This window comes from Fukomys damarensis, unplaced genomic scaffold (genome assembly GCF_012274545.1).
Source record: "Fukomys damarensis isolate Sample0158 unplaced genomic scaffold, DMR_v1.0_HiC HiC_scaffold_11, whole genome shotgun sequence".
NCBI lineage: Eukaryota > Metazoa > Chordata > Mammalia > Rodentia > Bathyergidae > Fukomys > Fukomys damarensis.
In genome coordinates, this window is record NW_022900923.1 from 2,511,728 (window position 1) to 2,579,207 (window position 67,480).

General features: G+C 47.7%; 1 protein-coding gene and 1 pseudogene across 1 annotated transcript; both read left to right on the plus strand.

The window, feature by feature from the left end:
- The first annotated feature begins 17,512 nt into the window (after positions 1-17,512).
- LOC104875229 lies at positions 17,513-22,623 on the plus strand (annotated as a pseudogene).
- A 9,381-nt stretch (positions 22,624-32,004) lies between these two features.
- Positions 32,005-49,486, plus strand: LOC104875230. The gene is made up of 6 exons (XM_019210411.2): positions 32,005-32,417; positions 33,849-33,997; positions 45,002-45,049; positions 45,413-45,606; positions 48,852-49,135; positions 49,375-49,486. The coding sequence occupies exons 3-6, from the start codon at positions 45,010-45,012 to the stop codon at positions 49,484-49,486; spliced, it is 630 nt and encodes a 209-aa protein (XP_019065956.1). The 5' UTR covers positions 32,005-32,417; positions 33,849-33,997; positions 45,002-45,009.
- The last annotated feature ends 17,994 nt before the right edge of the window (positions 49,487-67,480 follow it).

Sequence of the window (67,480 nt, forward strand, 5' to 3'; positions counted from 1 at the left end):
AGTCATGCCCTGGCGCCAACCCCTGCCTCTCACAGACTAGAGTCACCTTCTGCCAAGCAGCAGCTCCCTTTGGAGGGGCAGGGCCGGGAGGGGAGAAGGAACTGAGAGGAAAGAGCCAAACCACTTCAGAGAGGAAGGAGGGTCACAGATCTAGAGCTGAAGCTCCATGTGAGCCGCAAATACCGACAGGGGAAGAGAGAAAGGCAGGGCAGGCGCTGACGGCGTGAGGACAGTAAGAAGCAGTGAGGTGAGGGGACAGGGTGGAAGGAAATGGGCAGACGCTCCTATCACTCCCAGCCGAACGCCCTCTCTTCCGAGGTGTCTGATGGTGGCTGGGGAGGGCTGTGGCCACACCCGGGAGCTAGAGCACCATCCCAGTGCACCCACAGCACCCCCAGGTTTCCTTAGCCTTGCAGAGCCCACACGATGTGAACCAGGAGCCACTGCTCTGCTGTCCGCCTAGCTGGAAGCCAGTCTGGGCTCCTGATGCCGCTTTAATGATATGAGGAACCAAGCTCTAGATACCACTGCGTAAACTAAGATTCCAGGTCAGCAGCTGGAACAAAGGACAAAACAGTGGTGAAAATAAGAGCAGTCTGCGTCTGTCTGGAGCCGTGAGAGCGAAGAGCCCAGGGCGGCTATGGAGGGCCCCTGAGGCGGGGACCAGGCTGTGTTGTCCAAGCTGTACGTCCTCCTCGACACAGTTTCCATCTCAGGGCTGCTACCCTGGCTCCCTGCGCCGAACTCACCTTCCCCGGGCAGGAGGATGAGCGGAGACGCGCGTACCCTTCGTCTGGAGGACAGAGCCTTGAGGTTGTGGACGGCATTCTGCTGAGGTCCCATGCTCAGAGTCCACCCACGTCCTGCCCACCTTCAAGCGGGAAACTGGGTCCACGGCAGAGGGGCCACAGAAAGTGAGAACAGGCAACAAGGTACCTAGGTTCTCCTGCGGTCCCTGCCGCAGTAGGAAAGGCAGCCAGGAGAGAGGAGGGAGCTCCTGCTGGGTGGTGCTGACATTTCCTAAACTACTCCTTAGACCAGAAATACAGGGAGGCTAATAAATTTGCAGAAAGGCTGAATTAAAGTAAGAAAGCTTGCTCCACCAGCAGCCTCATACGCTCTGAGCACCATCCAACTTTAAATTTTTCCAAGAGGGACATATGTGATCTGGAAGCACTTTTCCTGTAGCTCACGTTCTGCTGAAGACGACAACAGAGGTGTTCCAGAGACCACGAGTAGATGGCCGTGGCTCTGTTCATCCGGGGTCCCGCTCTCTCATTTTCCAGAGTCCACCTCTTGCTCTTGCTCTTCCCAGCCTTGCCTCGGATTTGTGCTCCTTGCACCACGCCGTCCCCGGAGCTCCCTCTGACCACTTCTCCGGCTCTTCTCACCTGTGCCTCCCCAACGCCGCCTCCGTCTCCAGACTTAAGAGAATCTCAAGTAGCTTTTCTCGGCCCTGTGTGGATCTGGTCTCGAGCCCATGGTCCTCTCTCCCAGGCCACTGTTCCTCTCTGCCTTCGCCTGCCCTCCTGAAGGTGGAACTCGGAAATGCAGCACAGATGTGGCTCTCCCTGTACCTGAAACGTGGCCAGTAAGCCCAGGGGCGGGAGATTCCTGAACTCCTCCTTTCTTAAGACCAAACAATTGATTGAAGTTTCCACTTCATTCTCTGTTATTGCAGCATCAGCAGAGCAATAAACATAATTGATCATTTACTGAAGCATGACGATAGGCTTTGAAGAGAATAGAAATATTTATAAAAGAAAATCTCTGGACTGCAGGAAACTGTGGTCTAGATGAGAAACTTAAATTAAATGAAGTCAGGGCCAGGGATCTAGCTCAGTGGTTCTGGCGCCTGCCTCTCAAGCACGAGGATCCAAGTTCGATTCCTGGTACCAAAGTCAATCAATTAATTAAATGGTGTCATACTAACACTTGTATTCTGCAATGACAAAGCCAGACCAAAAGATAATTCCTGCTTCCACCCCAGAGCCTTTCGGCAATATTTTAGTGCCTTACTTGTAAGCACCAATTATCATCATTCGTTTGAGGAAAACTCTGAATGTGAAAGATGGAAAGGGAGGGAAGTGGAGATCCCGGCATAACAGGAGCAGAGGTTTCATTTGGGAGGGCGAAAATGTTCTGGAGGTGGGCAATGGTAACCGCCACCCAGCAGGGTGAATGCACCCAACTGCACCATGAAAACAGTAAGTTCCGTGCTATGCGTACTTTGCTAGAACAAAGAAAGTACCAAAAAAAGGAGCAAATGCCTTCAAATTTCTAAAAGCCAATAATGGTCAAATCATGTTTTATCATTCAAATATTTTATTGTAAAACAGTATTTTATCATTCAAATGAAATTACCCTTCAAGGATGAATACAGAATAAATATCTTTTTAATCATGCAAAGATTTTGTAAAATCCATCTCCTGTGAGCCTTTTCCTGGGAAGCTTTAACATGGGGGACAAAGAGGGCAATGGTTTGAGGGAAGGTTTGAGTGGAACAGTAGCATGAATGGATACCGAGAAACAAACACATGAAAAGTCCTGAGACAGAAAAGGACCAACAACGCATTCCCACTGATGCAGTCAGAGATACTCAAAAAGGTGCATAAGTCCATGAAATAATAAAGTGATACAAAAAGGAATATATCATCATTTTTCAAGGTAAAAACAAATAAAAATCAAGAAAACCTCTCAGAACAAGAAGAACAATATTTTTTTAAAAATCTGATCAAATAGCAGCCGGGCATGGTGGTGCATGCCTGTAATCCCAGCACTCGGGAGGCTCAGGCAGGAGGATTGCTGTGAGTTTGAGACCAGCCTGGGCCACATAGTGAGTTCCACATCAATCTCAACTACATAGTGAAACCCTGTCTCAAAAAACCAAAAAAAAATCTGATCAAATAAATGAGTCTTAGGAAAAAAAACAAAGAAAAATGAGAAGAAGGAAACCCTGAAAGACAAATAAAATTAAATTTTCAGAAGTGGAGAAAAGCGTGTTTCTTTGGCAGGAAAGGGCTCGTGATAGGATTGACTCTTTTACGTGAAACTTCAGGACACCAAAAGTAAAAATACTAAAACTTTCAGAAATAAAGCCACCTAGAAAGGAATAGGAATTAATCTGCCATCGAGTTTCTCCAGCAACCCTGGATGTTCAAATATTTGTCTTCAAAATAGTTTCTAACGGAGAGTTTCCGTACACAGCACTTTATCAAGTAGGCAAGTCTTTGGGCAGAAACTTCGTCTCTTCTTAGGAAGGAAAAGGAAAATTCCTCGGACCAATTAAGTTTATTAGAGTTCACTGAAGCAAAGAAAAACAAAACACAACCCACGTTCCTGGGACCAAAGCAGGTTCTGAGATCTCCAGCCGGCCACATGGTCAGGGAGGCGGACAGAGTGGCGTGAGGGGCTGCCACCTACCCAGGGGCAGGCCACAGCTGCAGCCCAGCTACGAGACAGGGCCACCTGCAATCAGCCCTGGCTCGGGCATTGCACCTGAACCCCATATTGGTTTGGTTGGGCCCTGTGTGGGAAGAGAGTCCAAATCAGTGGTCTCTTGCACGTTTATTGAACAGAAACTACTTGATGATACACAGCAAATAGCCGGAGAAACCAAGAAGGATGACACAGAATCCAGGGACCCTGGCTCAAAAATGCAAAGAGAAGAAACCTCAGACCCGAGCTGTGTAGTTCGCCTAAACCAGATCAAGAACTCAGGGAGGAGGCTGGACTGTGCAAACATCACCAAGGAGTAGATAAAATGAGGTGAAGACTGGGAAGAGTGGAAGAAATGATCCAAAATGAGAACGCAAAACATAAAATAGCAACTCCAGGAAAAATAGAAAGCAATCCAAGAAAGACCAAGATCAAATATTACACAAACATCTTGAGGTGTCAGTAACCAGTGCACCCTAAAAAGGAATATTCCTTTGACCTTGAAGCAGGAACATTTCATTTTAATTGGCCCATGGATCTTTGCACTGAATGACCAGAAAAGAAGGTAACCCTAGCCCTCAGCATAGCACAGAACAATCAAAACAACACAAAGCATGAATCGATTTTTAACTTTCAGAGTCAACAATGAGCTCAGCACAGAGGAATCTGCTGTTTAGAAGCGAATGCAAATGCTAATTTCAACACAGTGTAAAAAGGAAACATTTTCCCAGAATGTGGGATGAAAGGGGGAGAGGAAAAAAAAAAATAGAAAAGATAAAGGCAATATCTTCATTTTATGAAACAGAGAATCAGATGATCCTGTACAAAGCTGACGTAACAAGAAATAGAGATCTTAGAACCCTAAAGATTAAAGTTTCAAGGTAACTTAATACAACAACTAAAAATGAAACAGACATTTGAAGAAAGGTTGCCAGAGAAATACTGTAATGTGGTAAGATAAATGCCCTGTGTTCCTATCAAGGAGTCATCAGACATGCAAATCAATCAGATCCCACGTGTAGACAAGGGAGGGGCACAGCTGGGTCTCACCTAATAATTGGGGTGCCTGCTCAGGAATGCATCACAAGGTGCTCTGTCACTGTGCCAAAGTCATGGGGTGCACGTGTACCAACCTGAACGGCAGAGCCCGCACCTGCCTGGGCTACATGGGCTCTGCGTGTGTGCTTGTGTAATATTGCATACGTGTAGTATACCTGATACGTATAAAGCGTATATTGGAGAAATTGAATAAATAACACGGATTGAGCATGAGAGAGAACGGTGCATTGAGAGGCGCAGTACACTCGGCGCCTGTGAGGCTGCCAGGGTAACAGGCCGGACTGCTCCACAGTAACCTCTAAGAGTCACAGTAGAAGGAGCGCTCTAAACCAAGAGCACAGCAGAGGAGCCGCACGGGCAGAGCACATCTGTGTGCTGTCGGCATCAGGTGCCCCACGTCCCGTCCTTTTGCAGCAGCAGCCAGGAGGCCAGGCAGCCTCTCCACGGACACCGCCTTTCATGGGGATCAGTCAGCCCTGTGTTCTTAGGGCCACTGTCCCGCGCAAGGTCGGAGACACAATGTTCAGACACATCGTTCAGACTGGGATGAGCCCAGAGCGATGGCCTAAGGGTTGGCTTCTGGGGGCCGGCGTGGTGGGGAGGCAGGGGGTGCAGGGCTGCTGCACTGCTTTCTGGATCTGAGGCAGCAGCCCGGCCCCGCTGTGGCTGCCTGGGCTTCACCGCCACCCATACCTCTTCACTCAGGTGGCCCCCGCAGAGGTCAGGGGCCACACCTCCACAGGTGGGGGGTGGCCGGGGAGGTTGTAATGACGTGAAGCCCACTGGCCACCTCCCCCAACCAGGCCACCCCCCACCCACAGTCGGCCACACCTGGCCTCTCTGACAGAGCCTCCAGCCCCTTCCTCTTGACTTGGAGTCCGGGCCTGAAAACCTTAGCGCTCCAAGCTACGGGAGACCTGTGCGACCTGGCTGCCCACGGCTCACACAAGAAGGCAGAAGGCTGGGTCTGCTGAGAGTACTCAGAGGACACACGTGTAGAAGGGCCTCCGAGCGGTGAAAACGGGACTTCCAAGGGAACCGAGAACAAGATTGAAAAGATGTCTCCCCACCCACATCACCGCAGCACCATTCACAACAGCAAGATATGGAAATGATGTAAATGACCCTTGGCAGGTGAATGAACAAAGAAAACGTGGTGTGCATGGAGAGCGGAATATTACTCAGCCTTGAAAAAGAGGGAACTTGCACTATATATGACACCATATGGACTAACTTGTGGACAGTAGGCTAAGGGAAATCAGACAGTTATAGAAAGACAAATCTGCATAACTCCACCTAAATGAAGGGTTTGAATAGTTAAATTAATAGAGTCAAAGAGTGTGACATGACTGTCAAAGACTGGAGAAGTGGTAAATTGCTAATCAACGGGCATGATGTCTTGGCCTAGCAACATGAATAAACTGCAGAGATTTTCGACAAAGCAGTGCAACTATAGTCAACATTATTGCATTATAAACTTTAAAATGTTTAAGACAGTACATCTCAAGGCTTACCAAAATAAAATCTAAATTTTTTTTTTTTGCTTTTTTTCCCTGAGATAGGGCCTCATATGTGGCCCAGGGTAGCCTTAAACTCTTGACCCTACTGTCTCTGCCTCCCAAGCGCAGGTTTATGAACATTTACCCTCAGGCCCAGCTAAAATTTAAAAATTTGTTTTAATGTTATGCCATTTATTCATTTTTTTAATCTACTGAATAATAAAAGACATAGATGGAGGGAATGATAGTGAAATAAGAAAAGAATACTTGTTGAGCAGTTACTAAGCTCTTGTCCCTCTACTACATGCTTCACATATGTTATCTTGGTTCATCCCTTGCCAGCAGTCCAGTTAGGACTCTCTTCCACTTCATTTTGGAGCTGAAGAACATAAGACTTAACCCCATGCCAGGTGGCCCGGTTCAAGCCAGCTGTTGCCTCTATCCGAGCAGTGCTCTAACCACTGTGCATTAGGGACCCCTCCTCCTGTTCGTCCGGAAGCATCCTGGGACCAGGCCTCCCAGCAACCCACTGCACCCCACCATCCGCTCTGATTCACTCCCCACCTTTCCCTGCTGCACCCAGGACCACCAAACTCCCTGGGAGCACAAAAGGCTGACCCCAAACCTACTCGTTAACCCTACAAACTGTCGCTGTCAGGAAATCCTTTGCCCAGCACCAGCCCTTCCTATTCAAGCTGAAGCTCATTTCCTCTTGTTCTTCACAACAGATAAAAAATAACCAGGAAGCCAGCACCCAACTGTACAGAGATACACACACACACACATACACACACACACACACAGCCCTGCGGTGTCTTTTCTAAGTTTCCTGTTATCATAATTACCCCTTTTCAATGTTGAATGCAACCTGGTATCCTCCAACATCCTACCAGAAGTTGCTGTTGTTTTATTTTGGGACCTCCTCTTCCTCCAAAATCCTCATTTGAGCCTTTAAACCTCAAGTGGTTTTAGTGACAAGGACTGAAAAGTGTGGATCCTTCATCCGAGCCTCAGAAGTCCAAGTAGGTAAATAAAAACAGGACGGAAGTTGGGTGTCTCTGCCCTTGTGTCTGTCAGCCTTCGTTTTGCTACCTTAAACTTCTGGTCAGAGTCCTGCGCAGCACGGTGAAGAGGCACATTAATCACTCAAGGAGCATTTGTTCAAAAGCTGGGAATACAAGGCTGATCAGTCCTAAATTTCCCCAATTCCCCTTTTCTTCTTTGGGTGCTAACTACTGACCTATTGCACTTAAGACTGGTCCTCACACCATTCGTGCTGGCGTGGAAATGCCTCAACCACACTCCTGGAGAAGACACTAGAAACTGGGCTTTCTTACCCCTAAATTCCTACTTGCCCCCCACCAGCTGGACGCAGTTACAGAAGAAGCGACCTCCCCTCGCCCCATGGGGATAGCACAGTGGCTTCACCGTGAGGACTCGAAGGAGGGCCTGACCACTGTCATACCTCACCCCATCACGCCCTCTGTCTTGGGACTCCAGGAGCACACTGGATTGGTAACCAACACGTGACAAGAGCCAAAACTACCCAGGCAGCAGCAACCTCCTCACAGCAGAGAAGCCTCCTCCTGACCAGTGCCAACATGCCAGGGTCTCAGATGTGCCGGCCCTAGCCCTAGCCTTGCTTTCTTCCCTGGCAGGCCCAAGACTCTTGGCAGTTCCCGGAACCCGGGGATCTAGTGCCCCTGTTCCTGCCCAGTATGACATTCTGAGTAAATTCCTTTCCTCCTTCACCATTTTTCCATCTGGTCTTTCAGAGTGAGGGGCAACTTGGCCTTTTGGGACCACCCCTTCAGAGTGGGACTGCGGCCTGTAATTCTGTAACGTTTTTCTGCTTTTAAAAACATTCTTGATGAATTTATTAAAATTAGCATTTCTAATGCATCTCCAAAGCACTTCTTTTTCAGCAAGAGACTTCGTTAAGCATTAATATCAAAAGTAAAAGAAATCATTAACAGGTGAAAAAGAGACTGATTCATGTGTTCAGATCTCTAGAAGACACTCTCATAATATCTGAAAAAGCCAAGATGAATTGAGAATTCCCTCTCCACCTGGGGTCAGTTAAAACCAGGAGCGCTCAGATTTCTGGTTGACAAGGTCATGGCGCACATGCAGGGCGCCCTTCCTCACTCTGTGCTGCATGAACTGGGGATTCTCCGGTCTGCGCTTCCCTGGGAGGCCACCACTGCTGTTGTTACTTTGGGAGTAGCTCTGCCTCACAGCTCCCTGTCTGCGGTGACATCTGGGGAAAGACGTGAGGAGCCTTCGGTCAGTGGGAGCCCCAGCTCCCCCAAGGAGGCCTGGCTTGGTCTTTGTAGGTTTCCTTTAGCCAAGCTTTTTCTGTTCTCCTAAACCTGGAAGATCAAGTCTCCATGGTTTCCATCTGTGGGTAGAGTCCTTTCTGCGAGTTCCTCGGCGTCCACACATTTTCCTTGTTTTCAGTGGATTGCCTCAGTGAGATTTGCTTCGAGGTAACCCTTGGTACGTTTTGCTTTCTTTTTCTGCACACTGGGCGGTACTGTCAGAGGTGGACGTCCAGTGAAGCCCATCAAAGGTAAGCCACCAAGTCTCGGGGAGGGACGGAGGGACCCTCACACTTTGTGTGTACGCATTTGAGCCACTTTTCTCAGAAAACAGCCCTCCTGTGCTGACGCCACGAGCTTTATCCCTGTCCCGGGTCTGTATCCATCCTTAAGTATTGTGCTGCACACTGAGCAGAAAGAGGGGTGTCCCTGGGAGGGGTACTTGCCCTGTACCACCACACGTGATAAGAGGCCTGGATGGGGGTGTAGTTTACCCTAGGAAAACACCAGCTTGGCACGGGAAGCAAAACACTCCTGGGAGTCCCGGTCCCCATGTGGACGACAGCTATAAGAGACGGCATCACACAGCACTGCCCAAAGACCTTCCTGCAGGACATTCATGAGCTGACTGAGGCAGAAAAAGATACAGCAAGAGAGCAGGGCCTGCAGCCATCAGGAGAGCCCCAGGCCCAGCTGGGTAAAGCACAACTCAGCATTTCATCAGGTCATCCCAGTGGGCATGGACCCCAAGTCCCAGTAGGTTTCTAGTCATAGCAGGTGCTCTGCCCGCCAACTGCTGTCTGAAAAGCACCCCTTTCATCTGCCCTGGATATTGAGGATTGGATAAGGTCCGATTATGGGAAAAGCTGCATTCTTTTAAAAGGGAAGTCCAAATGTGGTGACATGAAGGCTGTCCTTGGAGTCTGTGAAATACAGGCAGACTGCAGAGTGTGGGCTATCGATGTGACTTTCTGCTCAGTAAGTCTCTTCTCTAACACCACGGGAAGAGTCCTCACTACGGAGAGGCCCTCGGTTGTTCTGCAGCGTGCATTTTCCCAATTGCTGACTCCGGCTAGCGTGAAAACCTCCATGATGTAACTCGGGGACTCTGAACACAAGATTGTTCGCAAGTGACAACTGCGAGCCGTGCTCAGGGGGGGACAACGTTAAGAGCATCCAAAATCAAGGCCGTGTGCGCACTTCCCTTTACCCACCCTGTGCCTTCTCCCCAACACCTGCAAAGAATTGGAACCACTTATTTAGCACTTGCTCCTGCGTGCAGCTTCACAGGCCTGTGACACTGCCAGCCCCTCACTACTCACTGCGAGGCTATTGTAATAGTGTTTATCTTAAACAACTGCCAATGAACACATTATTTGGGTCTCTATCAAAAGCACTGGGATTTTTTTTTTCCTATCTGTTCCTAACCATGCTTTGTTTTGTTTGCCTTCTCATCTCTGGAAACAATTCTGGAGAAATAAATAAGCGAACAATGGAACACACGGAGAAGAAGTAATGAGGAAAATATGTTAACAAAAAGGGGATTGCATCTTAGAAGTCGAGGCTGTTTTTCAGCAGGGACTACTGACTGGGGTTTGGTTGTTTGAGGAATGTGGACAGACGCTCGCTCGTGCTGCAGATGTGCCAAAATGTTGCTCAAGTAAATACTGACTTTGGCGGACAGAGCTGACATCTCCCCACTCCTCTGACACCCGTGAGACACTCGCTCTGGATGTGCGCAAAGGTGCAAGAGCACAGAAGCAAACAGATGCATCTCACTGCACAGGAGGTCGGGCCACAGCCCACAGCAGCAGGACGGTCCCCCGTGCCATGGTCCCCACAGCAAGGGCAGCATTTAGAAGATACAGATTCCTGCTCAAAGGTTCTGGTCCCAGCAGTTTGGTGGACTGCCCCAGAATCTGCATATTTTAAATTTCCAGGTGATGTTGAGGTACAAGCAGGTTGGGGCCGTCACTGCTGTCAGGAGGCTGCACGGCCCAGTGATGGGACAAGACACGAGGGTGCATCAGCCTTTGTGCTACAAGGGGGTCCTTCAAGGTTACTGTGGGAACCCTTGGTCCCGTGTCCATTTCTTGCATAAACAGTGGAAATTATCCTTCAGGCTGCCAACTTGGCGCCCATTTGGAGCACTGACGTCACTTAATAGGTCAGAACAGTTTTGTGTTTTTTAATAAAAATGTCACTGTAGTCAGGGTAAACCAATCCACAGTGCCCACAACTTCTCACTGTAAACAGCTGTGATTGCTCAAACAGTAACAATAGCACGTGACCACACCTGTATCAACCTCAGAGCACTAAAGGTTCTTTAGAAAAAGTCAATTAATTGATTATACTCGCCAGCTGCCATCAGAATACCGCATACGCCCTGGAGTTGGTTGGACACAGGCTTTCGTACAGCTTCTTGCTCTTCCCGGCTGAGGTCACAGACCCAGCTCAGGAACCCCTGAGCTCACAGACCTGCTCCACTGAGGAGGGAGATCGGTCCCTTCCGCACAGGGCGGATGAAGGCAGCAGCGTGGCACTGCCCAGCGCACACAGACATCAAGCGTCAGCCGCTGGGGGCATTACTCTTACTCTGTGGACACACAGCCGCTACTCAATCCGCCGTGACAGGAGGGAGGTGGGCTCAGCGGGGTCTGTTCTACCACCTGGGGTCTCCACCACCGGGGTCTCTGAGGATTTAGGGACAAGCAAGTAGACAGGTGCTTCTCACTGTCGGGCTCACCGAAGCTGAGCAGGACACAGTTCTCCCCAAGCAGAGTAAGGCTGGAGAGAGCATGTCCTGGGAAAGTCAAAGTTAGGTTTGCAGGAGGAATATCAACTCCTGTAGCTCCAAAGGAGGGGACCTGGGAGGAAGACGGCCTTCGTGGCGGTGTTTGGTCGCCATATCTACCAGGCCCCTAGCTGCCGTCTGGAGAGCCCTCCCTCACTCAGGAAGAGATCCTGGGCTGCAGGGTTCTCTGCCCTCCGCCACTGATCCTGGAAAAGAAGAGTCTGACGTGTGCAGGACGGAGGAGAAGACTCGAGCTCTGCTTGCTGTTGGGAAGGCATCCTAAGGGCAGCCGGGACCTTGGGAGAGGGCACAGGTGGGAGGCAAGGGCTGCTGGAGGGCGGGGAAGGGAGACCTCAGGGACCAGAGAAGGGGCCGGGGCGCCCTCGAGCTGCCTGCAGGACCTCGAGCCCATATGACCCGAGGGGCAGAGGGAGAACCCAGAGGGAAGGCGAAGTCCTCCTCTGGCCTCACCCACTCTGGACGCCCCCCGGGACCCCATCAGGAACGTGTCTCACGCCTCCCCAAGGTGGACATGGGTGGGCCCAGGCAGTCCGCGCCGTGTTTCCTGTCCCCGCCTGGAGAGAAGCGCTTCTCCCACTCTGCTGCTCCAGCTCCCAGGGCGCTTGGCCCCTCAGAGGGGCGGGGCAGAGGCTGCTGCGTGGGCGGAGAGGAAGCTGAGCTCCACAGGAGCTAACTGGCCACTGAGGGATGGGACCCACAGGCTGCACAAACCGTGTAGTGCAAGCCCTTCAACCTCGGAATACATTTCCGAAGCCATTTACAAATTTTCCATTCTGGAAAACTTTCAAATACAGAGCCCGCCGTGTCACACAGCTTAGATTTGAATTGCACCTCACATAACAACTGCACCGGGCGACCCCTCAGATCCCCCCGGATACAGCCCTTTGTGTTTCTGTGTCAAGAGGGAAAAAATCCACATGCACGATAATAGTGTCTGTCCAAAGTAAGCTTGCATGGTAATCTCATTTTACCTTCAAAACTTTGGTACAAAGTGGCTCACACCTATAATTCCAGCACTCTGGAAGCTGAGGCAGGAGGATCACAACCTGGGTAACCTGAGACCAGCCTGGGCAATTTAGTAAGATCCTATTTCAATATTAAAAAATGAAAGGGCTACAGAAAAGGCTCAGGGATAAACCACCCCTGGGTTCAATCCCCTGTACAGGGAGAAAAAAAAATCACAACAAAGGAAGAAACAGTTTCAGGGAATTCACTGTGTTGTGCGTCACAAAGCTCCCAGAGTCCGATCGGACCCAGGACTCCAGACCTGGCTCTCGCACCCCTTTCTTTATGGGGGATAAAGGAAGGGTGCCCTGGAGTCTCAGAAACCCTTCCCGGAGGAGGACGCAGGTCACAAATGGAGCGGAGACCTCTGGTGTTCATGATTTAACCCATTCGAGGTAAAACAGAAAAAAACCCATCACGCCAACAGTGTTCTATACTATTTCTTCTTTTTTTTTACTCCATTACTCATTGGCCACCTTTATGTCCGAGACATCCCCTGGCTCCTTGGGTGGTGAGCGGGGTGCCAGGTGCAGGTAGCATGGAGGTGGAGACGTTTCCTGGAGGGCGGCTTCAACCCAGGAACCCCCCTCTCAGGGACATGCAGGTGTGCTGTGGTCAGAGGCAGAATTCAGGCAGTGTGTCAAGACAGCTGAAAGGCGGAGAGTGCTGCTCAGGCCTGCAAATCAAGGCGGTGTATCACTGAAGATAGGACAAGCTTCGCCACCGAGGGAGACGGAGTCCATGGGGGTGCGTGGCTCCAGCCGGACCGGGCTCAAGCCAGTACCGAGGCTGCTGGGTAACCTGTGCCCTCCTCCAGGTGGGCAGTGGCCCCTGTGGCATCCATTCTGTTTCCTGGACCTTAGGCCAGAGGTATGGGTGTATTCGACCAGTGTGAGTGCATGTGTGTGTGCATGGGCGTGCATGTGTCTGTGTGCAAGGCAGGGAAGAAAGCGAGGCCTCTCACTGGGGCGCCCCATCTGTGGTTCTCCGAGGACCAGAGGTTCCCCCCTTGGCTCCTCGGTCTTCATAAATACCCGTGCTCAGTTAGTTGTCTTGTAAAAAATAGAAAAGGAGTTGGCAAAGGAGCAATGGGAAAGAAGATTTGAAAGATGAGCCCTGGGCCAAGTGAGGGACACCCACCATGACAAGGGAAGGCTTCAGGAAATATTTTCTCTCTAAAAACCATTTTGGAAACCACTGGGATATTTCCCCTCTTGCAAACCAAAAATATACGCAACTGAATACACACCAGCCAAAGATTCCGATATCATTTCAACATTGACTTTGTACATTTGCAATTTATGCAAAGAATGTATTCCCTGAAGGTTGTGCTCCGGTCATGTGCTATAAATCAAATCACATTTTAAACACACTGGGGGACCTTGCTATTTAAAGGGCGCCTCATTACACATTTTATCTACTGAGTACACAAACACAAATGGACTGTATGAGTGCCCGTGTGTGTGTGTGTGTGTTTGTGGTAAACGTTCTTGGGCTTCACACTGGACACAATTCTGGTTTACTCACCCATATACTTACCATCCCTGAGCATTTACTAAACTCTTAGTTTCCTGTTTCAAGGATTCAATGGCTAAAAACCACTGCCCCAAACATGTGCCTGACCCCGGGGCAGGAAGACAGGACGTCTTCTCCTCAGTGAGCTTCGCCAATAGCACTGCAGCCCTGTGCCATCAGGAAAGAGTTTTACTTATTTATTTTGCTCTAAGACAGCAAAGAACAAGAACTGCCCAGGAGCTGCAGTCTCTGTATGGGACACTGCCTGTCTGTCCTACCTGTCTATCTGTCTGCCTGTCTGCCTCTCTGCCTCTCTGTCTCTCTGTCTGTCTGTCTGTCTGCCTGTCTGTCTGCCTGGAAGGAATCGGGCAGCAGGAGGACAAAGGCGGTCGCTGAATCCTGAAGGAAGAAACTTCACAGATCAAAGGACAGTTTTGCTGAAGCTGTGCTCTGGACCTTTCTGGATCCCTGTTGCTTTGTTACCCCGTGCAGGCTCTGCTCCCCTTTAGCTACATCAGCTGAGCTTCACTCACCTCCACAGAAGCACCTCCCCCATTTTCATGCCAGAGCCACCGGCTTCATTCGGCACCCCTCAGTGGCTGGGGCCTCCTCCAGATGGTTCTCTGGTCATCCTGAACGTGCAGACTCCAGTTTCTCTCTCCCAAGACTTCCCATCCCGGCATCTCCCGTCCGAGGGCACCGCTGAGCACAGGCGGTGATGTGGGGCACGGCCCACCTGCTCCCCAGCTCAGCTCTGGTACAAGCCATCCGCGTGGGTGTCATCGGCCGCCACAGGCCGGAAGCCCACGGCGGGACAGGGCACATTTAGCTGGTGACAGCTGTGCACCTGGAGACTGGTTAGCAATCCCAGAACCAACTGATGCCAAATCCTGAGGCTGCACTCATGTGGTGTCTGACCACACCGTTAAAACTCACGCCAGGGGTGAAAGTTCCACCAATGATCTTGCTATTGGCAAGATTCTGCCTGAATCGGCTGGGACTGGTTTCTGACAACACCGACTGGCCATGTCGCCATGCTGCCCTCTCCTCTGAGTAGTTTATCCTCAGAGACAGGATAGTTATGACTTAGCTCTAGAGCACCCCCAGCGGGCCTGTGTTCAGAGGCGGGGCTTCGGGGATGACTGGGTGGTGGAGGCCCACACTCATCAGTGTGTTGATCCTTGGATGAGTTCACCCTGCCATGTGCCTTCGAGGTCCTCACAACACCAGCCCTCAGTAGCTTGAATCAGCAGAAGCCATGTGGCAGGAGGTCCTGCTCGCCCAGGGACTTCACCTCGGGTGCGGTCTGCACTGGCGACCAGTTCTTTGCCCGTGAAGCACTTGTGTTCTGCCATGGAGTCTCTAATTGTGCTCTGGTTGGGAAATAATGCATATGGTTCTTGGTTGTGTGGATCCCTCGGCTGTACGTTATCAGAACCTGCGGAGGCAGAGGCTGCCGCTCACATTTCTGTGCGACTGTGCAAAGCAGTGTTCCTTGGGGTCCCCCAAAAAGCCTGGGAAAACTGACAGCACCAACTTTTCCTCCTTCCCAGAGAAGGAAGTGGAATTCCACTCCTTCGCTCTGCTGCCTCCCCCACAAAAGACGGAGTTGTGCAGAAGAGTGATTCAGAGATTTCACACACTCCCCAGCCACTACATCAACATGCGGGAGCAGGGGCAAAATGATTCTCACGGTCTGAGAGCTGAACAGCTTACGTCCCCCTCACACATTTTCAAAGGACTGAGAAAGGAATCTAAGGCTGCTCCCCTGCCTGGTGGGTGGATTTAACAAACCCAGAAGGAAGAGAGAGACAAAGGAAAGCAGAGGAACTGAGGCACTAACAGTGATTCCCTCCCCTCGGTGACAGATTACTCCATGGGAGACAGGGGCTGCTTGTTTTGGGAGAAGATGTCAGGGCCAAGTCCAGCAGGCTCTTCCAGAGGCAGGGTCCCCAGACAGGCAGCCCTCAGGGAGTCGCTTTCTGCACAAAGGCTGCGGGCTGCTGTACTTTCAGGTGCAAAGGTGACATCCATCCTCCATGGTACTTCTGGATGTCGATTCTAGCTGTTCCTTTTCCAGAGAGGAGAGGAGAGGACTGCCTCTGCCTCCTGCATTTACCAGAAAGGGAGAGAGAAAAGTCTCGATAGCCTTTCCCCCTCCATCAGGGTCAGTTAGTTTGGACTTTCTTTGGGCTCCCCACTATTGAAGGGCAAACCAAGCCAACAGAACCCTGACACCCCCTCCCTCCCTGAAGTTCCCTAGGAAATTCACAATGCAAAGTCCAGCTGCGTTTTTTGTTTGCAGCTGTGGAAACAAACAAACAAACAACACCTGCTACTACTGCTGCTGCGGTGTTCGGTGTTCAAGTCTCTGGACCTTCTCTTTCCGGCCCAAGCCTTGTATTTGTCCCAAAGGTCGGCCCGTGATGTTCTGAGACTCCCTCCCTGAGCTGGGCTCCCCTCTGAGCACCGACAGATTTGAAACATGAGGCTGAGTGGTCTTCAGAGCTGGCGGCCAAACAATACCCCTCCTGTGTGCCTGAGTGACAGGCCACACAGAGACCACAGGTCCTGCCATCTGCTGTGCTTCCTGCCAGCTTTCCAAAAAAAATGCAATATTTTCCCACAGAATAAATGCTAATTAAAGAAAATGTACATAACACAGACAAGCAGAGGAAAGTTGCAAGATCACCCCTAATTCTACTGCTTAAAGGCAGTCCCTAGGTTGTATCCGTCTTTCTATGCATAAGCTTCCTTTTTATGAAAAAGTTCTGCTTTACTTACTGTTTTCTTACTAAAAATATTTGATATTTTTCTCATATGAGGCATTTCTCTGAAAATTAGTTTACAAATGGTTTATTTGTTTATTCTTACAAATACACCATAATTTACTCAACTAATGAAGACATTTGCAATTTTTATTTGCAATAAAATCCGTATTTTTTTTTCTTTTTGATACTGGGGTCCAAACTCCAGACCTTGTGTTTGTGGGGCAGGCGGCAGCAGCACTGAGTTAAATCGCCAGCCTCAGCTCCAATAAAATCAGTATTTGAAACACACTCATGATGATGTCCTGAAGGTAGTGAATAGCGACAGAGTTGCCATTTGAAACAGAAACAACATTTTATGTCTTTTGACTCATGCTCAGATTCCTTCCCAAAAAGAATGCACCAGTGTGCACGGCCACCAGCTGTTTAAAATTTTTAAATTTCTGCATTTCAGTAGGCACACACCAAAACTGAGTCCTTTCGTCGGTCTAGTTTGTTGATTGAAATACTGTGGCTCCCACACTGAGCCCCTTCCCTCGGCACTGCTGTTCCCTTGGTGCCTCTTTGTGAGACTCAGTTTTGTGAGTGTTTTTATTCAGAGCTATCAGAGAAGTAATGGGAACCCAGTGTATTTCATGTTGAAAGAGTTTCAGAACTCTATATATTACATTCTAGGAGGAAATTACATATTAAATTCTTTCCTCAGCCTGCTCTTTGGTTTCCAACAGTGTTTATGGCAAGAGATATGTAAATGTTTTCTTTTTTCTCTGTTTACTAAAAAGTTTTAAAAACACAGAGAAGCACTAAGGCAAATGAAATATAATCACCTAAATGCCACACCCAGAGATAACCAAGACATCCAAAAACTTTGTTACCATAATCAAACCATTCCTGCATATATTTTCTTTTCTATCTTTTTGGAAGTTTATCCAACAGCGCCTGGGACGCTGCCAACAGCACTGGGCAGTGCCCACCCTGGATGCCAGGAGATGGGGAGCAGGCTGTGCCCCCATCTTCAGCCCTGCCTGTTCCTTCACCCCCACTGCCACCTCCTGCGAGAGTGTGAGGTTGAGGGACACAACACAGCGGAACATGGAACCCCAGGGGAAATCAGTGACTGCGCTGACCGGCCTGGACCGGGCACTTGTGACTCGCGACTCGGTGCAGACTCCCCACGGTGCCATCTCCGGATGTCACAGCCAGGCTACGGCCCTGAGGATGTGGGTCTGGTGGTCACTGCTCAGCGGCTCCCACCACATCAGCTGAGAGTTCTGGCTCAGCCTGCGCCCTCTGCTCCACCCTCACAGGCTGCTTTCAGAACCTCCCAGCCTGCGCCTAAGCTATGTGCTCCCTGATCCCCGCACCCCACTCCCCACAGCCCTGTCGGAGGTGGGCAGAGAGGCACGCACAGCCCCACCTCACTGCTTCTCTGTCTGCGCCGAACACTCCCGGCTGGGTCCCTCCTGCCTGGGCAGACACCTGAGCACCAGCCCGGGCCTTCTGCTGGGGGTCGTGTCCAGCCCGCTCCCTCGCATGCCTGGGACCCAGCTCTGGCCTTTCCTGCCCTGCGACGTTGGTGCCCACACACCTGCCCTGCACCTGGAGGGCAGATTCTACCAGAAAATATGCAGCTCTCGACTGAGCAGAGCCTGTAGAGTTGGCCCGGGGCGGCCACTGACTTCCAAGCTCTGGTTGCAGCCTGCCTTTCCCATACAGGGAGTTTGGCTCCTTCGAGGGATTGGCTCAGGGTCTGTGGCATCCTGGCTGCTTGCTCTTGTCTCAAGGTAGGACTTTCCTAAGGGTAACGGGAGAGCTAGGCAAGTGGGTGACTCGTGTGCCAAAGGAGATGTGTCCCTGCTGTGAGATCCCTATGCCACCGTGAGGGAGGAGACGGACACTCAGGTTCCAGCATCAACAGGAGGGGCTGACATGGAGAGGAAGGAGAAGGAGAACTTCCAGGGCAAACAGAGCTTTATTATTCCCTAGAAGACTCCAAGCTGTGAGTGAAGGAACAGAGAAGGCGTTGTGAGGAGGAGCTGGTGAATGGATAGCGCCAGGCCAGCCTTTCCCGGAATTCCAGACCGACATTCCCACCTTGCGTCTGCATTTCCCAGTCCTCCTCCCAATCTACTCTTCCTAATTCTTGGCAATCTTCACACGTCCCAGGCCAGTCCTGATTTCTAGCACTCCTTCCAAGGCCCCATGAGCAGTCAAGATTGCTGGGCCACCTCTTTATCAGCCGAACTGCAACCTTACACCATGACCCGCGACTCAAAGTGGCTTACATCTCAGTCGGTTTGGGCTGCATTAACAAATTACCACAGACTGGTTGGCTCACAATGGAAAGTTATTTCTCCCGATTATGGAGGCTGGAAGCTGAGATCCAGGTGGCAACATGGTGGCTTTCTTGGGGGCCCGTGTCCTGATCATGTCCTTACATGACCTTTCCTTGGTGGCTGTGTGTCTCTTCCTCTTTTGTAAGTGCAGTAATCCCATCGTGGAGACTACAGGCTCACACAGTCTTGTCCACGCCTAATTACCTTCAAAGGTCTCACCTCCAAATGGCCGCCGTAGAGATTAAGGTTTCATCTGTATTTGAAGCCGGACATAAACAAATAGCTCACGGCCAATCACAAGCAATCAGCTGCTAAGCATCCTGCACTGCATCACTATGGCCAATGTCTAGGGGCGCAGCAGATACTCTTGTCACTCACCCCCAGAAATCCATCTGCCTGGTGCCCTAGCCTTACCTGAATGCCCCATCATAGATCTTGCCATCGAAAAGAAGAGCATTAGTGTAACAGACAATACACACAGGGTCACTCAGTCTTAGTCAGCTCTTTGGTAATTTAAGGAGTTGACCCAGCACTTTCTTCTCTCCTCTCTCTAGGAAGGGAGACCGTGCTCTGCTGGGTGGAGCCGAAGGATCCTTCACAGGAGACTGTCAGCCAAGTGGCCAAGCAGTGGGAAGAGAGCTATCCGGCTCAGTGAAGCTCCTGGCCTTCGTCTGCCATGAGGGGAAAACTCTTTCTCTTCTGGGAAGCAACGGGCAGTGAGCTCAGACACAGGAATCCCAGTGGTGGGAGGCAAGGTCTCCTGGACCACACAGCTGTCACTGCAGGTGGGAAAGAAGTGGGGAGGAGCCGGAGCCCCAGACACGCTGGCCACATGCAGTGTTGTCATTTCCTTTCATTTATCCCAAACTCTGATAAACTTGCATTATCTGTAGCAAACAACTTTCCTATGTAAAATTATGGAGAAAGCCAGTCTCACACCTGAGAGGAAGGAACCGGAGGGAGAGAAGTCCTTGTCCCTACAGCGAGGAGGATCGTCACCCTGGGGGGCCGTCATGAGGATCTGGAGTGTCACCCAGTCCGTGTGGCAAAGCTTGGTCCGCAGCCTGGCAATGGGTAGTGACCTCTACGATGGGACCTGCCCCAGATGTCTGAATGCATGCGAATGGCTGGCCCCTCCTCTCCCTGCTTTGTGCTTCCCAGCTATGAGGCAAATGCTTTTGCTTTGTCCTGTGTCCCTGCCACAGTGTCCTGTCTCACCAGGGCCTGAAATCGATGGGGACAATGGATCGTGCACTAGAACTTTCAAAATTGTAAGCCAGAAGAAACCTTTTTGCTTCCTAAATTGATTTATCTCTCCTGTTTGTTATAGTAACAGAAAGCTGACTAACGTGTGCAGTGGCTCAGCAGAAGGATGATAAGCAGAGTACTCAGTAGGTGAAGGACCCAGCCAGAGTAACACTGATAATTTGGTACTAAGAAGAATATGATAGTAAGTCCTTTGTAATTAGTCGCTTCCTGGTGTGCTGAGCTTTTCCTACCAGGTGTTCTCACTGGGGCTAACACCGTGCATTATTCAGGCAACCATCAGAAGTTAGCTCAAGTCACAGAGGTGCCAGGAAAAATAAATAAGCACATGGGATAGTTTTAGCACTGTCTTCAGGAAGCTACTTGAAAGAAAGATGTCCCCAAAGTTAATACCAAATTAGATTAAAGATAATTACTCATAGTGCCCAAATTTATTTCTGAAAATGTATGCCAAATGATTGTTTGGGAAATGAAGTTCAGATCAGTCCACAGTGTAAGCAGCGTTCACCATGGGGCACTTCTGAAAGGATCTGTAGCAGTCACCAACATGGAGCAGGGATGTTGAGTCCCTGCCGTGAATTCCAGCCACTCAGAGAGGCCATTTAGATTATTAAAATACCTTGTCTCTTTCAAGAAGCCCATCATTTATTGGAGGAGACAGACCCCTGAAAGATGACTGGTAAATGACTGGCTGACTTCTCTGACAGTGGGATGTAAAGAATGTAATGTAAGGGTGCACAAGCTTCAAGCTGAATTGACTTCTTTTCAAGTTGTGCAAATAGACTTCTAATTTCATACAGTTATTTTGTTATGCTACCAGCCAGTAATTTATTTGGTTTCTGTGGCTACAGTTTTCTGTGAAAAGTAAGAGACCAGCCAAAAATATAAGAGAAATACCTGGGGAAACAAGATGGCCACAGAGGTTTCAAGAACCTCAATTATTCCTGGGGATCTGGAGAGCCATGCACGTCCACGGGTTCGTATTCACACTGCAGAAAGACCAAAGAGGGCTCCAGGGCCTCCTGCTGATCATGAGGCTCTGTGCAGACAGAAACTGAAACCTCAGGCAGAATTAAAAACTGTCTAAACTTTGAATATGTGCACATAGGCCCCTGAACAATGAGAGCAAGCCTTGTTGGCCCAAAGTTTTGAAGGACAACTTCTGACCAATCGTTGGAAAATCCCTCAGCCATACAAACCGTGGAATGAGCACTAGGTAGCTGACTTAGAAATAAAAACATTAACTAAAAAGTACAAAAATTTGCATAGACTTGTAAGTGGCCACACACTGGACAGACTTCATCCGTCTAAGCAAGTCACTAAACAAACAAAACAGCAAAAACAACTATTAGATCCAACTCCAGAGTAACTGTAATATATTGTCTAAGATGTCTTGTTGCTCCCGCAGGCTGAGGCCCTGCTCTGCATCTGCTCATCTGGCCAAGAGTCCCCACGTGGCAGCAGCACGGCCCCAGCCAGGAGCCCCGAGTGGTGCTGGAGTTCCCGGAGGACCCCTCCGTGCTGACCAAAGACAAGCTGAAGAACGAGCTGGTGGCCAACAGCGTGATGCTCCCGGCCGGTGAGCGGTGCAAGGACGTGTTTGTGCACCTCTACCTGCAGCACCAAGAAGAGAAGTCAGAGATGATCTAGATGGCACAGAACTCTCTAATGAAGACTTTCTGGATCTGCTTGTGAGATACGGAGTGAATCGTGGTCCTATTTTGGGAACAACCAGGAAGCTTTATGAGAAAAAGCTGTTGAAACTGAGGGACTAAGGGACAGAATCAAGAACTTCTCCTTTACCAACAATTTCTTCTTCAGAAAATACAAGGCAGAATGGAGGTAATGACTCTGATACGGTGACAACAAGCTCAAGCCTGAGAAGAGAGAACCACTAAAGGGCAGAGCAAAGACTCCAGTAACCTCAAGCAAAGAAGAATTGACACAGAGCTATTCACAAGCTGGAATAACTGAAACTGAATGGACAAGGGGATCTTCAAAAGGCGGACCTCTGCAGGCATTAACTAGGGGCAAGAAGAACTCCGGGGAAAAGGGTGGACACTTCACAACATTTTCGTATAGATGGTGCAATAATTTCAGAGAATACTCCTATCGCTGAAATTATAATGGCTCCAAGCAACGGACCCTTGGTTGTCAGTAGGGTGACCGGAAACTTCAAGCACGCAGATCACTGAATTCTCAAATGTACCCAGAAGAATACCAAAGAAACCACTGATAGAGAGTTGAAGTGGAAGAAAAAACAGAGGGAAGAAGAGTAGAGAGGGATATTCTTAAGGAAATGTCCTCTCTGAAGCATCTACACCAACAGGAATTAGTGCCAGTTGCTGCAGGCCAATCAAAGGCACTGCAGGGCGGCCATTAGAACTCAGTGATTTCGGGATGGAGGAATCTTTTTCATCTAAATATGTTCCCTTGGCAGATATCAAGACAGAAAAGACAGAAAAGGGGTGCTCCATTCCTATGTGAATAAAAATTTTGCTGTTTGTTGTGGCTGTTTTTTTGGTTTTGGTCTATCAAGCCATGGAAACCAACCAAGGAAAACCCTTCTCTAATTTGTATAAGGCTGGAAAATCCTCCTGAATGATTTCTCTTTGGTACATTCACCTTGGTCTTCTATTTATAATAACTATGTAGAAAAACATTTGTGTATACTCATTGACGCAAGAACTAAAAGTAATGTGATTTCACCTCAATAAATTTAGTATTCCATTGAAAAGCAAACAAGATATATAAATGAACTTCATTTAAATGTTTTGGACTTTGGACTAGTAGGAGATCACCTTGTACCATATAAATAATCTTTTTTTAGCTCTGGGATTTTTTCGTAGGCTTTATTTTTTTAATGTGGACATCTTCATTTTGGGGGAAAATGTACATTGTTTTTGTGTATTTGGGAAATATGGGCAAAACGTGTATAATGTAAAGCCACACATACTTTGAATTCTTACAGAAAAGATTCTAAGATTTATTCTGTGCTGAATAAAAATTTTACAAACAACTGAAACAGTAGAATTCAGTAAGAGAAGCAGAGCTTGGTTGTAATTTTTTTTTTTTTTTAATGTGGTTCCAGGGATCAAACTCAGGACCTAGTGCTTGCAAGGCAGGTGCCAAAACTACTGAACTAAATCCCCAGTCCTTGGTTGTACTTTTTTAACTGCAACAAAGTTTGATGCTGTTCATGAGGAAAAGTACAGCAATAATCTCTTCTGTAACTTTTATTAAAAGTAATGTTATTGTTGTAGCCCTGTCATACTCACTTTTTAAAAGATTTCTAGTATCATAAAAATCCTATTTCAGGGAGACCCATTGAAATAAAGTTGATTTTTAGCAGAGATATTTTAGGGTATCATATGTACATGTTTTAGAGAACTCTTAGCTAGCTATACATGTTTTTAAAAACTGTTAGCTATAAGGCTATGTAATTAGAAATTTGTACTTTTTATTTACAGCAAAACATTTATTCTCTCAATCCAATTTACTACCAAAATATTTTTTTAGATAATAAATGTATGTTTGTTCAGAGATTACAAACTTTAAATACTGGTCTTTTGTTTCATTTATATTCGCCGTTACATTGTTTTTTGTTACCAAAAACAAATTTTGCCAAGATTTTAATTTTTTCCCCTACATTTCTCAGTGTAATTTGATTAAAAAGTACAGGAAGTATTTGCTTTTAAATTACATGTAAGCCGTAGTTAATACTTAAAGTTGTACACTTTGACTATGAGGTGGGCATTGTGATTTTGTGTACTCTTAAAATAGTTAACATTACCTTTAAGGTTGATTCATTTTATTGTTTTAGCTAAAACTAACCTCATGTATAACCTGGTTTGGTAAAGTCATAGATAATGAAATCTTAGTAGAACCACATCAAAGGTAAAAATTTTAATCATTTGAGCTACAACTTTACTTAGTGACCACAAAGCACACTAAAAATGTTATTTTAAAATATACAAAATAAAAAAAAAAATTTTAAAAAGGAAAAAGCTGAAGGTGTATATTTAGACCACAGCACACAGTTTTGATTCGAATTAGCTCTATTCTGATATATAGCTTTTTGATATTTTATAGACATTTTCACTTGACTTTTGCACCCTGAGACCAGAAGCACTCACATCTGGGCCTGCAGGGTACACAGGAAACAGAGTCCTGGGTCTGACGTGCTGGCCTCTGGGTGAATGTCTCCGAGATGAGCCACACAGGGGTATGTTTTGCTCAGTTCTTCCACTAAGGTAATAGCTATCTGCTCTCTCTGTTTTAAAGCTTTGTTTCCCACATTGTTTTCAGTCTTCTGTTTATAACTAGCAATTGTGAGATGCTCCATTTAATGTTTAAAATTGTGGAGAGAAAAAACAGACTTAAAATGTATGTAAAGATCAGTTTTCTAGCAGGAAAAGTGTGGTCCAAAATAGCAAAAGTAGGACCAGGTGAAACATGTATTCATTTTTTAAAACATGTACTTGGTCTTTTGTCTGTGTCTGTTTTATTCCACTACAGTAAATGTGTCGTTGATGTAAATGCAAAGCATTTCTTCCTGATTAAATCATAGATGAAGACATTACAGTATAATTCAATAATTAAACTCTAAAAATATAAACTATCTTGTGTCTTCTTAATAAGCATCACAAATGCAAAGAAATGGGAAAATGTGCCTACGTAGGAAAATCTATAGGAACTGTCCCTGAGAGGTGGGACTTAGTTGACAAAGACTTCAAATTACCATTACAAATAAGTTCAAAGCACTAAAACAACTTTTAAATAGTTAAGTGAAAGTATGCCAGCAATGCCCCAGCCTGTAGAGAATAAACAGAAATTATAAATAAAACACAAATAAAAATCTTGGAGTTGAACAGTACAAAAATGAAATGAAAATCTCACTAATGGAGCTCAGAAGCAGATAGAGTGGCCAAAGAAAGACTTAGCAAACCTGTAGGTTCTCCAATCTGAAGAACAGAAAGAAAAAGGAATGAAGAAAAACAGAGGCTTAGAAACCTATGAGACACCATTAGTCAGACAATATCCAAATAATGAGATTACCAGACACAGAAGAGAGACAGAAAAAATACTCAGATTGAAAAGTCCCCAATTTGATTTTCACAAAATTAATCAGGAGGAGGGAGGGAAGGGAATGGGAATAACTAAAGGAATTAAAATTATTATCTACACGTACCACCTTCCCACAAGAATGTACACATTATGTATTACACACGTGTAGTGATAAACTAAAATAGTTTTTAATTTTTTAATTAAAATTAATTTAATGTAATTACACACTCAAAAGTGTAGACAAACATCAAACAGGGTAAAAGGGAATTGATCCATACTTAGACACATTATGGTCAAATCATCAAAAACAAAAGATAAAATTCTGAAGAAGCATAAATATCTTATTGCATACCAAAAAAAAAATCTCAAAAAGATTAACACTGACTTCTCATCAGAAATGGTAGAGACCAGGAAAGAGTGATTCCATTTTCGATGAGCCACAAACTTTATATCCAGCAGAACTATACTTGAAAATTGAAGGCAAAATAAACCAGGCACACCTGGTGGCGCACACCTGTTAATCCCAGCACTCTGAGAGGTTAAGGCAGGCAGACTGCAAGCTTCACCCCAGCCTGAGCAATTTAATGACTCACTGAGACTCTACCTCAAAAACAAAAAAAGGGCTGAGGATGTAGCTCAGTGTGAAGGCCCTAGGTTCAATGCCCAGTACCACACAAAAAATAAATAAATAAAAGGTGAAATAAAGACTTCCTCCAGGTACGTAAAAACAGAGAATGTATTGACAGCAGATCTGCCTTATAAGAAAATACCAGAGGCAGGGAAGGAAGGGTACCAGATGGTAACTCGAATCCACATGAAGAAATTTAGAGCACCAGCAGACGTAGGATGATAGAAATGACAGTGTAAGTATATTTATATTCATTTCTTCTCTTGTTTTAAAGGATAATTACATTAAATGCTAGATATAAAACTGAGAAAGTTGATTCCAAAGGTGCTCCTTCCCAGTCCTAGGAAGGACCATGTCTGCAAGGTAGACATAGGATATACCTCTTTCTAAAGTTGTGACCTGGTAGTCAGAGGCACCCAGAAGCAGAAAACTGTACAAACAGCTCTGGGATCAGAGCTACCCACTGCTGTCTACCCACGCTGTCCTTCCTACCTTCCTACCTTCCTGAGACACTTCTGCTCTCACATGAGACAGCTGTACCCAGCTGAGCTCTTCGGTCAGGACAACACACTCTCCTATGTCTACCCTGCAGTGCCCTGATTTTCAGCTAGACTCCTAACCTCAGTCACTTTTGGCAAGCCTGTTGTACTGTTACCTTTTATCCTGGTTTGATAGACATTATTTTAATTCCGTAAGGAACCAAAGTTTGGGGGCTGAGATACCTATATTAATCCCTATGAGAACTTATCTACCTTATTTCTGCAGGTATATCTGGCACATTACATTTGAATAAATAAATAATGAATGAATGTCAGAAAACGCAGAGGTCACGGTGGCCTGCAGCTCAGGGCTTCTCAAAGAGACAGGCCACAAGCTCTCGGTGATTAGGAAAATTTCAAGAGGCAGTGGGCTATGGTAATCTAAAGCCATCTTTCTGCCCATTATCCCCTCCTCTCCACCATCTGTTCCCTCACTCATCTTTCTCTTGTCAGTCGTCAATGTCATCCTAACTCATGGAGATGTCAGGGAAGAATAAAAAAATCCAGGAAACTGAAAAAGCTCATAAAATCAGAAGGAGAAAATTTTGCTAAATTATTTTGCTGGTGAATCTTCAGGTTTTCCCTCCTCTGCTCTTTCTCTGCCTCAGAAAGACCTGTGAGTCCTTGAAGAACCCTAACCTTCAGGATACATTATTTCAGACCATTGCCTTCTAGAAAGTAGAATCACTTAACAAAAGGAAAAAGGTCGATCCCATGAGACGGATACCAAAATAATAATAATTCTCACCATTAAAGGCATAGTAAAATCGGACCGTTTGATTTGAGTGGTGGTATTAAATAATTACTGGTGATTAAATTGTGATTCCTTTTAAACTCACACACGGATGACTAGCTTCTCTTACCTTGTTTTTCCTTTACCCTTTTATCTCGGCAGTTAGGAGGTGGCAGACTGGAGGTGTTACTCCGGTCGTCATGGAAATAGTCTCCCAGAAGCTGGCGCTGAAGGGGTGGGCGGGGGTGGGGGGCAACAGTGTGAAACGGCCGATCTGAGGGGAGCAAGCTCTGGTTAAGAGGCCAAAGAGCAGCTGGAAAAGGACACAGGCCTGGGAATGCCCGGATGCAGGCCTGGGAATGCCCGGATGCATCCCAGGGAATGCCCGGATGCTCCCGCAACCTCTCACCGATCTCTCCTTTGTCCTTTCCCATCTCTTAACAAGTAAGCGTTGGGATCGAAAACTACAGTGAGTGTTTAATTTTTTTAAAGTATTACGGTAAAAGACACACTGCTATGAATCCCCCTCTAAACCCTCACCCTCACCTCAAGCACTTAGGCCCATCATTCGTTTTGTTTTTATTTTGGTACCCGGGATGGAACTTTTGTTTGCAAGGCAGGTGGTGGCATAGCTAAGCTAAATCCCCGGCCACTGTGCCACCATTCTTGCTACTTTCTAAAGCGTATCTGAAATAGTCTTTTGTGAAAATCCATCTTTAGTCACCACTGTCATGGCTGCCTCAGTGTCCTGAATCTATCCAAAACATTCCCTTTTTATGGTCATCTTGATGTTTGGGAACAGCCGGAAGTCATATGGTGCCAGATCTAGTGAATGAGATGCATGGGGACACAGAATCATGTTTTTAGAAGCCTGCCTTTCCATTGGATGGTGCTTGCCAGCAAGTCCCTGTATTTTTGGTCGCACCCTACGAAGACCCTCAGGAAGGAGGACTTCCCACACTGCGGCAGAAAGCAGTAAGAACGATGGGATGAGTGTGTTCAAAGCCAGGGGAAGTGTTTGGTAGGGGATTAACGGCAATGTCTTTTACTGTAACAAAGGTTTTTAATTTAAAGATTTACTGTATATTTTGATCACTGCTTTTTAAAGTAACTGTGAACAGGGAACTGGGGGAAATGGAGAGGAAATGGCTCGAACTTCCCCCTGGTGTGAACTCCTTTAGAATCACTCTGCTACAGTAAAGTTTGCACACGCACACTTGGTTTATTCTGATGCCCTCTGAACTGCGAGGCATGCAGGTGCAGGAGGAGCTGAGGACAGGACTGCCCTGTGTCAAGTGCCATCTGGAGACATTAGCATGTGTGAATCCACCTGTGTTTCCTGTCCTTTTGTGAATTCATTTTCCAAACTGACGTATCCTATTTCAGGTTATTCGTGCACAACAAAGTTGGCTTTATAAAAAACCTATGACCATTAAAAATGGTAATTCCCTCTCCACACTCCTCCCAGAAGAAAGTAATACTGAACATTTTTGTCTAATGACAGAGACATTCTCTGCACACAGAGACCCGTTTGATCACCATACTATTCAGGAAAATGGCTTAACTTATTATAACCCATCAACTCTTGACAAACTCCAGTGAATGAGTGCGTGTGTGTGTGTGTGTCTCCTTCAGTGGCATCCTGGAAGCCTTTTCTTCTGCGTGTAACAGCCAATACAAGCTTCCCTTGCTGGTGAGCAGAGGTCTGGGTCCCCAAGTGAGTATTTCTGCAAAAGGTGCAAATACATTTGATTCAGAAAAAACGAACTGCTGTAGCATAAGAAAATGGAAACACTGCACTTAAGGTACCAGCAATTTAATTTTGAATTCATAGAGCATATGAAGAACTCACAGACACATTCGAAGGTTGGAAAGTGGCTGGGTCACAAAATATCAGCCTGAGAAAAATTGATGGGATGCCACCCACCATTTCTATCTGTTGACAGCATTTATTACGTACATTCCTTTTCTTTTCTTTTTTTTTTTTTCACTTTTCTGAGAATCAGAACATTATTAGCAAGAGAAGTATTCTTTACTTCCCTCTGGCTATGGAAAGGTAGAATATATTTTTGTGAAATTTTTAAATCTTAGGAAATTAAATGTTGTAGATTCAGGACACCTCTTTGCACCATCCAAAATTTTTAAAAAAGTAGATTCTTAAATTTTCACAGCCATGAATGGGCATATATTTGATCTACACAAATCTCCGACATTCCTCTGGTCAGTGTGGAGCTTTGGAATTACTGCTTGATCTCTCTGACCCTCATTCTGGGGACCTGTCTAGGGAGGTCCTGGGGACAGTAAGCAACAGTGTTTGTGAAATGCCTGCTGTGTGTTGGGGCACTGATTACTCGTATGTGGGAACTCCCCTGCATATCTCTTTCCAATTCTGATTCTCAGCTCTTCCCAACTTTGGTAGCTTGAAAATGGCCATGCACAGTGAGAATATTACACATGGGAACTGGCAACAATACAACAGGGCTTTGCTTTTGGTTTCACTGAGGCTCTTTCTCAGCACACCTTGCACCTAGCTCACGGTAAGTGCTCATTCGTAGCTATTTACCACAGGAGCCAATTTATCTTCATTGTCAGTTTAACTGGATTGTGAGACTTCTGGTAAAGTACTGTAACAGAACCAGGGGTTTCCTATTCTCATCAGTGAGGGAACCTGGGGATGTTCACAGCTGAAAGTGACGTTAGCAAGTGGGCCCTGTTGGACCTGCAGAACTGGGGGCTGCCTTTGAGGGTACTGCTTTCCCCGGAGCTTTCCCCTGCGCTCTGCTTCCCAGCTACCACTAGAGCAGCTCTGCTACGCCAGGCCCTTCTGCCACGACGTTGCTGTGTTAGAAGCAGCCGAGCATAGACTGAACCCTCTGAATGAGTGATCCAAATAACCTTGTTCTCCTGAAGTTACGGGTGGCATGTATTTTGTTCCAGCAGGGGAAAATCTGACAAACAAAAAACTGATACCTGACTCTATGGTTAAGAAGCCTTTGGAATGGTTTGTCAGCGGAGTTTGGAAAACTGGAGAAATGGGCTGGAGAAGTCCTAAAAATGCTGTGAGCAGGGCCTGGTGGATGATTCCAGCTAAGACTCAGAAAACCAAAAAGTTGATAGCAATGAGGAAAGCACAGGCCAGGTTCAGGTGATTTCAGATGGGAACAAGGCATATATTGGGAATTGGACTAGAGGTTATTCATGCTACACTCTTGTCGTGAACCGGCGACGCAGAGCACTGTCCCGCAGTACCTCAAACCTGAAAGAGCAGCGGGGTGGAGATGGGGCAGAGAGAAAGGAAGGACGCCAAGACAAGAGTCTGATCAAGGCGACGTTTATTGCAGGCAGGCATCAGCCTTTTAAAGGAAAAGACCGAACTACTATGGGCTAGGATTACCATAGTAACCTCAACACCCGCTCCACGGGAACGAGGGTTCACACGGGCAAGAGAAAGCAGGCTCAAGAAATTAACAACACTTGCAACTAATAATCATGATTCCCAAATAGGTGGACGAACTTAACAAAATGGAGTTACAACACCTGACTCCTATAGATAACATCAGATCTTTAACAGGAAGCACCTGACTCCTACAGATCTTTGGCTGTCCGAGTTTCTCCCGTGCAGGGTCAAAACAAGTTTAACACGTGCAGTCCTTAAAAAGGAACAAATGTTGTCTCTCAAAAAGCCAGTGGGCCATGGCTGGCTTCCCACACACTCTGGGAAAAGTTTGTCTGTGTTTTGTCCATGCCTTAAAACTTCGTGAGGCTGAGCTTAAAGGCTACCAACTAACTAATCTAACAGAGGAAATTTCAAGACAGCCCAATATGATATGAGTACTGCTGACTGCTTTTAACCAGATTTATAGTGAGAACAGGGAACAAAAAGCAAAGAAAAACCATTTTAAAAACGTAAATGTTAGGGCCGGAGATTTAGCTCAGTGGTTCTGCCACTTGCCTTGCAAGTGCAAGGACCTGAGTTTGATCCCCGGTACCAAAAAAAAAAGAAAAACTTAAATGTTGACCCAAAGAGGACCACATATAAAGTTGGAACCAAAAGAAATGTAGTGGCTGAAGAGATTACTTTCACTAAAAAGAAACCAATTACTTTGAACCAGGACAAGGAGAAAGACATCTTGAGGGTATCTCGGGAATCAGCAAAATCCCACTCATCTCAGGCTCAAGGATGCAAAAGTGTTAAACTTTCATTTAAGATAAGAGTCTGTGGGTACCTGTGGGCAACATGGTTATTAGTTGCAAGTGCTGTTAACTTTAGTAACTCCATTTTGTTAAGTTCCTCCACCTAGTGTGGGAATCATGATTATCAGTTGCAAGTGTTGTTAACTTGTTTTTGTTGAGCTTGTTTTCTTTTTCCTGCGTGAACTCTCATTTCTGTGGAGCAGGTGTTGAGGTTACTATGGTAATCCTAGCCCATAATTGTGGGAAGCCAGCCATGGCCCACTGGCTTTTTGAAAGATAACATTTGTTCCTTTTTAAGGACTGCACGTGTTAAACTTGTTTTTGACCCTGCTCGGGAGAAACTCGGACAGCCAAAGCTCTGTAGGAATAAGGTGCTTCCTGTTAAAGATCTGACGTTATCTGTAGGAGTCAGGTGTTGTAACTCCATTTTGTTAAGTTCCTCCACCTATTTGGGAATCATGATTATTAGTTGCAAGTGTTGTTAATTTGTTTTTCTTGAGCCTGCTTTCCCTTTCCCGTATGAACCCTTGTTCCCGTGGAGCGGGTGTTGAGGTTACTATGGTAATCCTAGCCCATAATAGTTCGGTCTTTTCCTTTAAAAGGCTGATGCCTGCCTGCAATAAACGTCGCCTTGATCAGACTCTTGTCTTGGCGTCCTTCCTTTCACTGTGCCCCATCTCCACCCCATGCTCTTTCAGGTTTGAGACACTGCTGGACAGTGCTCTGCATCGCCGGCTTGCAACAGGTACCTTGTTCAAGAAAGACCTACTAGGCCTGGTTTGGATTAGTATTCGTTTCCCAGGATTCATTTTCCTCTGCTCAGGCATTCAGGTACTCTGTGACCACTTCATGGTGATCCAAGGGGATGTGGCTACTGCTTCAGTTCATGGCAGACACTGACATTGTCTGTTACAGTACTGCTCTTACTGGCATCAGAGTTGTGAGGTTTTGGAGGCTTCCATCAAGCTTTCAAATGAAGGTCTGGGAGACCAGGCAAAGTGTAGCAAGATCAGAGCTCCTGCCAGAAAAGGCTGTATGTGAAGCTGTGGGCGTGAACCTGAAGGTGCAGTGGAGACCAGTGAAGTTGGAGTTGCAGGAGCGTTGAGTGTTTGCCCAGGCAGCAAGTGGAACCAGCCCAAGAGAGAGGCTGTGTGGGCTGCAACCTGTAAAACTAATAGGTGTGGCTGCCCCAGCATTCGGGAACTCGCATCTCACCACGTGCCCCAAATGTCAGGTATGGAGCTACAGAACTTCATACTTGCACTGCTGGCTTTCACTCTTTCTTTGATCTTACTCTTTATCTTCCTCTGCCTCTCTTTGGGGGATGGAATGTTTACTCTCTACCACTGTGTCTTGGGAATAATGTGTGACTTTTTTATTTTTACAATTATTCACAGCTGGGAATTTGCCTTGAATCTCAGAGGAGACTTGGGCTTCTTGAACATTTAAGCAATGCTGGAACTGTTGAGACTTTGGGAAGGAACAATTTTATTTATGGTTGTATGCACATCATGTTAGGTGGAATTATAACTTTGTTGTTTTTATTTGGAGACTTTGCGTGGTTTAAGAATATGCAATTAGGTGTACAGTTGACACAGGTGGACTTGTATCAGTTAATTGTCAGTTTGGATTAGGAGAATGCTGAAGAGGTGATTGGATGACAGGGGTGATGTATGCATCAGTGGGTGAATCCACTGATGTCCATAGCCGAGTGTGCTGTGAGGAGGTGGGATACCGGGAGCACTGCCTTAGAGGATGTATGTCTTGTTCTGGGCTCTACTTCTCAGCCACCATGAAGTGACCAGCTTTGCTCCACCATACTCTCGGGTTATGATTTCCACTTTGGAGCCACCCAACCACACAGTGAAATCTCTCAATCATTGAACCAAATAAGCCTCTCCTCGTTTAAGTTGTGAATGTCCGGTACTTTGCCCCAGTGATGGAGAAGCTGATTAAAACACTGTTGTATTTGAGGATGATCCACTGTATCTAACACACCCAAAATTCTGAGCCACTCTATTTAGATCTGACCAAGAGAAAAACAATTCTAAGAAGATTCAATCAGCTTTTTATGACTGTGTGGCTAGAATTGTAGAGTGATAATTTCACTAATATTCCCATGATCACAAGGAAGAGTGAGGGAAAGTGTGTGTTTGATCAGCATGCACTTTTGAAAAGAAAATAGCAGCTCCAGTACTAGCCTTCCATTCAAATGAGTGATGGCTCAGAAGCTTAGTGGGCTCATGTGGCAGGAATTTGACAGGTGTCACTGAAGAGGACAGAGCTCCAGTTTCCTATTAAGGGAACATTAAACATGTAGTTTCCCTAGTAGACTGAGACCCAAGTTACATTGCTTTTCTGCTTGGACAGATGATGATTTCCTATAACTGAAAATCTCAGGAAATAGATATAACCCCAGAGAGTTTGGATTAGTATTAGTTTCTCAGGATTCATTTTACTTTGCTCAGGCATTCAGGCCTCAGTGACTACTTTAGTCATGGATTTCTGAGTTTATTGTGATAGTATGTCAGTATTCATACTTGTCCTGCCTAGCTCATTTCCTGCTAGCCAACTGATAAGAGTCAGAAAAACTCTACACACCAACTTCTCTCTTCCTCACTCCTCTTTCCTCTCCCATTTCTTCTTTTCTTTCTGTTTTCCATAGTCTCTGTCCAAACCCAGTAAAGAGCTGGCTACCGTAGCAGAGAGAAGATGTTCCTACAACAACTAAGCTAATTCAGATGGGGAAGGCTAAATTCCAGAGACCCCAAGGATAGCCGGAAGGTTAGCACCACCTGAAAAGGAGATGTCAAGGTGGGTAAGTACTGGGGACCCCTGAAGCATTACTGGGGAGACCTCTGCAGTAGGCTCTGACTCTGATCTCCTACTCCGTGTACAAAACAGGCCCGAGGGAAAAAACTGAAAGAGAGAACTAAGACAGAAACTGGGGTGCCAGGATGACCAATGCTGGTGCAACTGACAAAGGCACTGGCTGGTGCAAGCCACTGATTTTTATTGGTAATCAATTGGGGCAAAGGAGAGCTACGTGCAAGGACAGCACTATGTGTGAGGATGTGCAGTTGTGTGGCTTCTATGGAAATTAAGCAAGACTCATGAAGTAAAAGACAAAGCATTCTCAAATTGGGAACAGAATAAACAAAATATATGGTTGTAATTAGAACACTGTCCTCCTGGTAAGGATTTAGTTGTGGGATTAGAATTTGGGTGTGAGTTACTCTGACCTTGGTACATAGGCTTCAGCCAGACTCACATCTGTAGGCAGCCAGTTGTAGGATTCATTCTTCACAACTTACACTGTTCATTGCAGTCTCCTACGAGTAAGCTGTGAATACTAAGACATCCAATAGCATGAAGCAAAGACTCAGTTATGGGAACTGGGGAAAAAGGGGATAATCCCAATTCCTAAAAACACTGAGCTATGGAGAGCAAAAGGCAGGGAAGAGGAGCCAGATTATAGGGAACCAAGGCAGCATTCAGTTGTAGGACTAGAGTGAAGAAAAGAAACCAGATAAGCAGAAACACAATGAGTCATGAGGGAGCATACGTCAAAATCGGGAGATTAGCAAGGAGACTGGCTTGGTGTAGATGTCTGGTCCAGGAATCTTTGACTGATAAAAGATCTGAGAAAAAATCTATAGATAAAGTTGCTTTGGTAGCACCATCTCCCCTGAAGAGTGCTGTGACCCAGAGCCAGAACTAGTTAAATTATTACAGGACTTAGCAGTATGTCTGCCCAAAGACCTCAGGTCAAACTTGCTTTTTCATCCACCAAAGTAACCCAGCCTTATCAAATTATAATTAACTCGACTCTAAACACACTTAATACGTGTAGGCAGCAACTGTGGTAACAGCATTGTTCTAAGGAAATTAATCCCCAGAACTTATTCTTGAGCTAATAGAGTTGTTACTGAGGATCATATAATTTTGAAATATTCATGTCATACAAGTAACAAATAACCTGAAATGTTTGTATTATGCAAATAGCAAGTAACTAAATCCCACCAGACACCTGGGTCTCCAAAAATTTGTGGGTGATCCATACTGGTTTTCACAAAACATACATTTGTAAGCAGGACCAAACTTACCCAGAGTAAAGAGCCTGTATGTGCAGAAATCTTTCCCTGAGCAGCCAAATCTAAAGACTTCAAGCGCTTGCTATGAGTTGCTGACTCACACCTCACTATTTATCGAGCAGCTAGTATATTCAAGGAATGAACAAAATTTGGGGAATATAAAGACAGATGAGCATTGGTTGCTGCCATCAAAGAACCCAAGTGTGATAAGGATTGAGCAGCGGTAGTTTGGGAGGCAAAGAAAAGGAGAGATCACGGATATTTGCACTGTGGGTCAGCAGAAAAGGAGGGAGGAACAGGATCGGCATAAGGAGGCCAGTCAGCAACAAAACACTAAACAGCTCTGCTCGTTCATGTATTTATTCATCAAATACTTATTAAATACGTATGATATTTGTAGGTGTCTGATGTGCTAATATGTAAAAGTCACCCTGGTCTCAGGAGAACACACCATCACTAATGCGTAGCAATGACCCATGAAAAGACAGAAGCAATCACTGCACACAGCTCAGGAAGAGTCACATCCTTTATTTAATTTGTGGATATATCCTCAGGTCCTGGCTCATTGTCTGGCCTACAAGACTCAATAAATATGTTTTGAGTAAGTAGAAAAATGCAAGGTCACCGGGTTCCCATCTGGGCAGCCTCCAAGCAGTAAGTAGCATGTGATACAGGACCGGAAGGAGAATGGGACACAGCCAGGAGAGGGCAGCTGTCTTTCAGGCACTAGCCTAGGCGCTTGGGCCAGAGCCTGTGAGTTCCGGAAGCTCCTGTGTGTGAAGGCCAAGAGTGGGACAGGGAAACCATCTTCTGAGTCCAATGGGAAGCCACTGAGGATTTTAACCCAGGCATGGACACCACCTGCTTCCAGGCTTAGTGCTTCACCTTGCTGCGGGGTGACGCCAGACAGTGAAATGAAAGAGTACAGCCCGGGCCAGGGAGGCCAGTGCAGAGGCTGTGAGGCCCAGCAGCTTGGAAAAGGCTGGAGTCCTCAGATGCACTTAGTAAACCCTGGAGAAATATGGAGGAGGCAGTTCATGGCTCAGCCAACACAGATTTTAAACGCATGTTGTAGAATCAACCCATTGGGATGAATATAATCAAAATCACTCAATTCACTTTTGATACTTCATGCTGCATGAGATTAACATTTCAGTAAGTGAATCCTGGCAAAGCAGACTGCCTTGGGCATTGCCCCATCAGTCCAAGGCCAGATGAACACAAAACCGTCTGGACAAGGGGTCTCCAGGTGTCACCCACTCCACAATGTGTACCCTGTGATCACGTGGGGGGCAAGTCTTCAGTCCTCAACCCCACATTTCTCTGGAGAACCCAAGCTCATGCATTTTCGAGCCGTGAACACACAGAAAACAGCACAATGTCGCCAATATTTAATCTCAGGAAGATGTTACTGAAATCCACTGGGATGCACAGGAACTTCAGTGACGATAACCAACCTAGGTGCAGATGACGGCATTCAGGAAAGCAGAGAGTGAATGTGAACTTCGTACCACCTCCAAAGCAAAGCCAAGCCTAAGGATGCTGAACGGCACCTCACTTTTCTCAGATTCACTAGCCCAGGAGCTTCGTGAGGAATCCAGCACACGACCACCAGGCTGGGTGGGAATTTGCAGGCCCCGTGCTCTAACCCACTCTTCTGGTGCCTGACTTCGGGGCCCTTCCTGAGCACTGCCCAGTGTTCCTGGGCAGAGCAGGTTGCTGCATATCATTTCATTTTCTAGATGGTTTTACATCCAGGCGGGAGGCAGTTAGCTGTTTGCCAGCCCAGTTGGCAGTAGAGCACCGCTGCCGGCTGCAGGCGTGGGCAAGGACCTGAGGCTGACTGGTTCCATGGGGTCCAACAGTATTAGGGACATCAAGGGAGCTAATCCCCTGCAGCGTGCAGTCTCATTCTGTCACGGGTGGTATTGCTTGTCCCTCCTCACTGGTCCCTCCAGAATATGTGCTGTAGGTCACAACAGACAGGAGATGTGAATGATTCCTTAAATCATGTCTGTGCCCTGGAAACCACCATGGTGGGCATTTTTCCTTGTTCAATGTCCCATCTTCCACTGACAGCACCTCTTTCCCCAGGGGAACCACCCTGTGTCTGGGTGGGGAGCTCAGTGTGGCCACCCAGCCTGTCCTCCTCACTCTGCTGGGCTTTGGGGGAAAGAGCATCCCCACCATGGTGCCCATGGACCCCGACAGGGATGCAGGACTGGAAGGCGGGGCCGCTGAGTGAGCCAGAATGGGGTCCCAGACCCCACCACCACCACAAGCCCATCACTTGGTCTGTACCTTCCTGTCCCAGGTCCCAGCAGCCAGCCTCCGCCCCATCCTCCCCGGTGGCAGCCTGCTCCACTCTTCCTGTGGTGTCTTACCTATAAATACCTGTTTTCTTCTTAGGAAGGATTTTTGTCTTTTCACCCCAGAATCCTAGTTGATGCAATAACCCAACAGATCTACTTTTTAGTGATTTTTCCAGGACATCTCTGCACAGAAGATTTCCCCAATGTGTGAACTGGAGCTCATTTGTTTACTTGTGCAATAAAATGAGGGCCTGCTGTAGTTTAATACAACTTCAGGTGTATTTGGGTTTCTGATCCCAAAGGTTATGGGTATAAATTGTCAGTGCAGCAATACCTCTCCTTCTTGCAGCAATGGTCACTGAATTCTACAGTTCATGGCACATTTATCCAGAACTTTCTCAAAATGGGACAGTAGTACAAGATATGGAATTCCACTTCCATTTAACAATACAACAGCAACATCTTTCTGTAGCAGTGTCTATAGACTACTGCATTCTTTCAAGTTGCCGCAAATTATTTTCTAGATGGTTTTGCATCTACGCATTTTGCTGTAGGTAGGCACTCAGGCATTTCTAGTACTCTGCCAGTAGAAGCAACCCTCCAGTTTTGAACCATGCCCCTAATCTAGAGTTACTTTTGAGAGTCAGGAAAACACCACCCACTGAGAGGAGGCGGAAATGGAGACGTCTCCAGGAGTGCTCCTCTGAGACCGAGAATACAGGGGAAGATGAGCCAGTAAGGAACAGTAGGTGTCCCAGACATGAAGGGATGGCCTGCTGAGACTTTGCCATCTGTCTAGGATCTATGTGCAGTCACCAGGACCCTTCCCCACATAGCTGGGATTTGGGGCAGATTAGGAACTCTTACCCAGGACTCCGCACAACAAATTGGGTTAATATTTCAAGGCAAGTCACACCCCGGACATAGATGTGACACTAGGGTATCTAAACTTTCCCTCTTTCTTCATACCCAAGTGGAGGTGACCTGGTAGCTAAGTCAGAGAGAGCTCCCCACACAGGACACACAAAACCTGAGCCCTGGGAGGCTGAGACAGGAGGATAGTGAGCTCAAGATCATCCTGGGCAACTTAGTGACTTTGTAAGACTCTGTCTCAAAGTAACATTTTTTAAAAAAACCTGGAGATGAGCCTGGAGACGTAGTTTGGTGCAGAGGCCTTGGGTTCAGTCTGCAGCAATGCAAAACAAGCAAACACAATACAACAAAACATAAGTCCCTGGATGAATACTGTCTACATCGCCTGCATGGTCCAGTAGTGTTAGGGCCCACACACACCCATAAGGACACTAACAAAGTTACCCAGTGGGTCTCTGGCACTGGGAGAACCTGCAGAGGAGGCCCAGAGTACACCCAGGGCAGCCCAGGCCTCACCAGCAGAAACACTGCTATGGTGTGGATGAAAACTGTCCCCCAAAGTCTCTCGTGTTCAGAGGCAGAGCTTTCAGAATGCAACTGGCTCATGGGTGCTGTGCTCTTCAGTGAATTAATCCATTGATGAGTTCAAGGCTGACTTGCTGGGGGGAGGTGGATCCCTGGGAGTATGATTCTTGTCCTGGTCCCTTCTTAACCCCCTGCCTCCTGGTTGCTGTAGCTTGAGCAGATTTTCTCTATCACACCTTCCACCATCCAATTTCTGCCTTGGAGCAGCCAACCGTGGACTGAAACCTCTGAAACTGTGAGCCACAGTTAGCCTCTCCTCTGTGAAGCTGTATATGCTGGGCGTTTTGTTTGAGCAATGGAAAGGTGAGCAGTACATGCACACTTGTGACCAGAGCCACAGAAGGAATCAACAGAGGCCATGAAGACAGTGACCCATCTCGGCCGTTTCCCACAACCCAGAGATGAAATGCTGTGAATAGCTTGTTAAATTGAATGCAAGTAGCCCCATTCACCCAGGGGTCCTGCCACAGAGCTGGGGAGGCGCTGGTAGCTTGACCAGGATGAAGGTTTGGCTGAGGTCCTTCTGCTCAGTGCAGAGACGAGGTGTTGGAGAGCCATGGATCTGCTGTTGTCTACACCTCTTTGCAGATTCACTCTTCCTGGAGACTCGCTGCCAAGAGCTAAAAGAGGGCAAATGGGCAGGCTCCAGGCTGGGCCTCATCACAGACATGTCAAGTCTCAAGGCTGCCCAAAAGTACTGAAGACGGCATTGACTGTCTCGGCGAAGTCTTCGCTGGTTCCTAACCTGAGGGAGAGAGGAGAGAAAGAAGACCCATTTCCAAATCTCCCTCAGGAACTTCTGGATCCTTCTTATTTCTGCTCCATGGGGATATAAAGCTAACCAGCAACAGTTGTTAGGACCACTGAAGTACAGGAAGAGAAAGTTCCAGAAACTTGTAAGCTGTAGAAGTTCGTGTTGGGTTGCTGTTTCCGATACCTTCTGCAAATTCCCCCAGACTACTTTGTTAATATGCAGGGATTAGTGCGGAGAGATGACAAATACTTGGTCAGCCTGCTTGGAAAACCACAGCCTTTCCAAAAACCAGCATTCATGATTGTTCCCGTGACTTAAGACTTGACAGAGTCTATTGTCTGGGAACTCAAAGCACCTTAATACTTGGTATTAGCTCAGATGGGAAAGTTCAGAGCTTCTGATGACCACTCCCAGCTCTCCCCACTGTATGACCCTCCTTGTCAAAGCCCAAAGCCCATAGGGTCTCCAGTCCATGCTCCCACCATGGGACCGTTCCGCCAACCTGTTAGAATTACAAGGGCTGCCCCAGGAGAGCCAGGTGACTGACCTGGTGCCACCTATTAGTTCCTGGGCAAACACTGTGTCATGAGCACAGGGACACTGCGTGTGGTCCCACCGGCTGTGACCGTGAGTCATGCTGGGCCCTGCCCATGTTCTTGCAGAGGCAGGGTGCACCCACCACCCTCTGCCAGCTGCTCACTCAGAAACCCAGGGCCTCCCACACCCAGAGGAATGGGAAAGAAGAGCAACTGGCGCCTGCCCGGCACAGGACAGGTGTGCTGCTTCTGTGGGCCGGTGCCCTGACCCCTGTCACTGTGCACCCCGTCTTTGGGACATTGAGACCTGGAGACATAGCTCAGCAGCTTTGCCCTGCTCTCTAGACTTGCCCCATCCACCAGAACCAGCCCTTGTTGCTGAGGATGATCAGAAACCTCTTCTTTCCCAAGGCCGCGCTGATCCTGGTCCTGGACCTGGCTGTCACCTCTGGCATCGAATTTGTGCTGCGTGGAACACTGACTCCCTCCCTGCACTCCACCTGTCTCCTGGCCCAGCCCTGTGCCTGGGCGGATTTCCAGCTCTGCCCTGAGTTCCTCCTGTCTCCCACTCCTGGGACCAGGAAATGAGCCCCACGGGCATCCACACAGCTGGAGGAAACAAGATGAGATAAAGCAGCCTCCTCTGTGGGCCCGGAGAGCGGCTCCCAGCAAAGCCAACCCAGAGCAGCGAAGGAGCAGAAACGATCAGGTAAAAAGTGTTTCAGAAGCAAAGATGGAGGGAAGAGGTTGAATGCCACAGGCTGTGAGTCACCACCCTTCAATCAATAGAGGAAACAGGCAAGAACTCTTAACTGCTACAGGTTAGCTCACCATAAAAATACCCCATTTAAAATCGCACTCCAGGGCCGGGGATTTAGCTCAGCGGTTCCACCATCTGCCTTGCAAGCACAAGGACCCAAGTTTGATCCCTGGTACCAAAAAAATAAAATAAAATCGCACTCCATTAAGGAAGGTTAGGGAACATTTCCCTGGGCCTCCAGGAAGGTGACCCGACACAGAGTTGGGGAACGGCCTTACTCAAACAGGTCACAGAAGGGCGTCTTCCCAGCAGGGGTGAATTCTAACAGAGGCATAAAACTCCATGGAGCAAATGGCAGCACTTCCCACGGCCTTTCCGCGGGAGCACAGGCTCCCCTCTGCAGAGGCTGGAGGGGCCTGGAGTCACCTGGCTCCGGCCCTCCCCACAGAGGTCTGGAACCACTGGGCCTGTTTCCAACTGGGTTCGTGTCACCTGTACACACACGTGCGCACACACACACGCACAGTGATGCTCCCAAAGAAGACAGCAATCAAATCTCAAGAAAGGAGGCTGTGTCTGGTTTTAAAGGATGACCAATATGTGCCTCTGGTCTGCTAACGGAAATGAGTGTAAAAGAAGCACCCCAGAAACCTTCACATTGGTGTGCATTCGCAGACCACACAGCTAGTGGCAGTGCCTTGAATGAGGCCTTAAAAAGGCACTGAAAACCAGGCATAACAGTGCACACCTGTAACCCCAGCACTCAAGAAGGCTGAAGCAGGAGGGCTGCAAGTTCAAGCCCAGCCTGAGCAACTTGGAGACTTAGTAAGGCCCTGTCTCAAAATATAACCTTTTTTAAGACGATTGGGGATGTTGCACATTGCAAAAGCCTGGGGTCAATCTGCAGCACCACAAGGAGGAGGAGGAGGAGGATCACACACAGTATCAGTGTTAGAAAAGGGATGAAGTTCTGAGCAATTGAATCCACAGGAAAATCTGCTCCCATCAACCAGCTGGCTGCTGGAAAGATTGCCTCCAGCCTATAAAAATGATTTCACCGACAGATGTCTGCTCTGCCCTGCTACGCTTGCAGAGCATACAGCAGATCCGCCTCCAACAGAGACTTTAGCAAGTCAGCAACCCACTGAGGACATCCAGGGAACTGTGGTGGAGGGGCCAGCGCCAAACCCTTGACAGGCGTCCCATTTGGGAGGCACACCCTGGAACCCACCCCGCCTCACCTGTTTTTGAATTAACATCTGAAATTATATATGCTAGAATTTTTGGTATATTGTAAATAATAACTCTACAAACTGCTATGTTATATAATCAGGTTTAAGATCATAATTGTTTGATACCTGGCATCATTCGCTCCAAAAAGTGAGAAAGCTTTTTTTATTTGGCACATACCGGAAATACCGGCTAGGGTGGCTTGTTGGTTCTGGTTTGTACGTGTGTAGACTATACCTTGGCCATTTCCAACCCGGTTACCCTGTCTCCTTGTCCTCCCTCCTCCTGAGCCCCTTTCCACCTCTAAAATCTCCCTTCTAGAAGAAAGCTCTACTCTTAACACCTGGAAATTTAGCTTCTTTCTTTGTTCTGTTTGAAATTAGGTTTCTCATCTGCTTCTCCACAGACACACAAAAAAACTATCCTGATATATTTTTTGGTAAGACTTTTTGTTTCTAAACTCTTGGATCACTCCATCATACCTGCAATAATATATACTTTTTAATTTAACAATTTGTGTCATTTCCTGTACCTAAAGATGTTTTAAATTCTTAGACTGCATTATCTCTATGATGGTTGTTTAACACAATGATCACAGTGAAATAAATGTTAATTGTGACAATACTGGAAACACATGTCCTAGAGATATGGATCGTGACTGGACTTTTCTGAATATAGATTTGGCCACTGACCCATAACCTTACTTTTTGTTAATGAGTTTAAAAGTTTTAAAATTTCATAAGCTGAAATAAGCATTGATTGCAACAGGAATGAATATTTCATACATAGTTTTATACTATAGTTTTACACTACTAATTCGGGGGGGAGCACATCAAAGTTTTATCTGTGTGTTTTGCTAATGTATCTTGGAAAAGCTTCCTGTTTTAAACGGATTCATGTCGCCACCCTACCTTGTTGGGCAGAGGTACTCACTTTCTAGATGCAAGGAGAACACACTACTTCTCTGCAAACAGCGGAGAGAAAGGTTTACCTTTAAGTGTCCTGAAGGCTGCTGCATCCCCGTTCTTCTCGCTGATGGTCTTGCTCCACCTCCCAAGGCCCTGCAGTCCGCGGTGGCACTGAAGAACTCAGGTCGTTAGACACAGTGTGGCTTCTGCACCGCGCACTGAGCCCGAGCTCCCAGCGCCGGGGTCACTGTCCTTTTCAGAAGTCGGAGTAAAACCAGAGAGGAGCGGAGCCTGGGGCTCGGGGGCCCTCCTTGGCTGTCAGAGGCAGCGCCCCCTCTGTCAGGGACCTGGGGTTTGCATACCCGGGCAGGTCGCCCCGCACGGTGTGAAGTGAGTGGGAGATGCAGGCGGGCACGGGCGTGGGCCCATTCTCTAGGAAAGAAGGTCTATTGCCGTGCGGGGCTGGGAGGCCCCGAAATGGTTAGACGCCGACAGGGGAGCTGGGAGGAAGGCCTGACCCCGAAGGGGTCAAAGGGCAGAAAGGACTGCGGGGACCCACCAGGGACTGAGCAGCTTACCAGTGGTAGCTGCAAGAGGCATAGTCTCGTTGCTTGTCTGTCGCGTTCCTCCCTCACTGCTCTGGCAGTGACACGGCAAGGCCCTGCGGGGCCGCAGGCTCAGCCCGGTGGGCCGGGCTCCAGAGGGCCGGTCGGACAGACTGGGGGTGCCCGGCGGGGTGCAGCCCTTGACTGTAATGCAGAGGGAGAAACAAGAACTGGACGCATTTTTTTCAATGACGTTATCGGTATATTTTAAGTGTACAGTACGGTGACATTCATCATTGGGAATTTGTACCTTTACATGATGTATCTTGGTTCTTCTCTTTCCCCACCCCCCTGCCCTCCTTTTAACCTCTTCCTCCTCCCTATTTACATAGACCTTGTTCCTGTTTTTCCCTTTTCTCATATTTTTTCCTTTCCCTTCATTCCTTTCCCCTACCCCTGTTTCTTCCCTAACCCTTTGTACCTTTTCTTCCTATTTCACATTATCTATTATACATTTTGGTCCTCATTTACACTTTCATTTTCTCACACCAGAGAAACTATTCATTATTTACACGTCTGCCCTATTTATTTCACTTAACAGTGTGATCTCAATAGGAATCCATTCAACTATAAATGTCTCTAGTTTCTCATTTTTTATGGCTGAGTAGTACTCCATTTTATAAACACATGCATGTGCGTGCGCGCGCGCGCACACACACACACACACACACACACACATCTTTACCCAGTCTCCAGTTGATGGGCAATTGGGCTGTTTCCAAGTTTTAGCTATTACAAATTGTGCTTCTTTGAACATGGGTGCACATATATCGATGTGGCATGATGCTTTTTTTTTTTTTTTTTTTTTTTGTACCAGGGATCAAACTTAGGACCTTGCGCTTGCAAGGCAGGCAGTAGCACCACTGAGCTAAGTCCCCAGCTGATGCTTTTAATTCTTTTGGGGAGATACCTAGCAAGGAAATGCCTGGGTCAAATGGGACCTCCAGTCCTATGCTTCACTTACTCGGAGAACCCGAGTCAGAGCATGTAAGGATGCACTTCGTGACACGATTTGGAGAGAGTCCTACAGCCAACAGTGCACAAAGCATCTCCTGGGTCCACTGAAAACCTTTAAACTCAGCGTACACCCCACATGCCATGGAACAATCCACCATGGCCGCACACGCTTGGGAAATGTGTGTGCTATGTCCCTTTCTGCAGGTTGCAGTATGCACGGACTTCTGCCAACCCTGAGGAGTCGCCAAGCAGGTGAGCCTGCTCCTTCCTTTAACCAGCACAGCGCACTCTCTGCACAGCAGGATCGCCAGGGTGTGGAATGGATTCTGCAGTGCCGGGTCTGAGAAGCGTGTGTCTCAGGCATGACCCAGAGAGGCAGCGCCTTCTGGTTTGAGCTGGAGGCTGGGGAGGGGCACAGGGAGAAGGGAGCAGGGGCTGGGCAGGGCTGCAGAGTCGCCATGGTGTGCATGGTGTGGATGGGCCTCCTGGTAGAAAGGTAATGAGCAGACGAAAGAATGCGACTGTCCTGAAGTCTGGCGAGAGCGCCTAACTCTTCTTCCAACTCTAAGCCCTTTAAGTTCTTAACTCTTCAAACTCTGTGCTTCTGACCTTCAGGCTTCTGCTTGGTTTGCAACGAGCTCTGTGGCCCGCTCAGCTCCCGTGTGAGCTGCTCAGCGGTGGACCCGGGGTCTCCAAAGCCAGAGACGTGTAGAGCAGTGCCGCTCCTGGATCCTCGACTTCTCCCCACCATGGAGGCCTCTCCGGTTCCAGCTGCAGCCTCACTGAAAAGCTTCTCTTTCGAACCCTACGTAAGTAGAAATGGACATTTTCTTTCAAATACTGTTAGAAGATGACAGCTTCTCAAGATTGCAGGGGACAGGTTTTTGGTATAATCCAAAATTTGAGCTGTAGAAGACTGGGAAGACTGGATGCACTCCAGGTGGAATCGGGCCCTTCGTACGCAAACGTGGGCCACAGACAGGGAAATCTGCAGAACACGGCTCCATGAGTAGTTCTGTCAGCACCGATGACCTCCTGCCTCGCTTGGGAAAGCATTTCGGTAATTCTGCCTATGGAGGAGTCTCGCATTAAATCATCCCTTACGAATATCGGTTCATGTATCTATAGATAGTACTGACAAATTGCAGTCAAGCCTTTGCTTTTGGTTCTGAAAATGAACGGAACAAGCAGCCTGCCACACAACTGGCCACCTCTGACAGACTTGCATCCGACCTGCCACACACCAGTGGGGTGGCTTTCTCCAAATGCCCGTGTCTGTTCATTAGCTTGGGAAACTGCGGAACCGTGTTCTGCTTACTGAAATGCTAAGGCACCACCAGGGGCCTCCTGCCTGACACAGGAAGGGGCTGAGCCCCCATCATGTGCAGGAGCACAGGCTGCAGGGGAAGCTGCAGAGCACAGGCTGCAGGGGAAGCTGCACAGCTGCGGATGTTCATCTCCTTATACATCGTAACGGTTTTTCTCACTGAGCTCTCAGAACCAAGGGCAACTGTAGCAGCGGAGAGCCACTTTGTGGGTGTGAAGCTTTGAGAGCCGCTTTGTGGGTGTGAAGTTTTAAGAGTCCGTGCAAGTAGGAGATGGCACTCAAGGATCTTGTGCTGTCAGCCGCAGGGCACTGATTGTATCTCAGAGAAGAAAAGTCAGAAGTAAGAGAATCGTCCTCAGGGTCTTCATTTTCCCTTCCCCAGATTCACTCAGCTATGGTCCCAGCTCCCTCACCTGGTATTTTCTTTGCAGATCAATTGCTTCTCTCAGGAAAAGCAGGGAAAACGCCCTCGCCACCATGGGGCAGCATTTGTGAGGGGTGAACCCAGTTTCTGCTCTCACTGGTTCCTACCTTGAACAACAGAAGTGAGCAGAAAAAAAACGCTGCAACCCAGACACACACCGCGTGTCACGTGCTGAGGGGACAGAGACCCCAGTGAGCCCCACACAGCCGTCGCCTCTCATTCTTCCCCTGGCTCCCACTGCAAGATGCACATCTGCTTTGCCACCAGGGGGAAGACACGGCTCTCCTTCAGCCCGGGTCCAAGCCAGGGACTCCTGAAACAGAACCAGGACGGACAGGAGGCTGCTCCCCCCGAGACGCATCTGGCAGAGGGGAACTTTCAGCATAAGGCTTCTCTCCTGCTCTGGAGAATTCAATCTTCTCTTCAAGGCCTGGCTCAGCCTTACCCGCCCCCTTCCTGGACAGTCTCTGTTGGAGAGGCTCCGTCACTGGCCAGGTTGCCTGTCCCCCTGCGCCTGCTGAGTGAACACAAAAAGAGCAAGGGCCAGGACGCAATCAGCCGAAATGACGCCAAGGAGAAAAGCGACAGCTCCGCCGGAAAGGGTGAGACACTGGAAGTCTGAGTTCCATCCAAGGTCGGGGCATCCACACCGCAGCAGGAAGGGTATCTAAGGAACCGGTTGCCAGGAGCCGGGGAAAGGCTGAGCGAGAAACAGGCAGGCAAACAGACCATGCAGTGTGGATGGCCGGAAAAGCCATGCCCAGGAGGGAGAGCCCAGGACAGGCTCCGGGCTGGAGCAGCCCTGGGAGCCCAGGACCAGCAGAAGGCACCCCACGGCCACTGGCTGGCCACCTCAGCCCTCCACCCCCATGACTCCTCGCTGTCTGGAGCGTTTCCAAGGCTCAGCATGCTGAAGAGCTCATTTTACCAAGGGAAGGAAGGCACACTCTCTGTGCTTTGCTGTTGGGCCTCTCTATGAAATAATTGCAAAATGTGTGTTTCCAAGAGCCAATTTTTAAAGAAACATATTTACCTCTTCCCTACGCTGGATTGAAGCCCGGGCTAAGCGAACTCTGGCTGGGTGACGTGGAGAGTATACTCAGGTCTCCCGTCGCACACAGGCATCTTCCCATGAGCGCAAAGGCAGACAAACACTCCTGAGCCACCCGTCTGCTTCCTGTCCCTCACTCCGCGAGCCTCACTATGCCAGGCCGCCGTCACAGGCTGGTGCCAGGCCACACAGACAGGTGGGACAGCTCTGCACCAGCCAGGGCCAGGGAGTGGTAGAGCTGGCAGCTTCGCTTTGGCCCCTGCTCTGCGCCTTTCTGTGTGGGCCCATCACGGGCCGCTGCTTCTGGGGCTTGGCTCACCCTCGGAGCACACACACGGGATGGCCAAGTCCAGATCCGCGGAGCAGCTCTCAGGCAGACGGAAGATTCGCTTTCCTTTCCAGACATCCAGTGGGTGAGAACTCCACTCAGAGGAGGAGGAGACCAGAGCAGGTGTTCAGGCAAGGTTCCCGCCACGAGCTCAGCCCTGCCTTGGGCGACAGTGACGCACACCATCGGCGCCCTTGGTTACAACATTTATAAATTAGTAAGTTACACAAACACGGAGGAACTGGTGCTCTCTCCTCCTCCACTGGACGCGGTGTGCTTCTTTATGAAACGAACACTCTCACGGAAGTTCAGTTACTTGTAACTGATTCATTAGGAACTAACTCGGAGGGTAAAGGGATTCATCTTATCATGATGTCAGTCATTATGACTACACTAAAACACAGCAAGAACACTGTAAATAGTCATGAAGCAAAGTATTCCGATGAACTCTGAATCATTTTTGTGGTGAACAGAGGTGCCATTCGCTTTATACTGTGATTGTCAAGGGCCAAGTACTTAGTGGTATTAATGTTGGTTGGTTGGTTGGTGGTTGGTTGGTTGGTTTTTCTGGAGACCGGATCTCCCTTTGTAGTCCAGGCTGGCCTTGAACTCACTATAGAGCCTAGATTGGCCTTGAACTCACAGTGATCCTCCTGCCTCAGCCTCCTGAATGCTAAGATTATAAGCATGCACTGCCGCGCCCAGCTTAATGTCCAAGTAATTGGAATAAAATTAACTTATGTAAATCATGCTGGATATAATTTGGTCTTTTTAATATAAGAAATGGACTTTAAAATTGTCATTATAAGGGATGATCAAATATATGGTAAACATTTAAATTTTAAAATTGATTATAGTGAAGGACACACTGCCCTTAATTTCCCTCAAAATCTTCCCTCTCATTCTGGATACATTTGTCCCCAGGGTGAGTTTGGTCTGGAGAAGAGGAAGAGGAGAGAAGCCTCCAGGAACCCTACCAGACAGCTCCTGAAGACCACACACCCTCTTTTCAGCTCTGGGGCCACTGCCCATCAGGGAGAGGTGGGAGGTGTGGTCCTCTTCCTCACCCACAATGGTGGTCCTTTTGAGGAAGCACCAGGAAGGGGCTTCCCCACAGGGCAGGCGGAAGCCCTTCCCAAAGTCCCGTCAACACAGCTGCCTCACACTTCCCTGCAAACTGGGGGCAGGGCCACAGCAGCTGACCCCTCGTGTGTCTTGGGACTCTGTCCTTTAACTTCTGTTGTTCAAGGAAAGAAACGGAGGTGGCTGCTGGCGGGAGGTTGAAACTAACCACAGATCCTTTCTCCTCACATCAAAAGGCAGAGTGCAGCTCCTTCTCCTCAGGTTGGGTTGGTTGGCGGTGACCTCCTGTGACCTTCAGGAGGATGCGCCCAAAAGGATGTCATGCAGGTGTACAACTCCCAGACGGCCTCCTCCCTTCCTTCAGGACCCGGAAACCAGCTGGTCAGCCCGGTAGCCTGCCGGGAGAGAGCAGCCCCAAGCACGAGGGAGTCGTCATCAACCATCGGTCAATGAGAAGTGATCAAAAACTACAGTGAATGTTTAAATACAAGTATTTCTTTCAGTGAAAGACCCAGTGCCATTGTTTCCCCTCTGAGTACTCAGAATAGTCCCCCGCACGAGCCCACAGACCCCATGTGTCCTTTGCTGTCCTGATTTTTATTTAAACTTCCCTGTGATCTTTGCTCGCCCATCATAACAGCGCCGTTACTGTGCCTCCTCTGTCTGGGTCGCTGCACTTGGTAGGTTCCACGTAGGTATGCGTCGCCCCCAGCAGCAAGGGTCAGCACGGAAGAGAAGACTGAGAGTGAGAAGCCCTCAGGGAAGAGCTGCACGCAGAGCCCAGAGATCGGGAGCTGGAGAGGAGAGGCCCGGAGAGGGAAAGACCAGCAGGCAGGCAGGGGCAGCCCAGGGTTCCGGGAGGGCGAGCAGAGAGCATGCAGCCCTTCATCCCTGGGCCTCATCGGGGCTGGGGCCGGGGGATAATCTCACCCCAGCAGGAGCTTCCCTTTCTGCCAGGAGACAGAAGTAATGCAGGTGAAACCTTCAGAGAGGATTAAAGTGCCCCACGTGGAACAGTTCAGGCCTTCACACAGAACTGCTGGGGTCGGTTCACCGGCTCTCCCTGGCCTGGCCTGGAGGCAGCCGAGTCTCGCATCCTCTGTGGGTGGAGAATGGAGAACCACGCCCCAAGCGTCCTGCAGGTGCAAATAAACCTCCACTCTCCAGAAAGGTTTCGACCCTGCGGGTGTTTACGTGGGACAGTGAGATTTCTCAGCCAGCTTCTGACTATCGACTTTCCTCCCGGCAGTGGTGTTTGGAAACCCATCGCTCACACACTCTGCTTCACGAGCCATTCTTCCAGTCGTGGGCGTCTATTCCCGTGCAGGCAAAACGGAACCTCTCACCGAGGGGGAGATGAGCAGGCGGAGCGGGGGCGATACGGGAAGTGAAGGCGGTGACGGCAGGGACGCTGAGCACTGTCCAGAGACGTGAGGGGACTTATCGTGGGGTTAACAGAATAACCTCACATTCCCACGGGGGATCAGCTCAGATTCCCGCTCGTCACCGTCAGCATGGAGGAAGAGCACTGTGAGAGCCTGTGGCCAAAATAACTATCTGTTGCTACTGGCGACGGAGACTCAGAGCAGACTGAACGCCACAAATCTATGCTCCTTTTTGGTTTTCGGATGCTTGAGACATTTTAGAAAAAAGCCTAAGTTTATTTTTAGTTTTTATAGTTCAACTATTTCTCAGAAGGTCAGTAGGCTTCGGGAAGATTTATATCCCATATTTGGATTATGAAAGCTGTGTGTTCAGTAAGAATACTTGGGACTGGTGGTTGGGACTTCATTTACAAATGAAAGGAAAGGAGGTCAGATACCATCTGTGACCCTTCCGAGGGCTTATCATAGACCCTGACACTTCGAGGCCACAAACATTAAGTGTGGAAGTTTAGCTTCTTCCTCTTCACTGCCACTAGCGCCTTAGGTCTTTCTGTAAGCACCTTCCCTTCCCCAGGGGACTCAGAAACACAAGTCCTGCCTTCATTTCAATGCTAAAACACAAAGAGAGCAGAGGAGACTCCAAGAACTCCCCGGCAAGCTGTGTTCATTCAGATCCCCACAGAAGTTATTTCAAAATGTTGCTTAAGTCACAGCCTCATAAGATTCCTGGGAGTGACTGGCGACTGTGCTGACCAAGCCAGGGCTGAATAAGAAACAGGGGCCAAAGTTGGAGAAAGCTCAGAAACAACCAGGAGCAGGGGTCCTCTTTCTGTGCACGCTGTGAAGGTCGCTTTTGTTAATTAATTAAGCTCCTGATTTAATCAAGCCTGCCCTGCTTCATTCCTTTCCAAGCAGGGAACTCAGCAGGGGTCTAAGCTGGTTCCCTGCAGGACCGACTTGTCTGGACGTGTTGTGAAAACTGGGGGGTGGGGGATCCCCTGGAATCTACTGAGACACAGGATGGAGGCGACTGGGGGAAAGGATTCTTTCCAGGGCAGGAAAGAGACCCTGAGGGCAGACAAGTTTATACAGCACAGTAGCCCAGAGCCAAGGGTCACTAGGGGCCTCCAACTCCCAAATATTACACTAAGAAACATCAGGAGTGGGTTATAAAGCCAGGCAGATTTTATACATTCATATTTCACATAATGACATGTTTAGTTTTTAACACCAGAATAAAAATACACTGCAATGGCTGGTGCTATTCACAAGACTGACGGGTCTATATATAAGCATTGCTAATTGATAATTGATAATGCAGTGCACTGGTGGGGCCTGGTACCGGGCCCACAGGGAAGGCCGTGTGGGGAGGCTGTCTTCTCCAGCCCTGGTGGCATGTCTCAGATGCTGTCCTCATCCCACCCTGCCTGGTCTGTCCCTTGAGTGTCTTCTGGCTCCATCGCTGCTGATCCAGCCTGAATCTTATGTCAAGGGGCTGCAGGAAGAGTGAGTGGAAACCACAGGCCATTTCTGCTGAGCTCAGAGACGCTGAGCTCGCAGACCTGGTGCCAACTCTTGCTTCAGCAACTTTGGCGGCATTGGCAAGCGCAGAAATCTGCTCTGACATCGCTGCCTGGACCCGGCGTCGGGAGCCTTGGCACTGGTGCTGCCAGACATCCCAGTGGGGGACCAGCCGTGGGCCGACACCAAGTGGCTGCCTCTGCCTGGTGGAGGAGAGCACAGCTCTCGGTGTTGGTCAGGAGGATGACCACGAAGGAATCAGCACCCAAGGGGTGGCCAGGGAGGTCTTGTCCAGCACCCTCACACCGCCAGCCCACATCATTTCTCTCCAAGGCTGATTTTAGAGGCGGAGCACATAGGGGTGAGTGCACTATTCAGTTCTCTCATTTGGTATTGAGAAACCCCCGCCTCTGTAGATGTAAGTAAGGCTCATTCTCCTACACAAGCTATACCAGGAACTTCTCGAATGTCGTAACTTTAACTTTCCACGCTGCCTTTTTAAATTTCTAGGTGAATTCAGAACTCAGGAAGGAAAAGGGCTACTTGTCTCCCAACACCCATCAACCTCATCATCATCATCATCATCATCATCATCATCATCATCACTGAGTCCCCAGGCCTGGAGTATTATTTGGCCCTGAAGGACACCTGAAAATATATATGGAATAATGAATGAATGAGAAAATACACAACACTCGCTCCGGGACAATAGCAGAAACGCTTGCGAGGAATCTGAGGGGTGTGTAAGGAGCTCTGTCCTTTGAACAATGGCTTCACGGCTGTCCTGTGGCTCAGTGCTTACTGAAGACCGAAGTAGCCCAGGAAACACAGCTTATGCGTTTACTGATTCACACTCTCAAGACACAAGCCTGCACATTCACTGTGGAACAGGTGCACAGAAAGAGAATCCCCACCTCTAAGCAGTTCACACTCTCGTCGGTAGGCAGACTCGGTGTGAGAAGCTAAAATTCAATGTGCCATGATTTACTGACCATGTAAATCAGTTGTTAAAGTTGCATAGAGGAGATAAAAATTAATTCTGCCTGCCAAGAGAGTTGGGAACGCATCAGAAGGCTGAAGAGCAAAAACTATCAACTAAATCTGTTAGTTCACAATATGAAAAAGCAAGAGCTACCCAGGACATAGAGAACCACCAGTTAACCAGCTGTTCTCGAGGCCAGCAAAATGAGCCTGTTATAGTCAAGGTTTGCAGGGGAGTAGATTTAATACAGGACACGAAATTTACATGATAATTTTATGATAGTCACCCAAAAAGTCAAATACAGAGGAACACATAAGATCTGTCCACACTCTAGAGACCCAAAGAATCCTGGATCCCAGCAGTGTCCTGCACAAATCCAGCTAAAGAAGGGTGAAGGGGGTGAACGGAGGGCAGGGGTAAGGGGAAAAAACAAGAACCAAGACCTGTCATGTAAAGGCACAAGATCCCAGTGATGAATGTAACTATTGTTTGCTTTAAATGTACCAATAAACTTAATGAGGGAAAAAGCAAAACCAAATCAATCCAGCTGAAGACCTAGAGTGGGCTGTGATGTACACAGCAGCGTTACATGGTGGGGAAAAGGCTTCCTGGGACGTGACGCTGCTGTCACACATGGTGGAGCTGTCACCCTGGTCTGGCTGTGGACTAGGAACCCAGCACAAATCCACAGAAGCATTTTGTGAGGCTCAGTCGGCAGTGGGCCGTGCAGTGAGGTGTGCCGTGTGCTTTCACTGGTGATAGGAAGGTGGGTGCTGCACATTCCTCCCCTCCACAGGGCCCATCATGGGCACGGGAACTTACTCCTTTTTCCTGCTCTGGTACCCCAGGACCCAAGTGAGTAGTTTGCGCATTCCCTCACCTGTGGAGGGAAGAAGACGGAGGGAGAGGAGAGGAGAGTCCTCCTGGCTGTCACGTCCCTTGCACTTCAAAGCTAGAGAGTAAAGGAAGTGATAGCTGGGGGTCACCCGGGTGGAGATGCCCCACCCGCCTCCTGGTGTGGCTTAGGGCCCCCCAAAGCTGCCCTTCTGGCCAGCCCCCGCTTCCTGGCATCACACAAGGTGAGTGGTCCCTTTGGTGAGGCCGTCTCCAGCACTCTCCAGCAGCACCCCTGGCACCTGAGACGTATGTACAGGTGACGAGAGATGGCCTGAGGGTCACCAACTTCCAGAAAATCTTCTCGTGTCGGAGGGAGCCCAGCTGCTCTCACACAGCCAGACGGCATGGGACACAGGCACTGGGGGGAACCCCTGAGGGCACAGGACCCCAAGCTTGAGCTCAGCCTGGGCAACCTGGTGACTCAGAGAGACAGGTATAAAAGGGCTGGGGATGTAGCTTCATGCAAAGACCCTGGGTTTGACCCCAGTCCCGGAAGAAAACAAAGCAGGGCGGTGGAATTGCACAAGGAGAGGTACACGAGCCCCAGCCAGCCGGGCACGGATGCGCTGAGCCTGCACGTGAGAACCCAAGTGGAAAGGACAGGGTTGAGCAGGAACCCTATGTGCAGGGGCCCTGGGCCCATGGCGGTGAGTCCGGTAGGTTCATCAGAGGCCACAACTGTGCCCACGCTGGGGCAGGGCCACCCGGGGACAGAGGAGCAAGGAACGTTCTGCATCTTCTGCTCCATTTCTCTGTGAGCCTAAAACTGGCCTGAACCATGGCGCTCACCTACAGAAGGGGCCGTGACTCTGCCTTGTGCACTGCTCTGGTCTGCAGCGGTCACCTGGGGGATCCCGTTCCACTTTCCAGGGACCCTCTCCTCCGAGGAGTACAGCGCTTGGAGGGATGGCGCCAGCATCGAGACGCAGACATGAGGAGAAGCACAGTGGACACCCAAGGGGCCACTGACCGAGGAGCCCCTGAGGTCAGGGACGGCGCTCCTGAGGTCCCCTGCTTTGTCACCAGGTCAAACACCATGACTCCCTTGGTCTAACCTGCGCTGCAGCTCTCTGTGAAGTGTGTTCTGCTCCACTTACCCTGGCCACCTCGCTTGTTCCTGTAGATGGAGGGTCTCTTTCCAAAGCTCCCTTCAACTCTGCTCTGCAGTGTCTGAGTGTGGTCTGAGGGCTCCTTCCCTGGCAAGTTCCAGGAGGACCAGATGTCGGGGTGCTGGTCCGTGCTGTGTGGACAGACCCCTCTTCACCCCTTTGTCTCTTCCCTGGGGCACTTGCTTCAATGCACTGCACAGTCGGGCTCTCTGCCCTGAGCCCAGCCTGCAGGCTGCTCAAATGACAAAACTAACACCCGCAGCTGAAGTTCTGTGGCTTTCCACCTGCTCACTTGGGGCTCCAAGCTGCCATTGCCCAGCCATCAGAAGGGCTGCTCGAGACTTCTGAGCTGGAGAAAGTCGCCGAGGAAGGGCCTGACTTTGACCTTGTTTTAATAAATGAAACTCAGGACATGAGTTTTGAAAAGGGTTCTGTGCCACCCCCAGAGAAGGGAGTTACTTTGGGTTGGTGAGGGCAATGGTTTAGAGATACAAATGTTGGAATTTCTGGGACAGTTTGAGATTCTGCATTAGAGAATAGCACAGAAGAATGGTAGTTTTAGAGTCACTAGATGTGATTAAAAATAACTTCTTAGCTGGGTGTGGTGGTGTGCACCTGTCACGCCCGCATTCTGGGTGGCTGAGGCAGGAGGATCACCAGTTCAAGCCCAGCCTGGGCAACGTAAAGACTCAGCAAAACCCTGTCTCAGAAAGTAAAGAGGGGCCGGGGGTTGGGGATGTATGTTGGTGCAAAGGTCCTGGGTTCAAGCCTCAGTACCACTGAGAGAGGGAGAGGGAGGGAGAGAGGGAGGGAAGGAGGGAGGAAGAGAGAAACTCTTGGACAAATTATTTTTACTTTTCTTTTTTTATTTATTTTTTCTTTTTATTGAGTTTATTGGTACATTCTGGGTCCACAATACAGTTACATTCATTACTGGGATCTTGTACCTTTACATGTCAGGTCTTGGTTCTCATTTTTTCCCCTTGGTCCCTGCTATTTTTACTTTTCTTTGACTCCATTTTCTCTCTTATAAAAGAGAATAATAATTAATAACATGACTTTTACGCATGTGTCCTAGATATTGAAAAAGTTGTACATAAAGGAGAAGAAAAAGCAACACTAAACCACCACAGGTTCTGAGCAGGAGGAAAAGCATCTCGGGAGGGACCTTCTGCTCTTCCGTTTCTGAGATGGCTTTGTCCAGCTTCCCTGACTACGAAACAAAAATGTGGCCCTTCTGGGATCAACCAGGAGGGGCCCTGGGGACGGGCTGGGGCTGGAGAGTGAGGCTGGGGAAGGCGGGCTAAGCAGGACTCTAAGGCTGGGAATCTTGGGAGTGGGACCAAGCTAAACACAAGCCCGTTTGTGTTTTCCGCACCTGGCGGAAATTTTATGCAGAGTTTTAACGTGCCTGAACTTTGACGGTGACCCATCACGTGTGGAATTTCCCTCTGGTGACTTCGTATTGGCTCTCAGGAACCACCACACTTAGGGGCATTTTGTGGTTTTAGATGAGGGATCCCCAACCTGTATCAAATTTATACCAACAGGATTCATACCTTTAAAAGTAGACCTAGAACAACTAGAAATAATAGACCAGACAGAGACCGGGAGACCAAAAAGAAAACAAGAAAGTCCCTAGATTTTAGCATCACCGCAGGGGCTATTTGAATTTAAATTAAGTTTAAATAAAACTTAGAATTCAGGTCCTCTGTCCCTGTAATCGCATCTCAAGTGTCCAGTGGTCCCACGTAGCTAACAGCTGTCCTGCTGGACAGCAAGATTTAAGTGACAGTTTTCCCATCACTGCAGAAAAACCCGCTTAGTGGGACCATTCAACAAGTTCTCGAAAATAGGCCTATTCTAGGAAGAAGGTCATTTTCAAATGCTTTTGTCTGAGCTGTGCTCATGTTGAATTCCTGGAGAGCAGAAAGAATCTTAAAGAGACAGCATTCAAGAACCTGCTCACATGAGTGGAAGGCAGTTGCTTCCTGCTACCCGGTGGAGTTCCTTCCGGTCTCTGAGAAACAGAACCTTCATCTGAGCTCTGTCCTCATGCCGGTGGCTTGGAGGTTAAGTGGACTCACATCCTGGCCCCATCGCATCTTGCTCATCCCCCTTCCCTCATGCAGCCGGCTGGAAGTAGGTAAAATCCGAAGCTTTCCTTTTGGCCCAGAGTGGGAAGGGGAGGAAATGCAGGGTAAGAAATCTCATTTAACCCTCAAGCCTGAGCGAGAGGCCTTGGGCTGGGGCTGCCTCGCTGAGCTCACTCTGTTTCTCATTGCGATCTGACTTCAGGAACCAAGCAGCTACTGGTGGTCCAGGCTCTCCAGCCTGCAGACAGCCACTGTGAGACTAGTTGGCCTCCAATCATGTAGGCCAGTCCAATAAACCCCTCTGTTTCTCTGGAGAGCCCCAGCCAAGGCCTGTATCATTACCAGTGCAGAACACTCCTTCAGAGCACTCCTGGCCCCAGAAGAACGAGGAGCGAGATGGTGGGTGGGCTGTCACAGAGTCCTAGGAATGATCCTGCCTTCTCAATGCCAAGCGTCACTCCCATATAGCATCACAGCTTTGCACAGTGACAGTCATAGCCAGTGAGGTTTATCTGAGGCACAATTATTGCTCATTGAAAACTTTTCCCATATAGCATCACAAAAGTATGCAATGTGATGTCTTAAGACCAGTTTGCCAGAACAATTTTTTCACAAAGAATTATCCTGAAACACATCAGGCACACCACGCTTCACAGCCCTTTGTCTCCCATCATTATAACAACCTTAACTCATTACACCAGGCTGTCAGAGCTGATTCCGGAATTCAGGTTGCAAATGCAAACACCACACACACAGTGTGAGAGCTTCATGTTCAGGAGCCGCACCTACTGTAGGTTTCAAGGACACCCGTCTTCTCTTACACACAGAAGTGAGAAGGCTCTCTAAAGGTAGGTCACTAGCCAGCTTTTGAATTGCAAGAACTGCTGCAGAGATTCCTTTTAGGAAAAGAGTCATGACTGGCAGCTCATTTCAGCGATATAGAATGAGTCATAAAACTTGTTTGCTCATATAACATAGTCAATCTGCTCAAGGAAGTCAATCTATCACTTCAGGTGAGAATGACAACTGTGTTCAGGTCAACAGATAAAGTGGCTGCATTCAAAGCCAACCTAGAAGTATGGAGATGATGACTGAACATTGGAATGTTTTACATGTTGCAAATACTAGCAGATATTTTGAAAGAGATTGAGCCAGGGCTTTCTTTCTCTCAGCTGGTGCAAGACTACCTATCTTAGCTTTAAAGAGTTTCAGCATTACTTCCCAACCACACAAGATTTCAAATTGGGATGAAAGAGATTAGTGACCCATTTATGAATATGCCAGGTGAATCAATTTTGTTCCTCTTAGAAGACCAACTGCCTGAGATCACAGATGACGGTAGCCTTAAAAGTATGTTTGACACAACTTCAAACCTCCATACATTCTAGATCAAAGTCAAGGCAGAATATCCTGAGATTGCCACAAAAGCACTGAAAAGCCTGTTTCCATTTCCAACATCGTGCCTTTGTGCAGTAGGATTTTTTTTTTTTTTTTTTTTTTTTTTTGCAGTGACAACAACCAAAGGCCAGGGCCCCCACTGATTCTGTATTCCAGTGAGTTGTATAACTAATCCACTATATATTGCAGTGTAAGAATAACAGAAATAAAGTGCACAATAAATGCGATACACTTGAATCATCCTGAAATTATCCCCTGCCTGTGATCTGTGGAAAATTTGTCTTCCATGAAATTGGTCTCTGGAGCCAAAAAAGGTTGGGTGTCAGTCTTTAGACCATAAGGCTGAGTGCCTAAAATGGTACTCAGAATCTTTAGAATCCTCATTCCATTTTATGTCTTTGCAACATGTAACAGGAGTCTCCAATAATTTATGCTCAGTTCTTCTTGAATAAAATTTATTCTAAGTCAGTAAGTAAGAACATAGATAAAAATTTGTGTTTAAGATAGTCAACACAATTTTACTTATCAAAAACTTTAAAAATATTGGAAACACTCTAAATGTCTAGTCATAGATAATATCACATAATTTTATACAATTAATATCTTATTTGCATTTCAAATTATATTTTGTTTTGTTTCGTTTTTGGTACCAAGGATCAAACTCAGAACCTCATGCTTGTGAGGCAGGTGGCAGAACCACTGAGCTAAATCCCCAGCCCTAAAATTATATTTTGAAATAATTTTAATATCATGATATAATGTTCATAATATATCTAATGAAAAACAGACTATCAAAGTATATTCAAATGTCATTCAAATAAATGTCTAAATATATAATTGTGCCTCAGTTCATGAATTTAATTCTTCCCATGATTCTGTTCACGAACCAAGTTGGATGAGAACTAAATTCAGTTCAATGGCATAATTCATTGTTGACTTTAGGGAGAAATTGATTTGGTTTTCATCCAGTTCATTTGTGACCAGAATCATGGAAAGAATTAAGTTCGTGAACAGAGGTGCCACTGTATATGCATATTGAAAAACAAGAGTTAAAGGAAATATATGAGATGATGAAGTTAGAGAAGATTTTCCTATCCCTTGTTGTTTTTATTGGTAAAACAAGAAAAAACATAGAAGAGTCGCAAGGCTCCCTCTGGCTCACTAATTATCTGGTGATAGATAGCATCTCCTTACTGTTCTGTTTCTCCAATTACATTTCAGTTATGTGGAAAACAAAGATCCCACCTGTTATTTCTTACATTTCCAGAGAACAGTGACTTTGCCCATGGATATGGTCAGCCAGTAAGTCTGAAAGGAAGCAGGTAGTTAAGTATCGCTTATCCAAAATGCAGATTTAAGATGTCTTTGGCTTTTGCAATACTTGCATATATACACAGTGAGATCTCTTGGATATGGGACTCAAGTCTAAGCATGAAATCATTCATGTTTTATATGAATTTTTTATATTGTTCATGCTTTATGTTGAAATGCATAGCCTGAAATTAATATTTTGCAATATTCTTTTTTATTGAGTTTATTGGTACATTTTAGGTATACAGTACAGTTACATTCATTACTGGGATCTTGTACCTTTACATGACAGGTCTTGATTCTCATTTTTTCCCCTTGTCCCTTCCCTCCCTTCACCCCTTCCTCCCCTCCCCGTTTACAAACACTTTATTTCCATTTTTGCAATATTCTTAATAATTTTGAGCATGAGATAAAGTCGCCTGATCTGGCCTTCTCCACTTGTAATGTCTTGTCATCACTCAAAAATGTTTGGACTTTGGAGCATTTTGATTTTGAATTTCCAGGTTAGGGTTGCTCAACCTCTAATAATATCACATGGTCATTCCCAAGGTCATTGTGTTCTGACAGGATCAGTAGATCACTGGTGAGACCAGAATTAATCCAGACACCAAAGGGCCTCGTGTAGAGAAACAGTGGCCAAGCACATCTGAGTTCCAATCCCACACCACCACCCCATGGTGAGTGACTGATGAAGTCTCTACTCTCGGAGAAGCAGTACTCAAACCACTCCTCAGGGAGGATGTGAGAATTAGAGCAGGTACCGTGCCTGGAAAACTGCTGGTGGTTTTCTGTTCCCCTTTTGAAGCATGGCTCATTTTGCTAAGAAAAGGACGTTGTGAATAATTAAAATTGTCATCAGTTCCTACAGCTCATTAAGTACTTCCTTTTGAAGAAGGCAGAAGATTTAAAATTAAATTTTAAATGGTATCTGTGTGGACAGAATCCACCCACATCTGGAAAACTGAAAGTTGAGTTTTTGTTCTTGCTGCCAGCAATTATATATATATATTTTTATATTTCCCTGAAAACTTCCCACTGTTCCATCAAATCTGTTTGGAAAAGAAACTGGCCTCCTGGAGCTCTGGGGTTAAACATTAGCAGTGACAGTCACACAGAGACCGGAGAGATGAGTAATATGTCTCAGCTCATTTACTTTCAGAAGCCTCGGGAGTCAGGAGAAAAGAACAGCGGGAGGAGCTTCTACGCAGTGGTCAAACTGAGGAGGGGAGACATCAGAATTTGGTTCTGGAAAGTGAGATACTCATCTTAGAACAGGAGTTAGAACTGGAAGAGCTGCTACTTTTGTGTTTCTCTGTTGCAGTGCAGGGACTTTACAATGAACGGGGTTGATGTGGCCTGGGTCTGGGAGGTCCCAGAGGTCCTTGTGTTTTAAGATTGATCTCCCAAAGGCAGGGCCTACTGGGAGGAAGTGAAGTCACTGGGGGTGTGGTCTCAACATGGACGTGGGCCCCAGTTCCTTCACCCTTCTGGCTGTCATTTCCCACCGTAAGGAGAAGGGCTCTGCTCCACCAGAATCTCAAAGCAGCAGGGCCGTCATGGGCTGAAACCTCCCAAACCATGAGCCAAAATAATCCTTTCCTCTTAAAAGGTGATGGCTTCAGATATTTGTCACAGTAATGGAAAGCTGACTGATGGTCACATCAAAATTTATTACTTGTCCTCCCACACCTCTCCCCATCGTTCTCCCTTGTGAAGCAGTTAAGAAGCGATTCTCAGAACTTTTCTTCTTTATCTGTTACGTGTCATTTCCATGTTGTTGAGACGCTCCTATATTGTTTCGTTTTGATCTTGAAGAGTTGGACCTCTATGTTGCTGAGGGGATGTTAAATGGGTGAGCCAGTCCCCCTGCGGGTTCTTTGGGAATCCCTCTGACACAGCGATGGAATCACACTCAGAGCATGTGACGTTCAGGGTTTATTAGACTCCCACTGACGGCCACAAAGGACAAGGGAGCCCGAGAGCCCAGCCGGGAGGAACTAGGAGAGGAGCTTTTCCTATACCGGGGCCACTGGGTCACGGTCAGTGCTATTTCTGGGTACCGCACCACCTGAAGCAGTCTCGCTCCCTACCCTGCCTACCGGAATGCTACCTCAGTCAGGCACGTTCCAAATCCTTGACCCTTGTGCTCACTGTATGGCCTGACTGTGATGACCTTAAAATGCTCCTTCAAGTCCCCCGGGTGCCACTTCCCCATTCTGGACAGGAGGAAGGGGTGAAGACAACCACATGCATGCCAATCCGTCTTTGAACTTTTTTCCCCTTTGAAAAAAAATGGCTTTCCTACCAGCTCCAGCCAGTAGAATACAGCTTGCAGATCATCCTCTGGAATCCTGCCTCTTGTTCATTCCATCCTACAAAGGGCTCTGGGAAGTCGTCCTCAGGCCGTGTTTGTCCTCTCTGACAGGCAGTCAAGGGCTTTTCTCCCTGGAGACGTCCCTGGTGTGCCTGTCGCCTGCTGCCCCGAGCTGGGTGTGCTCCATGCAGAAACTCCGGACACTTCGCTCTCCACCCTTGAGGGAATCTCTTCCTTGCCATTTGTTCCCTGTTTCCTTTCTTCACCTATTTCCTGCCCTCTGTTGAATTAACTGGAATAATTTTGATAATTCCATAGCATCGATGGGCTGTTTATTTATATACTTCTTTATTTTTTGTTCTAGCTTGAATTAGTATTGTATAGTTGCAAATCTAACAAACTGATATTTTCATTTACCTATTCCTGTGTGCATGTGTGTGTGGGCGTGTGTGTGCTGAGAACTGAACCAAAGGCCCTCACACTGAGCTACATCCCCAGCCCTTTTCTGAATTTTTATTTTGAGATAGGGTCTCAGTGAGTTCCCTACGCTGGACCTGAACTTGCAGTCCTCCTGCCTCAGCCTCCCAGCTGAGGTATGGGCCACCACAACTAGCTCTGTGCCTGTTCTTTGTATTGCTGTTGTTAAGCATTATAGTTCTACATATGTTAATAAATTTCATAATTTAACAATCTATTGTCTTCTGGGAAATTAAAGAAAAGGAATTTGAAAATATTCATCGGCATATTTACTCCTTACAGCCACTACATTCCTTCATTCAGGTTTGAGTTTCTGCCTTCGATCATTTTCCTTCCACGAGAACAACATATTGCACCATTTCTTCTTTCTTTGTTTTGTTTTGTTTTGTTTGATACCGGGGATCAAACTCAGGACCTTGCACTTGCGAGACAGACGGTAGTACCACTGAGCTAAATCCCTGGCTCTGTACCATTTCGTAAGGCAAAAGTTTGCCGGAATCAAACTCTCTCTCCATTTGTTGTTTTCAAAATACCTTCATTTGCATTAATTTTTAAATTTCCCCTTTAAAGTCAGACTGCTAGGCTTAGAGTGAACTTGGTTTCAGCTCTGGCAATCACAGCCTGCCGTCTTCCACCTCACATTAGCTCTGATGAGAGGATCACCGGTCACTCTTCCCGCTGCCCTTCTGTGCAAGTACATTTTCCTGTCCTCCAGCAGTTTTCAAGCTTATCTTTGATTACAGCAACTTTATTCTGATGAGCCTGGGTAGGGTTTTCTCTGTGTTTGTCCTGTTTGAAGTTAGCTGAGCCTCTTTCATCTCCAGGTTGATATATTTTCATCAAATTTGGTGGTGTTTTTTTTCCTTTGCCATCAAATTCAAATATTTTCTAACCGTCATGTCTTCAAATATGTTTTCCTTTCTCTCCCTTGCTTGGAATTATGACCACATGTGAGTCAGGCCATATGATGTCCTCTCACAGGCCTCTGACAACTGGCTCTTTCCCCAGCACTGGGAGTGGAAACCCGGCCATCACGCGTGCTGGGTGAGGGCTCTACCACCCATCAGTAGCTCATATTGAGCTATCTTAAAAGTTTACTGATTTTTTTTCTTTTTTTGCAGTGATTAGATTACTATTGATCTTAGCCAATAAATATTTATTTATTTTATTTTTTTAGTTCTCAAACTTCCACTTGGTTCTCTGAAATTGGTTTGATCTGGTGATTTTTTTTTATGTGATCAATCATTTATATATTTTCTTTATGTCTCTGAAAAAAAATATATATATATACTTTTTTTTTGGTACTGAGGATCGAACTTAGAACTTTGTACTTGCAAGGCAGACAGCAGGACCACTGAGCTAAATCCCCAGCCCTGAATATATGCATAATAGATGTTTTACAAAAGTTGAGCTTGCTTCTATTCGGTGTCCTTTTCTTGATTAGGGTTCGTGTATTCTTGCCTCCTCACATGTGAGTGATTTGTTTTGCTGTAAGCTCAACATTGTAGATGATACACATTATAGGTATCTTCATTTAAGAATGTTTCATCCCACAACATCTTGAAGTAGTAGTTTAGCTTAACAAAGTGGAGTTTTACTACGCACTGCTCCTTTACAGAATGGCCTACACTCCGGAACTAACTTGGGCTTCCCCTGAGGTGTGGCTTCCTCTGGTCTCACCTCACTGCATGAGTGTGTGGTCAGCTCCCTTGCGCTGGTCAGAAGGTAAACGCACCCCACCTTACCCAGGACGCTTCCTGGGCCCCACCTGCCCACAGGCCCCCCTTAGGTTTGGTGCCAATATCCAGATGATTCCTCTGCAGGCTTCTTTCTGGTCCTTCTGTGCAGCTCCCTCCCCTCCATCTCCGACCACACTCTCCAGCCCTGGCCTCATGCCCGCGTCCCACCTTTGTCCTCCCTGCTCTGTGACTCCAGCTCCCTGTGGCACTTTCGGAAGTGGCTCCCACGGAGAACCCTTGGGATGGATATTACTGCGTGTGTTCATAAGCGGCCTAGGCCCGTTGTGTTGGACATTTCATCAGTGAAACGCTGCTTCTGGTAGTCCAGTTTTAGAGTTGTTTGCTGTAGGAAGATAAAAATCCATGCCAGCAACTTCATTACAGCTGGAACTGACCGTCTGATTGAGTTCTGAGATTTTGACTTTATATTTTCGGCATATGTATAATGGAATGTAATCCAATACTTGAGAGGGATAATTGCTGTGGTGTGATTGATCCCCCCCCACATCTGATGATCAGGATAAGAAACAGTGGGTGGTTTTAACTGAGAGCCCGTGATGTAAACACAGTACAGATGCCGGTGAGGCAGAGTTCTCTTTATAAGCTGAAGTGTGGGTTGACAGGGTTTTGTGTCTGGATCAATCCAGGACAGGTTCGCCTTCCTGCCTTCAGTGGGTGTTCAGAGACTTTGAACAACGGCTTCAGAAAAATGTAAGTGGTGGGCCAGAGGGATTTGGCTCAGTGGTTCTCAGCTGCCTGCCTGGCAAGCGCAAGATCCCAAATTCAATCCCTGGTACCAACAGTAAAAATAAAATAATTTTTAAAAAATGATTTCCGGCTTAGGAGAGGAGAGAAAAGTCTGCCAGAACCGATGTGTCTCCAGGTGAGTATTTTCTCTTGTAAATCTGATCCTTAGCTAAGTGAAGTAATTTGTTGGTGCCAGAAAGCCTCATTGGATAAGGAATACATAGGTGAAGAAAAAAGGTGATTTATGTAAATTCTAATACGGGTTGTGAGTAGAATCAGCAGCGAGCTTCTTTGCTGCAGACTGCGGGCCTTTGATCCGCCCTTCTCTGTCTGGAAGACTGTGGGCTGCAGCCTTTCCTGGGCGCTGAGGACCTCGCGCTTGACGTCTCCCCAGCAGGGAAGCTGGGGTTAGACCCTCGCGCTCGGCTGTGTTCCCGCTGCCTCCTGCACCCCAGTCGTGTAAGCCTCTCAGAGTGGCGGGTCCCGTCCTACAGCCTGGCGGAGAGCACGGCTCTGTGACCCTAACCCGCTGAGCCCTTGGCACGAACACTCGGAGGAGCTTTGGAAGCTCTGCCACTCCGAGGGGCTGAGCCCGGGGGCCCTGTGCCAAAGTCACCTTCAGAAGAGGAGCCGGGCGCCGAGCTCCTGAGCACGCACCACTGCCCTGCAGCCAGCAGCCTCGCACCCCAAGTCCTGCAAGAGCACTGGCCGAGGACGGCTCCACCCACCGGCCACCCTGCCGCCTGGGTGCCTTCGGGTCCCTGGGCTCTGCCTGGAGCACCTGCACCCCAGCTCTATTCCCCAGTGCGCGCCCTGGTTCGCTCCTCTGTGCCCAGTCTGGACCGAAGATCTCTGTCCCAGGAACACCGCCCCTGACTCCTCAGTCAGCGCCCTCGGCAGCGTGAGAGCCTCCTCTTCCCCTGCAAGGGCTCGCGGCCTAGTGAACGAGAGAGCTCAGCATCTGAGCTCCTTGCTAGATCATAAACCCGGAGGGCAGGGCTCGGCGCTGGGCCCTCAGCGACCTAACCCTGAAGCACAGGAGACCTCAGCCCCCCGCTGCGGACTGGTGCTGCGGACTGGTAGTGAAGTACACGTCCCTGTGCGTGTGGACAGTGCTGGGTGTTTCCGGACCCAGGATGGGGAGGTGGGAAGGCTGTGCTTAGGGTGGGGTATCTTTACAATGTATGTCTTTCTTTTTTAAATTTTTATCAGTACCTGCTGAGTAGTACGTAATGATCTCATACAATGTGTGGAGTTGGTGTATGTGCATCACACCTTAATTCTTTTTTCATCCCCTTTCTTCCCTCCCTCTCCTTTTCTTCCATCTCTAGGTCTCCTTCCCATCTAGAAGAGTGTGTCTTAGGGCCCGGGATTTAGCTCATCGGTTTGGTGGCCTGCCTTGTAACAACCGGAGTTCAATCGCCGGTAACAAAAAAAAAAAAAAAAAAAAAAAAGAAGTGTGTCTTTGTATTAAAGCTGCCGCAATGAGCGAGTCAAATAGCTGCATAAGGACAGATTGAGTTCAAAAGCCACCTACTTAGCCTGTGAAATTCCTTACTTAACTGCACTAATCAGCTTCTCCATGGCTGGGACACAATGCCCAACACTCACCATCAAAGGAAGAGAGGTTTGATTTGGGTCACAGTTCAGGGGGCTCAGTCCATGGTCAGCCGGGTCCACGTCAGGAGCATCATGGAGGAAGGGTGTGGTGGAAGAAAGCAGCTCAGGTCATGGTGGCCAGGAAGAAGAGAGAGAAAGGAGAGGCTGAGCACAGGAACGCACCCAAGTCACGCCCCAGTGTGACCACCAGCGTGTCACCAGAATGGCACCAGACCACCTCCTGACAGCACACTTAGCTGCCAGCTCATCCACGGATCCATCCACCGAGGAGCCAGTCTCCTTCCAAAGCCCCACACCGAACCCAGGAGGGTTTGCAGGAACACTCATGAGCCAAACCCTGGCAGTAACCTTACTGATCAGGACACAGAAGAGAAAATCCAAGGCCATAGAACAAGCTCTGCTCATGTGCAGTTGGTGCAAAAGGATGAGGCTGAAAGGATTTGAGTCCAGGCCAATGTGCACTTTGGCCAGGACTCCAGAGAAATCATTTCATATGCTCATGACTTCCCCCATTTCCTCTTTGTTGAAAATCAAGAGTCAGGCATAGTGTGTATGACAGGGGCAGCTGTCTTCTGTTTATACCGAGAGGGTAAAAGTACTGTGAGAATTAAAACAAGAATAAATACCTGTCCTATGGAAGATTCTCAACATGTGTGAGGGGTCAAGGTGGGGAGGATGCAGTGACAGCAGATTTCAGAATTTTGAAATTCTGGTTCAGAATCATGGTTCCGAAAGTTTGAAAGAACAGACAGTATTTTCAGTCCGTGACATGTATGTAATATTATCTAAAGATGCACATGTGTCTCTTCAGGTGACATACACATGATCCGAAGATGTGCGTGTGTGTGTGTGTGTGTGTGTGTGTGTGTGTGTG

Bases quoted from the DNA above. Each gene is read 5' to 3' on its own strand.
- LOC104875230 (XM_019210411.2), top strand. From the start codon at position 45,010: ATGCACGGACTTCTGCCAACCCTGAGGAGTCGCCAAGCAG. The intron at 45,050-45,412 runs GTGAGCCTGCTC...TCTGACCTTCAG, and splicing joins CCTGAGGAGTCGCCAAGCAG to GCTTCTGCTTGGTTTGCAAC. The intron at 49,136-49,374 runs GTGTGTCTTGGG...CCCTTCCTTCAG, and splicing joins GCCACAGCAGCTGACCCCTC to GACCCGGAAACCAGCTGGTC.